Source organism: Ascaphus truei, chromosome 6 (assembly GCF_040206685.1).
Source record: "Ascaphus truei isolate aAscTru1 chromosome 6, aAscTru1.hap1, whole genome shotgun sequence".
Lineage (NCBI taxonomy): Eukaryota > Metazoa > Chordata > Amphibia > Anura > Ascaphidae > Ascaphus > Ascaphus truei.
This window is the reverse complement of record NC_134488.1, coordinates 67,172,143-67,244,231: the sequence shown is the minus strand read 5'-3', so window position 1 is coordinate 67,244,231 and position 72,089 is coordinate 67,172,143. Positions and strand designations below refer to the sequence as shown.

Sequence of the window (72,089 nt, the reverse complement as noted above, 5' to 3'; positions counted from 1 at the left end):
ATAAATTATTATTGTGTACAGTATGTGTATGTGTTTGTGGGGCTGTAACGTTCATGCATGTGTTGCGGCTCTCTGAATATTTTGGACAACTGTTTTTTTTTATAAAATGGCTCTTCTTCCTTGGAAGGTTTCAGACCCCTGGCCTAGTACAAGAAGAGAGACAGAGGAGAAAATGTAAAGGTTGTAAGTTCTAGAAGTGCAAATTTCCTCTCACAAAAAAACAAAGCACATGTTAATTACTGCTCCTATGTTCTAATGTTCAAATACCCCTTGTGTATGTATGTACATCTTGATTTATATAGCGCGATCTATGTACATAGCATTTCACAGCAGTAATGCACGGGACATATTAAGATAACACATAATGGGAATAAATGCTTGAGACATAAAAGTAACAGGAAAAGGAGTCCCTGCCCCAAAGAGCTTACAATCTAATTGGTAAGTAGGAAGAACGTACAGTACAGAGACAGTAGGAAGGTGTTCTGGTAAGTGTGTCTGCAAGGGGCCACGGTCGATGTATGAGGTGTATAGTATCAGCCACTGAGCTACTCATATGCTTCAGTATATAAACAGAGAAAGAAGACAGAAGCCTGATTATCCCACTGAAAGGACGGTTTGAGTTTGAATACACTCTTGCATATACTGTGGACTTTTGATCAGGGCTTGATTCTGAGCTTATTCTTATTTGGCTACTTTGTGTCCTGTAGGGGGGTTTGGGTTAAGGGAAGTACCTTGTGGTTCCGTTGGACCCAAAGGAACGGGCCTGAGAAAGGGGTCGTCACCCCGAAACGTTGCCCCTCTTACCCTCCCCCATTGTCTTTTTTATATGTTTATTTGTTTGCAGTTTTTCCTTTAGTGTTTTTTCTCCACTCCCCTTCCCTGTGTTTCTCCCCCCTACTCTTGTGCTTTACAAGAACTATATATTCTGCATTAATAGTCGTTAAGCATTTCCATATTTTGTGATACCTATTGTTCTATTATTACCGCTATTAAATTTTGGCTTATTCCGTGACTCTTTCGTTTTCTCTATTAATCAGTGTGTGCTGGAGCTTTTTTGTTTTTTTACTCATATGCTTCGTTAAAGAGGTGTGTTTTAAGGTGGGCCCTAAAGGTGGATAGAGAGGGTGCTAGTCGAATATAGAGGGAAAGAACATTCCAGAGGTGTGGGGCTGTCAGTGAAAAAGGACCCTATGGGTGTCCAAAACGTTGGTCTTTTGATAGTTTTCATTAAGATAGAGAGGTGTGTGTGTGTGTGTGTGTGTGTGTGTGTGTGTGTGTGTGTGTGTGTGTGTGTGTGTGTGTGTGTGTGTGTGTTGTGTGTGTGTGTGTGTATCTAGCTGAAAGTACCCTGCATTGCTCGGGAATTCTAAAAAAAAATTAAAAAATGTTGAGATTTATAAATGGTTAATTTCATTTTTTTGTTTAATGAAAAAAAAAATGATGTACAGTATTTTTATTCTAATGCTGTTGGGTGTAAACTATATTTTTGGTTTTCCATCAAGCGCAAAAACATACAAATCAGTTATGTCATTACTGATGTCATCTGTGACGTCATGTATGATGACATCAGCAAATCATATGGGGGAATTAAATTTTCCAGACTTTTAAAGGTTTATTTTTTTGTTTGTTACAAACCTTAACTACACTTTAGGTAAGTTTTTTTCAATTTAATATATATGTATCTCCCCGTGTATAAGTGTACAGTATATACGTATGGTAATAAAAGAGCCTGTGTGCCTGTCATAACCATAGCTCCAAGACCATGAAACCTATCTATATACCCAATAAAATTCTGCTGAATTGTGTTAAAATCAGTGCAGTTTTGAAAGGTTCAGTTCACCATCTTGATTCAAAATGGCGTCCAATTGTATCCACACAGACAAAATCCTGCTCCTTGATCTCAGGAACCTTCATGCAAAAGTTGGTGACGATACCTAAAGACAGGGGTGCGCAAACTTCTTGAGCTGCGTCCCACTGCCCGGGAGCCACAGCGTTCACCCCCCCCCCCCCTCTTCAATTACTCGACGTCAAATGACGTTGCGGGTCACGGGACTCTGGCGCGGTATTTGACGCACGTTGCCATAGCGACGCGTGACATCACATGAACCTGCGGCATCATTTGACGCATCACCGAAGACATGGCAGAGATCAGGTAAGTGAGTTACATAGGCCTCACGCCTCCCCCAGCATTTAATTTAAATGCTGTGGGGAAAGTGCGCGGGGCCTCTGTAACCGCCCGCGCCCCCCTAGAAATTCTCCCACCCCCCTTGGGGGCATGCCCCCCAGTTTGCACACTGCTGCCTTAAGATGCATAGCGAACAGACAAACAACTTTCCAAAATATATAGCAGGGGAACCTTTTTGAATTCCCAATGTCAGCTCCTTGTGACATTGGGTAAGTCACTTTATCTCCACACACAGATTGCAAGCTCTTGTGGGCAGGGGCTGTGTCTGTAAAAATCCTATGAGCTGCGTAACGGGCACTTTATTGTAATTGTGACGCGCTTTGAGTCCCATTGTGAGAAAAGCGCTATGTAAAATAAAGTTATTATTAAATCTGAGCATTCTACTTTGTGCCACTGTTTATTGCCCCATTAAACTGCATAGTACTACGGTATTTTTTGTTTGTTTTTTAATGACGCTGTCTGTAAACTCACATGTATTCTGTATCCCAGCTCCTACATGAAGAGGAGATTCACCAAGCTTCAATATAGGGCATCAAAGCTCGATCCTGCATTAACTACCATTTAAATCAATAGCAGTTATCATGGAATTGAATCCTGGCCCAAGTTCTCTGTGTCACTGCCTCTCTGTCATATCCCCCACTGTGACCTTACTTCCTCCATGTCCTTTAAATACATCCATTTAACTTCCTTCCCCTGCAGTTTCAGGACATTCACAGACACTCCCATAAACAGGGGGTCACACCCCACCTCCAAAATGCCTCCACAGCTGCATTGCCTTCATACTCACCGTATTAAAAATACTTATATTTGTGTTACGGTCATTACTAAAATCGGCATTAGGTGTGGACATTATCTTTAAAACACCAATCAGCCCAGGTTGCAATGGTTATCCTAATGGTTACCATTTCCTTTCCCCTTCTACCAATGCGTTTATAATGGTTCAGTTATCCCAATGACAATGTTCACAAATGTCATCGATATTTATTATCTTAAATCATTCACCTCTTAATTGGAAGTCAAAATCAGCAAGGTATTCGTTACATCGCCATACGTTTTCCCACGGGGGATCTAACGCACTGCTTTACGAACATGGGATCCCACTCAGAGACGTATACTGAAGTTGTGGCAAACTGAAAAGCAGTCAGCACTTCAACGCCTTTTTGTCCCTTTACCCAAACACCTCCCATCTGCTCGCTCACCCTCATCCACTTTTGTTGCCTGGGAGTTTTCAACACATTGCAAGGGATTCTTTTTGGCAATTAGATGGTTAACGCCACTTATTTTAACCCTACAATTTCCAAGCCTCTTGTTGCTTGGCCCCCATCTGGTTGTGGGATTAGATGCCTGCCCTTATGAGATCAAACCCTTTGCTGATCTTACCCCAAAGAAAGTGACCTGTTGCAGCCTGCGTAATGCATTAGCCGGTCCCATGTGTGTGACAATAGTGTCCTTTCACTCCCTGCGTGTGCAGCTGTCCTGGAAATCCTGGGTGGACACATGGTTAGTAGGATGCCCTGACAGCTGGGAGTGTCCCCTTTGACAGGAACTTTCCCCTTCCTGGCACAGTAGAGCTGCTACAGTAGGTCCCAGCAGCCAGGTGTGGGGGCAAAGAAGTTAAAATGGTTTGTAGCCCAAAGAAAAAGATGCACAGGTCCTCATGGGACAATACGAAGATATCCATGTTAAAAACAGGACACGCTCTTTGCTATGATTTTTTAAAAGGTTGCTTTTGATTGGAATCTTTGCAACCTGAACTCTACACTCACACATGTATGTATGCATGTATATACATACATAAATGTTATATCAACCTCTAAGGACCACAATCGAAGACTTGGGGCGTGTGTCTGTGCTACATCAGGGAGAGACGGATGTCTAAGAGAGATATATATATATATTTATACACACACACACACATACTGTATATACATACATTATAGGTTATATGTTCCCTCTACTCCTCCTATGCACACATTATAGATAGATCAATAAACAATATATGAAGGTTCTATACCTAAATTCACTTACCTTGTCGTGCTGGGTCCTTCCTTCAGACTTATGGCTGTGGGGTGTGTGTGTTTTCTCTCTCTCTCTCTATGATACATGCACATTCCCTCCCTGCTAAGGGAGTTAACCCATTTAATTTAATACCGACCAACCTTAAAACTCACCTCTTAAATGAAGCATCCCAATAGCCTGGACTCATGGCTACTGTTCCACACCCAGTTGCTCATACCAATCATTGTGGCCACGAACTGCCATCTACTGCTCTTATTCCCTCACCTGCTGTCTCTGTAAATCTCCCAACATACTAATTAGATTGTAAGCTCTTCGGACAGGGATTTCCTTTCTTATTGTCTTGCTTTGCTGCGCTTAGTGTAGTATAATTCCCTGTACAGTATTGTCTTTGTGGGCGCTATATAACTAAAGATATATATATACATACATAAAAACATGGCATGGTTACTCAAATGTTACTATAATTTAGTATACAGTATATAGGTTTGGTGTGTGTTTTATGTAAATATGTGTACAGTATAACACACACCAATATATATGAACAGTACACAATGCCTATTCCCTCTCGCTCACAGTTTACATTGTTAATCAACCTCCTAATATATGAACATGTTCCCGGCTCCCTGGTACAGTACAGGTAGTCCTCGCTATCCAACATTTCACTTTACAATGAATGGGATACCCAACGCTTTACAATGCAACCCTTTGGGCTGTTTTTCGACACCGGAATGCGTTATCCAACACTCACCGCCACTGATTAACATGGGACTCACTTAACAACGGTTTCACTATCCAACGCTACTTCCAGACCGGATTCTGTTGGATAACCGAGGACTGCCATTATATACAATCAATATCCATCGTCCCCGCAAAATCAGTATGTTGCCCTTGCATGGAGTCCAATGGGTCTCTCCAGCCTCATACAAAGGGGTGTCTCAACCTCGAGACTGACAGGGCTCTTGTGTATATATACTGTGGGATCCCAACATGTCTCTTTTACTCCTGTCCCTAGAAGTGTGCACCCCCCTCTCTTTGAGTCATTCAGTCTCTCTCCGACTGAAATCAGAAAGATTTGGAAGTTCTGGACCCAAAAAAAAAGCATTTTATATGGGAAAGGCGCTGCTTTGTATCAGTGACCCTCAACTGGGGCATTCACCCAAGTGTTCCAGCTGCAGAACGAGTGCACACGGAATACACTCAGTATATTCATCAGAGGAGACGCTCCAGTTGCTCTCCGTGGGGTTGCTGTACTGAGATAAATTGGGTGCTGGTTACACTGGGTTTTTATGGCGGGTTTTGGCGAATGCATCGCTATTATCTACCGCGGGACGCTGCCCTCGGCGCAAAATAACATATTAGTGAATGGTGGAGAGATGTCTGTATGAGCGGCGGATCAGCGAGCACATCCAGCCCATCCACCCCCCCCCCCCCTCTTCCTCCTCACCCACTTACCGCTGAAACGTCACTTTCTAGCAGTGTCCAAGAGTCCAAGTCTCGGCCACCCTTTGTGGTTCTGTGGCTTCCGTTGTGTTACTCTTTGTGCAGTGTTGATGCCATTGTATAGTGGTGTGTTATTTCATGCAGGGGTTAGCGGTGCCCTGTATTGCTGTGTAGTTATGTCAATGTGTAGTGGTGTACTATTTCAGGTTGTGTTGTGTCAATCCATGTCCTGTGTGTAGCTGTGTTAATGTGCAGTGCTGTTACGTAATATAGTGTTGTGTTAATGTGTTATTTCAAGTTGTGTGTAGCAGTGTCCTGTATTGCAGTTTGCTGTGTTAAGAATGAGTAATGTTGGTTGTTGAGCTGTTTCACACAGAAATCTCCTCCTCCTCTCCCTCTCTCCCCTCCTTCCAGATGTGGTCACGGGGAGGTTTGCACTAAACCACTGCTCTGCTTATAGAAACTTTAATAACAGACCAGTCCAGCCCAGAGGCTAACTAACCCCTTCCTCACCCGAGACCGACTGACCTCTTCCTAACAACTCACTAACCCCTTCCTAACCAGAGACTAACCAAAGGCTAACTAACCCCGTCCTAACCAGAGACTAACTGACTAACCCCTTCAACAGACCGACTAACCCCTTCCTAACTATAGTCTCAGTAACTAATGTATTCATGCCCTGAAACTGTTATTATAATGATTATATATTTATTATGAATGTATATAGCTCTCTCTGTTTATGTGTACAGTACACAAATCTATATGAGCAGATCCTGCTCCGTAGAGCTTACAATCTAACTACCATAAGTAATTATATGAAGTAACCGTCTAGTTTTGAACCTGGGTTTACTTCATCACTGTGACAATTCCACAATAGTCTCTTTTTATGTAAGCCTGGCCATCTTAGTGTTTGTGACACCCAGACACCACATGTCAAAAGCTACACGTGTAACGTGTCTCCTACTGAATACAAACCTGCAGAAACTTGCAAAGACTTTGCAGACTTCCGGAATCTTAACCCTGTCACTGCCTTAAGGGAATGCAAAGCATTGAAAAGCAGTCAGACTTTTGAACCATTTATTATTATTAATTGCGTACACCCTGTCCTGGAGATAATGAAATATATTTTGTTTTCGGGAGAAACTAAAATGGCCGCCACATCTGCATGAATACAGGCATCGGAAAGTGCATTACGTCCACAGTAGTGTAAGATTTGTTTTTTAAAAACTGCCGCATGCACAAAAGTTACTTCACTATGGCTTCGTCCCCTGTGGTCACGGCTGCGCGTGCGCCGCGCACAAGGTACAGCCCTCTACGGGGCGGGCCCCAGTCGGCGTGCATGGGCTCACACGGCCCGATCGCCTTGGCCAAAAGACAAGATTTTGGTGCGACGGCCGAGCATTGGCCACGTTACAGCGGCGGTTCAGCCAATGAGGGCGAACCAGCCGCGTGACGTCATGGGCGTGCCCCCTCCATGCCACCCAGCCGCGAGTTGCCTGGAGTCCACCAGATCGCGCTGCTGCAGGTAATGAACGCCGCCAGGCACCCCGTCACGCGCGTGCTCTGGGGCCTTAGCCTAACCCTTTTTACAGGCAGCGGTCCTGTCCGGGTACTATGAAAATTTACACCTGCAAAATTAAAAAGGAAAATCTCGTTTAAAAAAAGTTAAAACAATTTTTATACATTAAAAACAGAAAAGTCTTAAAAAAAAAAAGAAAGAAATGTATTTATTTCTTTTTTTAAGTGGAAGTTGGTACATTAAAATTAAGCAGTGGTACTTGTGTGCCGTAAGTTAGAAAGTAGCTGTGTTTCAGGTTTGTAAGTAAAAAAAAATGGATATGTAAGTAGGAAAGCAGTGGTACTGCGAGTAAGTAAAGTAGTTCACTTCAACGTGTCAATACAAGTCACTGGTTCTCAAACTTTTAAGAATGGAGGATCCCAGCCTCCCTATGTATCAAACATACTAATCACTATATCCCAGCGTAAGGTATATACTGTATGTATATAGCTGCAGCTATGCAGAGACAGACTGAGCAGGTCTCTGCAGTGTCTAAGGATTGGAAAATATGTCATATTTAAGGCCCTTAGGTAAGGGCTGCTAATTACTCATCATCAGATAATCATCTTAGAACAGAACAGTTCCTGGATTTTTCCTAAATTAGTTGAAGAGTGAACTTTGAACCTGAAAGAAATGTTCATTTAAGCTCCCCCCAGGCAGCCGTCCAGACTGCTCACATTTATTAAGGGCTGGCAGGCGGGAGCCTCATGTAACCCCTTCATGCCTAGGAAGGCAGGACAGAGCATGATGAGGTTATATGTAGGCATGTTGAGTATTAAATCATTGGAAGGCAGCTTCGCTCATTGAAATGCAGTGTGCACATGCAGAGCAGCGTGTGGTCGTGCACACATGCAGAGCAACGCGTGGCCGTGCGCACATGCAGAGCAGCGCGTGGCCGTGCGCACATGCAGAGCAGCGCGTGGCCGTGCGCACATGCAGAGCAATGCGTGGCCGTGCGCACATGCAGAGCAACGCGTGGCCGTGATCACATGCAGAGCAGCGCGTGGCCGTGCGCACATGCAGAGCAACGTGTGGCCGTGAGCACATGCAGAGCAGCGCGTGCACATGCAGAGCAGCGCGTGCACATGCAGAGCAGCGCGTGGCCGTGCGTACATGCAGAGCAACGCATGGCCGTGCGTACATGCAGAGCAACGCGTGGCCGTGTGTACATGCAGAGCAACGTGTACATGCAGAGCAACGCGTGGCCTTGTGAACATGCAGAGCAACGCGTGTCCGGGCGCACATGCAGAGCAATGTGTGCCGTGTGTACATGCAGAGCAACGTGTGGCTGTGTGTACATGCAGAGCAACGTGTGGTTGTGTGTACATGCAGAGCAGCGTGTGGCCATGTGCACATACAGAGCAGCATGTGGCCCTGTGCACATGCAGAGCAGCATGTGGCCATGTGCACATGCAGAGCAACACGTGGCTGTGTGCATCCACAGATCAATATGTGGCAGTGGGCACATGCAGAGCAATTTGTGGCTGTGTGTGCCGGCAGAGCAACACGTGGCCGTGTGTAGATGTAGAGAGCAACGTGTGGCTGTGTGTACATGCAGAGCAATTTGTGGCTGTGTGGTGCACCAGCAGAGCATTGTATAGCTTTATGAATGTCCTTTGTAGAGCCGTGCATATACACAGACTTCTGCAGGTTTCTGTCTGATGTTGAACATGAAGCACTGTATAGTAATGGTGAGCATCACTACATCAATGTGACCAGAAGTCAGCATGAAAATAACTCCCAGAGTTACCGCCTTATCCTCCCACACTGATCCTTCCTCCCAGATTACCCACATCCTGCTAGCAAAGGGACTTCTTCATCACCAGACGGGAGTGAGCCCGGGGCTCACGTACAGGACTGGCCATCGCTATCCAGACCTCTGGGGTCCTCCCGTCTGCTCCTGAATGTCGCAGAGACAGGGGACAGACAAAGGGAAAATAAAGATTCCGCTCAGAATAATAGAATCCAATTTAGGATTTGTAACGTGTGGCACTGAAGGGGTTAAATCCGACGGGCCATTTAATCAGCATCACTTGTATTCTTCCACCTGCGGTGGCTCTCTTTAGCTCCCCCTGCTGGAAAGGCATCAGTGTCCGTAACACCACAGTGAATGAGCGTCTGACCCGCTGTAAAGACCCACACCGCCACAATGTATCCTGATAAACCGTCACACCAGAACGGCAGCCGTTTGTGAGCGCAATCCGTCTTCCGACTACGTATCCAGTCGTGGGACCACTAGTTTTAAATTCCAACCAAAATTAGCATTAATTTTCTGGATGCATTTTTGCTATCACTAATACACTTTGATTTTCTACATTGAGTGCTGTCTCTTGTTTACCAATCCTTGGAACGGTAACGTATAACTATATATAACACACACCCAAAAACCTCCACCGTTAGCATATAGCCAATAAAGAATATCACTTGTGAGTACATTCGCATGTCTTAGACAGGTCTGCAACCCTGCCTTTCACCATTATCACACAGCATACAGTGCTCCCACTGCAGCAAGGGATTCTGGGAAATGATATGCAAATGAGCACACAAAATTGCAAAACCAGTACAACCAACCTCACACTGATGAAACCCATTAAGGTTGAAACATGTCTGTGAGTGGTTTGACTGGCTTTGCATCTAATCCCATGCTGTGCTTAAAAGCTGTGTTAACAGCAGAGCATTTGCTTATAAGGGTTCCATGTAAAAATGGATTTCAGGCAAAAGGTGACAAATTGCGTACTCATTTGCATGTCATTTCCCAGAATCCCTTGCTGCAGTGGAAGCACTGTATGCTAGGTGATAATGGTTGAAAGGCAGGGTTGCAGACCTGTCTAAAATGTGAATGTGCTCACAAGTGATATTCTTTCTTGGCTATATATATATTCTGGGAAATGACATGCAAATGAGCACACAGTGCCACCTTTTGCTTCAAAAACCATTTTAAACATGGTTCCATATATATATATATATATATATATATATATATATATATATATCCTTTTTAAAATAGATAATAATGTATGTGCCCTTTTGCCTAAGTAGTGCAGAATTTCTGGAAAGCAGAGCAGTCCAGCTACTTTTTAAAAATATTATTTTACTGCCACTTTATCATTTACGCTGCACATCGATGCAGCTGACAGTTAACCCCACAGCTGCCAGAGGGGCCTGCAATGCAGTTGGGTTGCTGACCTCCCTGGAAGTGGAAGGGTTAATTTTCCCAGCCGTTTGTCCAGGCTTTAGTGCGTCACAGCTACAGGCCATTTCCTGAGCTCTTAATACTAAACAGACTTTTCATTCTTCAGCCAAAAAAAGTTTAACTTGGTCCCTGCATCTGAGCTGAGGATGGAAGGAGATGCAAAGCAGTCAGGGAGAGGAGAGCGAGAGGGGGGGGAGGAGAGCGAGAGAGGAGGGGGAGAGAGAGGAGAGCGAGAGAGGAGAGGAGAGCGAGAGAGGAGGAGAGGAGAGCGAGAGTGGGGGAGGAGAGGAGAGCGAGAGAGGGGGGAGAGGAAAGCGGGAGAGGGGGAAGAGGAGAGCGAGAGTGGGGGGAGAGGAGAGTGGGAGAGGAGAGCGGGAGAGGAAAGTGAGAGGAGAGCGAGAGGAGAGCGAGAGGGGGAGAGGAGAGCGAGAGAGGGGGGAGATGAGAGTGAGAGAGGGGGAGAGCGAGAGAAGAGGGGGAGAGGAGAGCGAGAGAAGAGGGGGAGAGAGGGGGAAGAGGAGAGCGAGAGAGGGGGAGAGGAGAGCGAGGGGGGGAGAGGGGAGCAAGAGAGGGGGGGGAGAGTGAGGGAGGGGGAAGGGGTGGAGGAGCAAGAGAGGGGTAGAGCGAAATAAGAGGGAAAGAGCAAGAGAGGGGAGAAGCACGAGAGAGGAGGGAAAAGAGTGAGAAAGGGGGAGAGGAGTTCGAGAGAGGGGGGAGATGAGAGCGAGGGAGAGGAGAGAGGGGAGAAAAGAACGAGAGAAGGGGAAGGTGTGGGGGAGAGGAGAGCGAGACGGGGTGAGGAAAGCAAGAAAGCGGGTAAGGAAAGCGAGAGGGGGGAGAAGAGAGAGTGGGGGGAAAGGGGCGGAGGAGAGCAAGCGAGGGGGTAAAGTGGGGAGAGAGCAAAAGAGGGGGGAGAAGAGAGCGAGAGAGGGGTGAGAGGAGAGCAAAAGAGGGGGGAGAGGAGAACGAGAGACGGGGAGAAGAGAACGAGAGAGGGGAGAAGAGAACGAGAGAGGGGGGAAGGGGTGGTGGAGAAGAGAGCAAGACGGGTGAGGAAAGCGAGAGAGCGGGTAAGGAGAGAGGGGAGGAGGAGAGCGAGTGGGGGGGTGAAGTGGGGGGAGAGCGAACGAGGGGGACAAGAGAGCGAGGGGGGAGAGAAGAGCAAAAGTGGAGGGGAGAAGAGCGAGAGAGGGGGAGAGGAGAGCAAGAGGGGGGAAGGGGTGGAGGAGAAGAGAGCGAGAGAAGGGGACAAGAGCAAGAGAGGGGGAGAAGAGCGAGAGGGGGAGGAGAGGGGGGAGAAGAGAGCAAGAGAGGGGGGAAGGGGTGGAAGAGAAGAGAGCGAGAGTGGAGGAGAGCGAGAGAAGGGGACAAGAGCAAGAGAGGGGGACAAGAGCAAGAGAGGGGGACAAGAGCAAGAGAGGGGGACAAGAGCAAGAGAGGGGGGAAGAGCGAGAGGGGAGAAGAGTGAGAAAGGGGGATAAGCGCGAGAGAGGATGGAGAAGAGGAAAGAAATGGGGAGGAGAGGCGAGCGAGAGTGGGCGACAAGAAGAGCCAGAGAGAGGGTGAGGATAGGAGAGCGTGAGGGTGAGGAGTGTGTGAGAGGGGGAGAAGAGGAGAGCATGAGAGGCGAGAGAGGAGCATGAGAGGGAGAGAGGAGAGGGGGGGAAAAGCTATGGGGAGAGGAAAGCAGAGCGAGGGGGAGGAGAGAGGGGGAATTGAGAGAGGGAGGAAAGCAAGAGAAACTTGGGGGGCTGGAGAGAGAGTTGTTGGGAGAAAGAGAGAGCTGAGGGGAGGAGAAAGAGTTAGGGGGAGGAGAAAGATTTAGGGGGAGAGTGAGAGAGTAGGAGGGAGGAGGGGAGAGTGGAAGGGAGGGAGGGATAGTTGGGAGGGATAGAGAGTTAGGGGGCGAGTGTTTGGAGGAAGATAGAAAGTTGGAGAAAAATAGAGAAATTTGGAGAGAGAGAGAGAGAGCGATAAAGGGAAGTAGAGAGAGAAAGAGAGGGGTAGACTACCTCTCCAGCTCGCCAGGTGTGTACACATACAGTGCCGAGAAAAAGTGTGTGAACCACTTAGAATCTTCACATATTTCAACCTAAAATGTTATCAGATCTTAATACATAAAGATAACCTGATCAAACAAATGACACAAAAACATGATACTTTTTCAACATTTATTTATCCACAAATGATTAAACATTCAATATCCATGTATTAAAAAGTATGCAAACCTTTAGATTCAGTACCTGGTGGCGCCCCCTTGAGCAACAATAACGTCAACTAAGCGTTTCCTGTAACTGCTGGTCAGTCTCGAACATTTGAGGGCTTCCTTGCATGGACCTGCCACAACATTTCGATGGGGTTTATGTCCGGACTTTGGCAAGGCCATTCTAAAATGTGGAATTTCTTCTTCTGCTGCCATTCTTTTGTACAGTAGATCTGCTTGTATGTTTAGGATCATTGTCTTGCTGAATGACCCACTTTCGCTTAAGGTTCAGCTCATGGATGGATGACCTGGCATTCGCCTCTAGAATCTTCTGATACAATGCAGAATTCATGGTTGTGTCAATGATGGCAAGCCATGCAGTTCCTGAGGCAGCAAAGCAGCCCCAAACCATCACACTCCCACCACCATGCTTGACTGTTGGGGTGAGGTTCTTCTGTTTGAACGCAGTGTTTGTTTTTCGCCAAACGTTTCTGATTGAGGCAAAAAAGTTCTACCTTTGACTTGTTTGTCCAGAGAACATTGTTCCGGAAGTCTTGTGGATCATCTATGTGCTCTTTGGTGAACTTCAGATGGCAGCAATGTTCTTTTTAGAGAGCAGTGATTTCATCCTGGCTATCCTTCCATGAACACCATTGTTCTTCAGTCTTTTTCTGATAGCCGAGTCATGAACACACAATAGCCAAGGCGAGTGTGGCCTGCAAATCCTTGGATATTAGTCAGGGGTGTTTTGTGACTTCCTGGATTATTTGCCAGTTTGTTCTTGGAAAGATTTTGGTAGAGTGACTGTGGTCTTGAACTTTCTCCATTTGTCTGACAGTGGATCCCCCAAATCCTTAGAAATGGTTTTGTAACTTTCAAGACTGATGAGCATCAATAACCCCTTTTCAAACTCACACCTGAAGATCTACCTAATTATTTAAACACCTGATTCTAATCTTTAATTTAGATGATAAAACCAGGGTTTCACTTACTTTTGCGCATAACCTGACTCTTAAATACTCATTGATTGTCTAATTCATACATCATTTGTTTCAAAAGACAGGGAATTGGTTAATATAAACCCTATTAGATATTTTAGAAAAGCCCGGTTTTGATTCAAGAAGATTATCATGGAAAAACTATGGAATTTCCGTTGCGGTTCACAAACGTGTGTGTGTATATATGTACATATATGCAGAAAACAAGAAAAAACAGGCGCACTCCTAGTGTGATAAAGTATAAAACGGTATTTATGGGGTTATAAAATATAAAAAGCGCACTCACAGAGTAAAAAATATAGCATTTATGAGTTATACTCAATCGCCTTGAAGCTGTGAAGGGGATGTATCAGCCTGTCCCGTTGGTGCCACCTCTGGTGTGTCCGTTGGTTCAGCAAGATGTATTGGAGCCACCTCAGCCAGATGATGTAGTAATCAGCAACACGGTCAGAGACTCCCTCCAGATACACCTCCTACAGCTCTCACTGCTCACCATCAGGCAACCGCAAGCACCCCTATGAGAAAGGTCCCATTCCGGGACCGAAACGTCGGTTTGGGCCTACTATTTTTGTACCTTATGCCTACTACAGATCCTTTGGAATACTAGACCTGAGTGCAGTCTCTTCTAACCAGACGCAAGAATGGTAATATTGTTTATATTATTTGTTTGAGACTAGCACCTGCCTAACATGGAATTACTTTGAGTGCAAGCTATGGAATATGTGTGTGTTTGCATTTTGAGCGCCTCGATTTCCTGGCTGAGTTACCTTTTTCTGCCCGTCAGTCCCCCGTCTCCCCCCTGATGAAGATACCTCTGTGCGGATCGAAACGTTGTATTTTGTGCTGTTTATTTCTTTAATACATTAACTTTGGAGTATACTTTTGAGTGCTGTCGTCTTTGTGCCATCATTCCTGCTGGTAACGTATACCTGTATCAGTTTAGGGCCACAGCACCAGACCTATCAAGTTTATTTACTGGAGTGCTGGATACATACATACATACATACATACCATACATACATACATAAGGTCCCATTACTCTTTCAGCCATTGCATTTTGAGCTCCTCGATTTCATGGCTGAGTTACCTTTCTCTGCCCATCAGTCCCCCATCATTCTCCCGTCAGTCCCTGTCTCCTGTCAGTGTCAGTCCACTCCCCCTCTCGGTTCCTATCCCGTCATTCCCCTCAGTCCCTGTCACCTTTGCTCCATCACTATCCAAACCCATCAGCCCATTTTCTGACACACAACACCTGAATTTCCCTTTAACATTAGCACACCACAGCCGGTCACGGATACCTGAATGTCGATGATTATCATGAAATAAAAAGGAAAACGCCATGATGGAAGCAGCCATCTTAAAGGTGATCTGCACTATATGTACCCTTGCTGTTAATCTCACTTCTGCTTCAGTTCCTGTACCTACAAATGCAGTAATTCATCTACTACAAAGAAAAACAACAGATATTTAGAATATTTGCTTTGGTTTTTTTTTAACTTGACTGAGGATAAATATACTTTCAACAAAATGTGTCATTCTGGAATCACAATGTACATAGTGTGCTCATTGTACATGGTGACGGAGGTTCGTATTTACCGCTCACTCTGCTGCGTGCCTTGTGCCCGCTCACTCTGCTGCTGCGTGCCTTGTGCCCGCTCACTCTGCTGCTGCGTGCCTTGCACCCGCTCACTCTGCTGCTGCATGCCTTGCGCCCGCTCGCTCTGCTGCTGCGTGCCTTGTGCCCGCTCACTCTGCTGCTGCGTGCCTTGTGCCCGCTCACTCTGCTGCTGCGTGCCTTGTGCCCCCGCTCACTCTGCTGCTGCGTGCCTTGTGCCCGCTCACTCTGCTGCTGCGTGCCTTGTGCCCGCTCACTCTGCTGCTGCATGCCTTGTGCCCGCTCACTCTGCTGCTGCATGCCTTGCACCCCCGCTCACTCTGCTGCTGCGTGCCTTGTGCCCGCTCACTCTGCTGCTGCGTGCCTTGCGCCCGCTCACTCTGCTGCTGCGTGCCTTGCGCCCGCTCACTCTGCTGCTGCGTGCCTTGTGCCCGCTCACTCTGCTGCTGCGTGCCTTGTGCCCGCTCACTCTGCTGCTGCGTGCCTTGTGCCCGCTCACTCTGCTGCTGCGTGCCTTGTGCCCGCTCACTCTGCTGCATGCATGCCTTGCGCCCGCTCACTCTGCTGCTGCGTGCCTTGTGCCCGCTCACTCTGCTGCTGCGTGCCTTGTGCCCGCTCACTCTGCTGCTGCGTGCCTTGTGCCCGCTCACTCTGCTGCATGCATGCCTTGTGCCCGCTCACTCTGCTGCATGCGTGCCTTGCGCCCGCTCACTCTACTGCTGCGTGCCTTGTGCCCGCTCACTCTGCTGCTGCGTGCCTTGCGCGCCCCCTCACTCTGCTGCTGCGTGCCTTGTGCCCGCTCACTCTGCTGCATGCATGCCTTGTGCCCGCTCACTCTGCTGCTGCGTGCCTTGTGCCCGCTCACTCTGCTGCTGCGTGCCTTGTGCCCGCTCACTCTGCTGCTGCGTGCCTTGCGCCCGCTCACTCTGCTGCTGCGTGCCTTGTGCCCGCTCACTCTGCTGCTGCGTGCCTTGTGCCCGCTCACTCTGCTGCTGCGTGCCTTGTGCCCGCTCACTCTGCTGCATGCGTGCCTTGTGCCCGCTCACTCTGCTGCTGCGTGCCTTTTGCCCGCTCACTCTGCTGCTGCGTGCCTTGTGCCCGCTCACTCTGCTGCTGCGTGCCTTGTGCCCGCTCACTCTGCTGCTGCGTGCCTTGTGCCCGCTCACTCTGCTGCTGCGTGCCTTGCGCCCGCTCACTCTGCTGCATGCATGCCTTGTGCCCGCTCACTCTGCTGCTGCGTGCCTTGTGCCCGCTCACTCTGCTGCATGCATGCCTTGCGCCCGCTCACTCTGCTGCTGCGTGCCTTGTGCCCGCTCACTCTGCTGCTGCGTGCCTTGTGCCCGCTCACTCTGCTGCATGCATGCCTTGTGCCCGCTCACTCTGCTGCTGCGTGCCTTGTGCCCGCTCACTCTGCTGCGGCGTGCCTTGTGCCCGCTCACTCTGCTGCTGCGTCCCTTGTGCCCGCTCACTCTGCTGCATGCGTGCCTTGTGCCCGCTCACTCTGCTGCATGCATGCCTTGTGCCCGCTCACTCTGCTGCATGCGTGCCTTGTGCCCGGTCACTCTGCTGCTGCGTGCCTTGTGCCCGCTCACTCTGCTGCTGCATGCCTTGTGCCCGCTCACTCTGCTGCTGCGTGCCTTGTGCCCGCTCACTCTGCTGCTGCGCGCCTTGTGCCCGCTCACTCTGCTGCTGCGTGCATTGCGCCCGCTCACTCTGCTGCTGCGTGCATTGCGCCCGCTCACTCTGCTGCTGCGTGCCTTGTGCCTGCTCACTCTGCTGCTGCGTGCATTGTGCCCGCTCACTCTGCTGCTGCGTGCCTTGCACCCGCTCACTCTGCTGCTGCGTGCCTTGTGCCCGCTCACTCTGCTGCTGCGTGCCTTGTGCCTGCTCACTCTGCTGCTGCGTGCATTGTGCCCGCTCACTCTGCTGCTGCGTGCCTTGCACCCGCTCACTCTGCTGCTGCGTGCCTTGCGCCCGCTCACTCTGCTGCTGCGTGCCTTGTGCCCGCTCACTCTGCTGCTGCGTGCCTTGTGCCCGCTCACTCTGCTGCTGCGTGCCTTGTGCCCGCTCACTCTGCTGCTGCGTGCCTTGTGCCCGCTCACTGTGCTGCTGCGTGCCTTGTGCCCGCTCACTCTGCTGCTGCGTGCCTTGTGCCCGATCACTCTGCTGCTGCGTGCCTTGTGCCCGCTCACTCTGCTGCATGCATGCCTTGCGCCCGCTCACTCTGCTGCTGCGTGCCTTGTGCCCGCTCACTCTGCTGCTGCGCGCCTTGTGCCCGCTCACTCTGCTGCTGCGTGCCTTGTGCCCGCTCACTCTGCTGCTGCGTGCCTTGTGCCCGCTCACTCTGCTGCTGCGTGCCTTGTGCCCGCTCACTCTGCTGCTGCGCGCCTTGCACCCGCTCACTCTGCTGCTGCGCGCCTTGCACCCGCTCACTCTGCTGCTGCGTGCCTTGCGCCCGCTCACTCTGCTGCTGCGTGCCTTGTGCCCGCTCACTCTGCTGCTGCGTGCCTTGTGCCCCCGCTCACTCTGCTGCATGCATGCCTTGCGCCCGCTCACTCTGCTGCTGCGTGCCTTGTGCCCGCTCACTCTGCTGCATGCATGCCTTGCGCCCGCTCACTCTGCTGCTGCGTGCCTTGTGCCCGCTCACTCTGCTGCTGCGTGCCTTGTGCCCGCTCACTCTGCTGCATGCATGCCTTGCGCCCGCTCACTCTGCTGCTGCGTGCCTTGTGCCCGCTCACTCTGCTGCTGCGCGCCTTGTGCCCGCTCACTCTGCTGCATGCATGCCTTGCGCCCGCTCACTCTGCTGCTGCGTGCCTTGTGCCCGCTCACTCTGCTGCTGCGTGCCTTGTGCCCGCTCACTCTGCTGCTGCGTGCCTTGTGCCTGCTCACTCTGCTGCTGCGTGCATTGTGCCCGCTCACTCTGCTGCTGCGTGCCTTGCACCCGCTCACTCTGCTGCTGCGTGCCTTGCGCCCGCTCACTCTGCTGCTGCGTGCCTTGTGCCCGCTCACTCTGCTGCTGCGTGCCTTGTGCCCGCTCACTCTGCTGCTGCGTGCCTTGTGCCCGCTCACTCTGCTGCTGCGTGCCTTGTGCCCGCTCACTGTGCTGCTGCGTGCCTTGTGCCCGCTCACTCTGCTGCTGCGTGCCTTGTGCCCGATCACTCTGCTGCTGCGTGCCTTGTGCCCGCTCACTCTGCTGCATGCATGCCTTGCGCCCGCTCACTCTGCTGCTGCGTGCCTTGTGCCCGCTCACTCTGCTGCTGCGTGCCTTGTGCCCGCTCACTCTGCTGCTGCGCGCCTTGCACCCGCTCACTCTGCTGCTGCGCGCCTTGCACCCGCTCACTCTGCTGCTGCGTGCCTTGCGCCCGCTCACTCTGCTGCTGCGTGCCTTGTGCCCGCTCACTCTGCTGCTGCGTGCCTTGTGCCCCCGCTCACTCTGCTGCATGCATGCCTTGCGCCCGCTCACTCTGCTGCTGCGTGCCTTGTGCCTGCTCACTCTGCTGCATGCGTGCCTTGTGCCCGCTCACTCTGCTGCTGCGTGCCTTGTGCCCGCTCACTCTGCTGCTGCGTGCCTTGCGCCCGCTCACTCTGCTGCTGCGCGCCTTGCACCCGCTCACTCTGCTGCTGCGCGCCTTGTGCCCGCTCACTCTGCTGCATGCATGCCTTGCGCCCGCTCACTCTGCTGCTGCGCGCCTTGTGCCCGCTCACTCTGCTGCATGCATGCCTTGCGCCCGCTCACTCTGCTGCTGCGTGCCTTGTGCCCGCTCACTCTGCTGCTGCGTGCCTTGTGCCCGCTCACTCTGCTGCTGCGTGCCTTGTGCCCGCTCACTCTGCTGCTGCGCGCCTTGCACCCGCTCACTCTGCTGCATGCATGCCTTGCGCCCGCTCACTCTGCTGCTGCGCGCCTTGTGCCCGCTCACTCTGCTGCATGCATGCCTTGCGCCCGCTCACTCTGCTGCTGCGTGCCTTGTGCCCGCTCACTCTGCTGCTGCGTGCCTTGTGCCTGCTCACTCTGCTGCATGCGTGCCTTGTGCCCGCTCACTCTGCTGCTGCGTGCCTTGTGCCCCCGCTCACTCTGCTGCTGCGTGCCTTGTGCCCGCTCACTCTGCTGCTGCGTGCCTTGTGCCCGCTCACTCTGCTGCTGCGTGCCTTGTGCCCGCTCACTCTGCTGCTGCGTGCCTTGTGCCCGCTCACTCTGCTGCTGCGTGCCTTGTGCCCCCGCTCACTCTGCTGCTGCGTGCCTTGTGCCCGCTCACTCTGCTGCTGCGTGCCTTGTGCCCGCTCACTCTGCTGCATGCATGCCTTGTGCCTGCTCACTCTGCTGCTGCGTGCCTTGTGCCCGCTCACTCTGCTGCTGCGTGCCTTGTGCCCGCTCACTCTGCTGCTGCGTGCCTTGTGCCCGCTCACTCTGCTGCTGCGTGCCTTGTGCCCGCTCACTCTGCTGCTGCGCGCCTTCCATCCGCAAACTCTGTAGGATCGCATTGATGGCGGTGCCATCGAACCGAGTCCCGCACTTACATTGGTCTCGCGCTCTTCCCAACAACACTTAAACGGATTTCTGGGGGAGAGGACTGGGTCTCTGTAACTGCCTCTTACCGTCCATGGGGCTTATCCAGCATCGCCACATCTCTGCGATGTCGCAGCATCACATTGCCATGGCAACATGACACGATACATCATATGGCGCCGCGATGTCGCCGACATGAGATAATGCCGGAGCAGGTAAGTGGCCCTGCGCTCTCCCCTGGCTATATTTCAATCCGGCTCTGCGTACATTGTATGTATATCTATTTGTATAGCGCCACTCATACACACAGTGCTTCACAACAGTAATACACATTACAAAATAATAGGAGAATTAATGGGAATACGCGCTTCAGACATAAATGTAAAGATTAGGAAAAGGAGTCCCTGCTCAGAAGAGCTTACAATCTAAGTGCATCATTGCACTCGCTCTTTGTACTGCGCTGTGCGTTGCATTCACACTCTCTGCTGCTCCGTGATTAATGCGGGACATCTCATTATGTTGAGGTTAGGCTTTTGGTTCTGAGCCTGGAGCAGATTATCAGATTTTAAATAAACAATGGGGGGGGGGGGAGAATACTTTTTGATGACAGAAAAAAAAGTGTTTACTTAACATACTCCAAACCCTGTGTCCAAAGCGGCCTGACCTCTAGTTCTAGTTCTGCGCAGTCTGGAATCCCCTGGCATGGGAACTGCTGAGAGCAGCAGAATGCGGAGGGGGGGATATTAACTCTGTGTGATACAAACGCACAATCTATATCTACTTGTAACACACATCGTATCACAGCTACGAACATTGCACATGTACTGACTGCCAAGACTGTGTATCTCAGGGATGGCCAACTCCTGTCCTCAATGGCCACCAACAGGTCAGGTTTTCAGGATATCCCAGCTTCAGCACAGGTGGCTCAGTCTTCGACTGCACAATACAACATCAGGAATTATAATACAAATAAAATGTAAAAAAAAAAAACAAACACACATTAAAAAAAAAAAAGTGCAATCTAAGTGATATTTTGTTGTTCATTCTGTACAATTTAATGTGAACATACGGAGTGTGCTGGAATATTAACCCTGTCTGGCCCCGTGACAGTGGCATAGTAGCGATGTTACGGATTGTTTGTGCATCTTGTACGGGAGAACGGGTTCTGCGCTCCTGTGGATCTTTCCAATAGAAAGCCAGAAGATGAGACAAAAGGGTTAAAATGAGCAAACACCCCCCTCCAATTTTTTTTCTCATTCACCTTAACTGAACCAGGGGGAGGCATTGTGGGCTTATCCATGGTCCCCAAACCTGCGGGGACCCCCTGGTTGCCGGCAAAATAGACTAAATTTGTGGTCGTTTCTTTAACAAAAATGACAAATACTGTATGGCCGAGGGGGTCACAAGCAGAAGGTCGCAGCCTCATCTCCCGGCTCAGGTAAAGAAACAAGCAGCTTTAACATAACAATCCTCCCAACCAGAGCTGGCTCATTCACCCTGTGCTGCTGGAGTGGGCGCACACTCTGCTTTGGAATATATCACAAGCCTCTCTGGCAGTGAAGTGGTTAAGAGGAGTCATCTGCAGGCAATAACTGAATCCACATCAGCACTGAATACAGCTGATATTCATTTAATGGGATCCCCCTCCTACACCCATCTGGTGCCCCTATGGACTTTAATAGGACCACCTTGCACATATCCGCTGCCCCTACAGACTGCAATAGGCTCACCCTCTTACACACATCAGCTGCCACTATAGTCTGTCTATACAAACTTCAATGCCATTGAAAGTCAGTAATGCCATTCATTAATGAAGAACTTTAATAACAGTGTGTATACAATGTACAGTAACTGGATCCCTGAAGGAGCTTTTCAACCGTCAGCAAAGTATTGCATAGCAGCAAGGCACTCAGAAACATGATGCCAATTAATATACAGCTGATCCTATTGGTAAGTTAGTGCCTTATTGCTCTAAAGGGAACTTTGAAAATATGAACATGGGCAAATACAGAGCTAAACTTCAGAGGCAAAGAGCCTGGTACCTCTTTTTGGACTGTTTAAGCAAACCTGGTTTAGTCAATGTGTAACTTATCACAAGGTCTGTAGCCGCCTGTGACGGTCCCTCAGGGCTGGTAGAGTTTAACCCTTTTCGCTGCCAGGAGGGGGCCTGGGAAACTTTGCACAGCCATTCAAGGATAGCACACCTTTTTCTTTAATAAAAAGATCAAATTAAATAAATTGCTGATGTCCACATCATGTTAAGTGTTCCCTTAGTATAAAAGGTGTTATAATGAAGACTACAGAATGTTGAGGGTTAAATATGAATGTGTCTCCCTCTCCTTTTTCTGGAAGCAGTTTGAGGCTTGTACCCCTGACCTGGCTGCACTGGGACTGTTCCTCATTATAATCTCAGAGTTTTGCTGCCCTGGGTCCCTTTCCCATCTGGGGGGGGGGGGGGGGGTTGCTGAGGAATTCAAGGCATTTCCTTTCTTCCCAAAAATATCCCAGCACCAGTGAGCCAAAATGGGGGAGATTTGTTTTTTTTGTTTTTTAGAGAAGAAAAATGACTTTTCACTTAGGTCCAAAAATAACTTTTGAGCATCATGTTATCTAGTTTCTCTATTTCAATCTGACCTTGTGAAAGGCTACGGGTTTCTTTCACAATTTAATATGGGATATCTTTTTGAGCAACAACTTTGCAATTTACTGAACATTTCCAGTGGCTGCAAATATGTTCTATGCCAGTGTCTGGGGGGGGGGGGGGGCGGGGAGGAATGGGAAGGGAGAAAAGGGGAAGAGGGAGAAAAGGGGGGAGTGTGGCAGAAGGGGGGGGAGGAGGAAGCGTGGGAGAAGAGGGAGAGAAATGGAGACGGGAGAGGAGAGAGCGGGAAGTCAGGGAAGGGAGACTGGGAGGGGAAGAGGGGTGGTAGAAGTGGAAGAACGAGAGAAGGGATGGGAGGAAGAGCAGGAGAATGGGGAGAGTGGCAGGAGGGGGAGAGCGGGAGAAGGGGGAGAGAGAACGAGAGGAGGGGGCGAGAACGTGCACCGTTCAAATAGTTGTGTATGTGTGTGAGTGTATGTGTATTTCCCAGAATCCCTTGCTGCAGTGGACGCACTGTATGCTAGGTCAGCAGTGCGCAAACTAGGGGGGGCGCGGTGGTTACAGAGGCCCCGCGCTCATCACAATGGCATTTAAATTCAATGCCGGGGGAGGCGTGAGATCTCTGTAACTCACTTACCTGCTCTCTGCAGGTCTTCGCCAATGCAGCGCCAAATAACGCGGCGGGATCATGTGACATCATGACCCGCAACGTCATTTGACACCGAGTCATTGGGAGAGGGGGGGCGCAAACACTACAGCTCCCAGGCAGGGGGGCGCAGCTCAAGAAGTTTGCGCACCCCTGTCTAGGTGATATTGGTGATAAGAAGGGTTGCAGACCTGTCTAAGGCCACGCTTATTAGTGCCGGCGACCGCGACATCAGGCTACGGTCGCTGGAAAAATCAAATTGAGATTACTTCCAGCGATCGCGACCAAGCCGTCGCACCGCGCTTACTATAAGCGCACGCCCGTCGCTGGCACTATCGCCATCACGGCAAAACAAATGCATTGTCGCCGTCAGCGACAGCGCTACCAGAAATCTGGTAATCAGTTATTTGATTATTTTTTTCGGCGACTGTCTCCCCTTGCGGCCAATCGGGAGCTTCTCCGTCCCTCTAGCCTCCACTTTCATGACGTCGCTGGCTGCGCCCAAAACACAAACACAAGTTTTGCAAATGGCGACGGCAACGGGCGACTTCAGTCGCGTCGCCGTCACTATAAGCGCGGCCTAAGACATGAATGTGCTCACAAGTGATATTTTTATTTAAATATAACATTAGGCCACTGCTGCCCTCCAGTGGCCACCTTAAATTCTACAGGTGTAAAAATGTTTAGGAAATTATCACTGCTCACTAATGGAAGCGACTGCAGTGTACAGAGATTCCTCACTAATCCTTTAAGGTCACGCTTTTAATGGCATAGAATCCTTTTCTGCATCACAAAAAGAGAACAGGATGGCTGTTGAGATGTTCCAACAGAAGCACAAACTCACGGATGAAAAAAGTAAAACCGCACTCCAGTGGACTTGCAAAAAATATATTTAAAAGGTGATCGAGTACAAGGACAAAAGGTCCAACCTTGTACTCGATCACCATTTAAATATGTTTTTGGAAGTCCACTGGAGTGCAGTTTCCTTTTTCATCCGTAAGTTTGCTGTACCTCACCTCGCTGGTGTTATCCGAGCACCCGTGGCCGTATACCCCATGGAATTGAGTACATCTTTCTCGTCTACAACCAGCATTAGCACCAGCAAGAGAGATTAGCAGGGAATCTTCATATGCTGCAGATTTGTTTCATTTTTATTTTTTTACAAAGGATACATTGTAACTACTCTAATTGTTGTTTAGCTGAATATACATCACACATAGTACACAAACTGTACATGACTCAAACATATACATACATTTAACATGGAGGCTGCATTTTAACCCCTTTGCTGCTAGAGGGGCCAGCCAGGGCCACCGACAGGTTTTCCAGCGGCCCAGGACTAGAGTTTCCACCAGGCCCCTTCCCTCCCCCATGTCAGCAGCCTTGCGAGCACCCCCTCTATCACACCTCCAGTTTCACTCCCTCACTCCCAGCCAGCCACAAATTACACACAAACACAATACTGCCTTTTCCCTCCCAGTGGTTTCTTGTGCATGCACGAGCGCGACAGGCGCCTATTACTACTGTGATGTCACTTGTGTTACAGTTTTTCATTACAATGCAAGGATTTTTCCCCATGAAAGCCCTGCAGGCGCCAGCAAAGAAGTTTCACTTCAAAGGTTTTGATCCTAAAGGTTTTGATCCTTGCGAGGACAAAGTTTAGTTTAATATACACTTTATTGGCATCTGCCCGTGTGGTGCTGTGTTTCTTCATCCCGTACAATAGCTTGGTTGCCACCAAAATTAGTCATCTGTATTTCCAACCCTTCACTATAAGTGTTACCTACAACGCGTTGCAAAGCTCCACATAATAGCATTACAGAAGAAGCGCTGACACAATTTACATTACAAAACTTTTATTGCTGACATGCAGGAATAGTTCACAAGTAGTACAAAAATAATGTCTTTCATACAAAGCGCTTTCCTCTTTATACAAGTATCCGGGCTTGAGTTTCTATAGCGAGAGACGTAGGTAAAGACGATCACACCACTGCATTGGAGCAGTCCTGGGCACGGGCTGCTGCTCTTCCTTATTCCAGTTTTATGTATAAAAAGCAAAATATGAATATATAAAAGAAAAAATAAAGACAGTTGAATATTGCTTTACTGAGCACTTTAACCAGTGGTGACAGGCTGATGGTACCACTAGTTTTGCATTTACAAATATAAAATTCCACTTCACTTTTGAAAGAAGGGAATTTAATGAGCAAGACTATTTCCCTCAAAATGAACAGATGAACTTTACCAAAATAAAATAAAGCTTTGCTCCAATGTTCAACAGGTTTAGAATTTGTTTAAGAGAAACAGTGCCACTACTTTCTGTTCTATTTTTTTAAACCAGTGCAACCTTTGTCATTAAAGGAGGTGGTTTTTAAAAACAATGCATTAATGGCCATCTCCTGAAAATGAACAACAGAGGTTTACAATCCATATTTTATTCCAATGATCCAATAATGCTGCAATTTTTTACAATTCTGTAGTGATCTTGTGCCGTAGGCAGCGGCCGTTTATAATGTCTGCATTATTTGCAGAATTCCTATGAGGACTGAATAAATATAGCTATTAAGATCAAGTAATTGCCATTTACGCACAGGTAAGTACCACGTACAAATAACTCCATGAGCACTCGCAGTCTCATATGAACTGAAGTAGGGGTAGCATATGCCAGTCCTCAAGAGCTACCAATAGGTTTTCAGGATATGCCTGCTTCATCACAGGTGATAGTTATAACTGACCCACCTGTGCTGAAGCAAGAAAATCCTGAAAACCTTTCCTGTTGGTAGCCCAAGGACTGGAGTTAGCTACATCTGCACTAAAGGGTGATAGGCTCTAGCCCTCTCTCAAATTCAAATGAGATGGGGCTCCCAGCCATCATTGCTCTGGTACTGGGGAATTTACCAAGTGGACAATACAAATGTGTTTGGGATAAGGCTGCGGCAGATTAACATGTCGGGAAAAGCTACTGATGGTGTGTATGGCTGAAGAATGGTTTAAACCAAAGTGTTGAAAAGCTTTGGAAAAAATATGAATTTACAAAACCCTGTCCCAACAATTAAACAGGATTGTAAATACAGGTGGAAATGTAACCTTTTATAATTAAAGATCTCTTTGCAGCTTCCAATGATCTTTTTGGGAACTTTAAAAGATGTGAGGGTCACACCAATAGAATCATAGAAATAAGTTTTTTGGGGGTAAATTTTTTTTTTTGTAAATAAAGACCGGATTTTTCACATATATAAATCTGATGTTTTTCTTGAGCAAAGACATTACTGCTGAGAAACATAAAAATGAAGTGTGTTTATTTGGGGGGAGTGGGCGGGGGGGAAGCAAACTGTTAAAAAGCAGTAGTACTGTGCTCTCAATTTTTTTTGAAACATTGTGGCAAAGCCCTGCATTCCCAATTTTAACCCCTGTGCTGCCAGAGGTGCCTGCAAAGGAAGAGTGCTTAATAAATCAATTGCATTTTTACAACTGATCATATTTTCATAAACAAAAAAAATAACTTGCTTGGGCGTCAAAATAAAAAAAAATTAAAAAATTGTACCATCAACACTTCCATTTGTTTGGCCACTGAAAGCCAGAGGCGTGTATTTCTGAAGGTGTTCTCTGGTTTTGAGGTATTGTAGATTAATGCAGGTCTGTTTATACCATTCCCAGTGCCAACCTGAAAACACACAGACCCTATAATCCAAAATACACACCTAGAAAACCTTATGAGGGGGCTAGAGAGCATGAGATCATGAAATTAAACAGGCACAACGTAGAGGAAAATTACAACATGATCATTTGCAGAAGGAAAATTGAAAGCGGTGTTTCTCAAAATCGATGCACTTGTAATCTTTGTGAGAACAAGAGATTAATGCCTTTGATCGTATAGCAATGTGTCTGGCCGCTGGCAGCAGAGAGGTTAAGGATGGACACACATTTGCAAATATTTCAAAGCAAAAAGGGCTCTTTAAAAAAAATAAAAAATAAAAAAATTGTCGTTTAATGCAAACCAATTTCTTTGATAGGACAACAGTAAAACCATGAAAGCAGCAATACCTTTTATTTATTGTCTAACAGAATTTGAAACGTGGGTCTTCTGAAGCTGAATGTGCTATTTTTAGCTCCAGGAACCCCCCAGGGTTCCCAAAACACAAGATAGTTGCTGGTTTCCTAGCCTCCCCCCCCCCCCCCCCCCCCCCCCCACCACCTTATAGGAAAATCAAAATGGTCACCAAATGTCACAGATCCTGTGGGCAAACAGAAGCTGCAATGTCATCAGGCTTTCTATTGGACAACAGTTTGTTTTCAGCAAGTAAAACAGGCAACTAAACCGGTAAGTGTCTCTGGAATAGCAGGGGGGGGGGGGGAAGGGATCACCAGAGCTGAAAATACAACGCTTCAGATCCAGGAGACATCCCAGTTCAAATTTATTAAACAAATAAACACTGAAAAGTAACTGGATTGCTGCTTTAAAAGGCTTAAATTTAACAAAGGGGGAAACTCTGGTTATTTTGCACAGCCCGATAAACAGAACAGTTTCTGGTTTGAAACAGATCTGTAAATTAATGGAACCACTTTTGCCAGTGCAGTTAATTTGTTTAATGCGGCCACGAACGGTTATAAAATAAATCATTTTGTTTTAAAGCCAATAAAACTTTTTATACAGGTAACTACATCTACTTGAATGTTTAAGTGATAAAAAGTATGAATGGCTTTTCCACTACATTAAATGATACTTTCTCTGCCTAATGTTTCAAAGTATTTTAAAAAAAAAAAACTATAAAAGTACAATATTCTTCAAATATCTAGCAGGAAAAGGTTACATTTCGCACCCAACATACAAAATGAAATTGGCAGAGACAAGCGGTTCCTTTAATCTAATGGGGAGTGACTCAGCCAGGCCAGACCAAAAAAAAAAAAACACATACCTATATCCTTCTGCGTTGTGGGCTGTTCTTGAAGCAAAAGGTATTAATAGGCAAGTACAAATTCATATCAATTTTTACTGCAGTAGTAATGCAAGAATTTTGACAGTACCCAGATGGAAAAAAACAAAACAATGCCTTGGTTTTAAAAATGTGCCTTATTGCTTTGGAAAATATTCTTGAAAATGACCACGAATTAATTACACAGCTGTAGAGCACTTTGAAGATGATATATGTACTTCAACAAGAACATGGGGGGGGGGGCGGAGAGAAATACCCTTGGGGCTTTCTGAATGACCTTATTGCCCTGTCTATCTCACCCCAAAACAAAGAAAGCAATCACATGAAAAAAAAAAACAAATAAAAAAACCCCAATGTGTAGAAAGATACTCATATTATTATACGATGCGTCTGCCTTGTACACCAGAACGTCCCACAACATAAAAAACTTTTTTATCTCCAAGAAATGTTAAAATCTAGAGACGAGTGAATAGTCCAGGACTCAAGTTTGCAAATTTTTGGAAAGTTCTACTTATTTACAGAAATTTGACAAAAATGGCAATTGTACTAAATTTGGTTCACCGGATTTTAAACTAGGTCACATGACCAAGGTAATACACATTAGTCATATGACCATTAAAAAATAGTTGGGTGAATGTTCGCAGATCTTTAGTTAAGGTCACAATGGGTGCGCCTGCAAAATTGGGGGTTGGGAGGAATTAAATGCCTTATAAAGTCCATCTGGGGACAGCACAGATTTGCAAAAAGCACCATAGAGGGGGGGGGGAAACCCACACACAATTAAAAGGAAATGTAGTATTCGAATAATAAAAAATATGCCCTTCCCATATGAAATGTCAGACTTAAATCAATAAATTGAATGTATAATCTATATGATACAGATGGAGTCACACCGGTGTTCACAGCTTTAGTTACGAGATCTTCTTGATGCCGAGAGGAGCTGGGAAAGTACTGGTTTTCCATCTGCCCTCTCAAGGTGTCTACACCGACCTGTGCAGAGGCAGAGAGCTGCAAAACCATGACCAGCACAGCCTATCCCCAGAGAAATCAGGGGCACACACAGGCTAAGGGTGGAGAGGGGGGCCCTTGTAGAGCTGTTGGAGTAAGAACAGGATGTGGCAAGAACAAGGCATCAGAGTGGGCTCAATTTGGGGGTGCTCTGTTCTTCTCCCGCAGCACTAGGGTCCAGCTCAGCCACCCTACAGCGGAACTGGGGCCAATTAACCACTGTCCTTTAAACTTCGCTGAGCAACTTGCTGCTGCAGGCCACTCTGGCTGTGAAAGGGGTTAATGCAAGATTGCTTTGCCAGAGCGCACGCATGCACTGCAGGTCCTACTGGCAGCTATGGGGTTAAACCATCCAGTGCTGAAGAGACATCAAAAATCTTTTGAGATTTTTGGATATAGAGACAGAAAGACAAAGACCCCTATTCAATATGCTGTGGAGCCACTTCCCAGAACTGGAGAAGAGTTGATCTCCATTCCAGTTAATGGTACAAAAAGCTACTTTAGGGAAATAGATTCGCCACAGGGGACGTGAAACGCGTGGGAGAGAATCCGTCCACTGTTTGTTCATGTGGTTTTTTTTTTATGTACTCCTAATAAATCGGTTTTAATTTTCCTTTGCTGGTGAGTTCCCTATTTTTTCATTTTTTAGAGCGGCTGTTATTTTGATCTATTTTTGTACTGTTCACAGCATATTGAATAAGGGCCAGGGAGAGAGGGAGAACATTTGCACATACAGGCCCCGATTTACTTGGCACAGTTAGGTCCCATTCACTTGAGTATTAAGGTTTAGTGCAGTTTAGTAAACAGTAGGAAACAGAAACATGTGGAAGATACACTGCCGACACACTGGATTCCCCTTCTACATAACCATTTAACCCCTGTGTTTCATGGGCCCAAAGATTGGTCTTTTTCAGCTACAGAGCAGCAAAAAAAAGGAGCCACTGCCTCAACTGATAGATATATAAAAAAATTATAAAAGCGAAAGGATAATTTGGAGGGAGGGGGGGGGGACAAAAAAAAATTAAAATGAAAGACCCATACATACTAATAAATATGCAGCCAATACAACAGAACAAAATAAAATTGTAAGATCACAGGGAGCTAGGTTATGGGGTGTTATAAGCCTGATTGTTATAACATAGCTTATTCAGTCTATGAACACAACATTTCTGCACAAATATAGCAAATAAAGAAATATATGATCCCTATCCAATTCCTTCTAATGCTTTCTTGGTGGAACTCATTTCTAAAAAGAGAGAGGTAGATTTAAAGTCTATATAATGAAAAACAAAAAAAACATAAGCTGATTGTGAAAGGCGATGTCTTTCTCGGTCCTCTGCGGGAGAAGAAAAAAAGACAGCAGAAAAGGTCTCCTTTTCCTGAATGCAGGTGGGACCAGCGCTGCGCTGCAGAGCAATGTCAGTCTGTTTTATGCACAGCAATGCTATGCAGCTCTGCCCACAATCAACCCAAGGCATCCATCATTTCTTCTGCCTTGCAAAATTAAAAAAAAAAAAAAATTAAACAGTATGCGATTCCTCCAAGTCTTTAAAAAAAAAATTGCTACATTATTTTTTTCTTCTTGTGCTGGAAGTCTATTGCTTTAGGATCAAAGGGTAGAACAGAGCAAGAGGAGTCGAGAGGGGGGGGGGGGGGGGGAATCTTGTGTGCAAAGTTATTCGTCAAGGAGGGAGAGGGGGGCAAGGTAGTGGCGTGGGGGATGGAGAAATCTAGCACCGGGTTATCCCCGCCTTGCAGCCAGAGGCGCGAGTTTTACTAATGAAGATGCAGCTGCCAGAAACGCAATGCGTTCGTGAGTATTAGGAAGAGGTGTGTCTCTTAGTGGGGAGGGTGTCATTTTCGTAGGTAACGCTGGGCCAGAATGGCAACGTCCAAGGGGCTCATGGGTTGCGCGTCGTACCCCAGCCTCCTGACCGGGGGGAAGGTTCCAAAGTGGCGTTTCTGCAGGAAACTTTTGGCTTCGTGGATGGTGTTCTTCTCTTCCGCCAGCAGGAGCTGCTGCCGCATGTAATTCTCAAACTCGTACTGAGAGGATTCCTCCGTGACCTTGGGCTGAGGGGGCGGGAGACATATATATTAGAAACCTGCCAAGACGAGGACCCCTTTTCTCTTCTGCTTCGCACACCCTTATGTCCAGTACACGTCTCATTAATACCCTTACTAGACCAACCTATTCAGATTCCAGCTATCTCCAAATAAAGAGCACTTTGCCCTCCTGGTCAGTTTGAGTTAAGACATTCTCTGACCCCTTTAATTCCCATCTCCCCTGTACCTCTTGGGAGTTCTCCGGGCTGGTCACATGATCGATGTCAGGCACAACTTGCAGCGGGCCACTCAGCAATGACATGGATTGCCTGCAGACAAAGCAAATACACTCAAATCTGCCGTGCTTCACATTTAATAGTGGGTTAAACAGTCTGTGTAGAGGTGGGAAGGAATACAAGTTTGGGACAACATAACTAGGCCACAGAGTTTAAAGGTAAAGCTTGGGTGGAACGAGCGAGAGCGCGAAGCTTTGCAAACAAGACAACAGATCAAATGGCACACACATTGTAGCGAAAAACAAAAACAAAAATAAAGATTTAAAATGTAAACGGGTGTCCCTTCTTAAAACTAATTCACTGCTACTGTTTATACAGCCAGACCAGTACACAGCCCTTGTGGGGTTACAGGGAGGTAACGGTTGACGCACCACGAGGAGATAATTCCGCCGAGTGACTCTAGGACTTCTGATGCAGTCAGGCGTTGCTGGGGATCCAGGACAAGCAGTTTTCGGATCAGACACACGGTGTTTTCCGATACCCGCCCATCTCTTCGGGGATAAGAAACGCAGTGTTAGAGGGTTACAACAGAGTTTGGGATTAAGTAATTATCTCCTGACGGGACACAGGCCTGCAAGGCAAAAAATACCCCATGTCAATAGGAATTTTAAATAGGTAGTTTCCTGTATGTCTACAAGAAAAATAAACTGCCTAATAAATTAGTGCCTAAGGAATGTTAAAGCTGCAGTTGAAGAAATATCTTACTTGTGTGTTTTTTCTTCTAATAAATCAGTTCTGTGCTATGAGAAAATACTTGTAGCAGTCAAAAAAAAAAAAGTTAAGGACATTTTTTATGTTACTAAATTAGGAAGCATTTCCAAAGTGACAGCCCCTTCCCCTTCTGATAGGCTCTGGCTCTTGAGCCCCGCCCTCTCTCTAGCAGTGCACCAATTGTATCTAGTAACTGCCCAGTCAATCATATTCTAGGAACTACATTGCCCAAAATGCTGTGCAAGAACTGAATGTAATAACCCGGAGCAAGCGATCGATTACAGGAGAACGAATCGATCTGCAGCTTAGCTAATCACTTGTCAGTGTGCAGATTGTATTGATGCACATATTGAATGGGGAAAAAATATATATCCCCCCCCAAAAAAATGGCAGCTTGAACGGCAGCTATCCCTCCTGCTTGGGATTCTTGTAAATAATAATATTAACTAAAACAGCTTCCCCTGGAGCCAAAAGACTCATCTGTTATCACCAATTCCCAAGCAAGAATAGCGCAACAGAGTATGATGACAATAGATTAATTAAAGATAGATATCTATTTCACTCACATTTGCTGTGAGCAATAAAAGCCTTGTGGTTATTAGGAGTGACCACCTCAGATGACGATTAGATGATGTCCGTCAGGAACTTGGGGAGAATCCCATCACATGAAAAATAGAGGACACAGGAAATAGTGCAGATTGACATCGATAAAATCTGTATATTTTTTAAAAAGTAATAAACTCACAAACATAGGTTGGGTGCGAGCATTGGGACCACCCTGGGTCAGATAGTGAAGTTCACCCTTCACAGACTAAAGAAGGACTGCTGAGTTTCTGGTGCACTGTGAGGAAGTATCTGCAAAGGATTGAGTACTTCCCTGCAAACGCCATTGTGGACGGCCACCACGGGTGGCTCCCCAGAGAAGGAGGGAGTGCTAGACTCACTATCTGACCCAGGGTGGTCCCAATGCTCGCACCCAACTTATGTTTGTGAGTTTATTACTTTTTAAAAATATATAGATTTTGTCATAATGCAATCTGCACTATTTCCTGTGTCTTCTATTTTTCATGTCATGGGATTCTCCTTCCCACGTTCCTGGCGGACATCATCTAATCATCATCTGAGGTGGTCACTCCTAATAACCATAAAGCTTATATTGCTCACAGCAAATGTGAGTGATATATATATATATATATATATATGTATCTTTAATTAATCTATTGTCATCATTACTATGTTGCACTGTGTGTATTTCTCTCCCCCTTTTTTATATAACCTTGGAAACAGGAGTTAAAAGAATTCCAGTGATTGAAGATCATTTAAATTGACCCAGATCAGTTCACTTCATAATATCAGCTACTCTATTTCCTCTGTGTAGCTCTGCAAAGTATAACATTGGCCCAAGCAAAATGCCATTGCTGCAGTGTAGGGGGAGACGTTGCCATCTCAGGCTTGGTGTGGCACATCCCTGGGTAGGAGGGCAGGGTACTTACTCTGGGATGGAGTACTCGGCAGCTTTGATCTTGCGGAAGAGCTCCTGAGGTATGCTGTCGTAGAAGGGGAACTGGCCATACAGCATGGTGAAGAGCACCACCCCCAGGGCCCACATGTCACTGGGCTTCCCCCGGTATGGCCGGCCTAAAGGGGAGAAAGGAACATCAGGTGAGGGCAATTTTTACACAGCAGTTTTACCCCCTACCTGCACTGTGGAAAAAGCTTTGGGGGTAGAGACAGAAGGATCCTACAATGCATTGTAAAATAATGTAAATCAGACCCCTTTTGCGCTAAATGGGTTAATAAAAGAAAATATATTTTCACTGACAAATGCCTTTTCCCAAGAGTATCTCGATCATGTGCTACAACAGCATCCAGAGCCCCCTCCATTCCTTTAAAAGAGACATATACATGTACTGATACAGTGTGATGTAAGAAAGAAAGCAGTGGTTCTACACACCACACACACCACACACACCACACACACCACACACACCACACACACCACACACACCACACACACCACACACACCACACACACCACACACACCACACACACCACACACACACCACACACACACCACACACACACCACACACACACCTCCCCTCCCCCCCCCCCCCCCCCAATGATCTTCCAGGCAAAGCAGTTACAAGATTCTTCACGTTGCTCTAACAAATGATCTGATTTCTTCGTCTCATCTTACTTTTGGTTGTTTTGGTCTTTTCAGCTCTTGGAATCTAGTCGAGTACCATCTTTGTCAAACACTGGCCAAACCAATTAATTATTTTTCCGGTCTCATCAGGTAATACCAATCATACATCTCTCCATACTTCGTGTTGTCTGAAGCTTCTGAATTATCATCACATTTAGGGTCCAAGTTTCACATCCTTAAGTGAGCATGGGCAGAATACACTGGTCGGAAACTTTCTTCTTTCTTCTTAGTGGAAGGTTCTCTTGAAATATGGTCTTGTTTCTCCCAAATGAGCTCCATCCCATCTTCAATCTCCTATTGATTTCATTCAAAAGATTCCCACCCATTGTTATTTGTCGGCCAAGGTATACAGGCCTTTGACTTCTAGTTCGATTCCATTTATTTAAATCTTCAGACTTGACACATTTGTTAAACATAACTTTGATCTTGTTGATATGTATACATTCTTACTTGCTTTAGTGAGTTCACCAATTTGTTGCTTGATGTCTTCTGGACTTGTGGCAAAAATAACAATGTCATCTGCAAATAGTAGGCGACTCAAGTATTCACTGTTTATTTAGATTCCTTTTTCTTCCCAATCTAATGTCTTGAAAAATTAAAGTATTGCTGTGAAAATCCTTGGTGACATGATGTCTCCTTGTCGTACTCCGTTTCTGAGCTTTACCTTGCTTGCACCTTCAAATAATCTAATGGTGGATGTGGCATACTCATAAATGTTCTTTATATTATGAATGGATGCTTCAACATCTTGTCTTCTTATTGCACCTAGGACCGTAGAGATGCAAACAGAACCAAAAGCTCTCATAATCTACAAATCCTAAATGGAGTGGTAGATCGTATAGATTACTTCAGGAAATCCCTTCTTGTACGATATGGATGGGTTCCAGGGGCGTAGCTATAGCCCGGGCAAACCCCCCCCAATCCCTTCCTCTGCAGGTGGGCAGGGCTTGGGTCAGGGGGCAGCACCGAGGGGAAATCCCTTCCTCTGCAGAGCCTCTGTAGGTGGGCGGGACCTCAAGTAGAGCAGCATGCTGGAGCTGCAGCCCGAGAGGCAGGCTGGCACAGGTGAGAGGGAGGGGAAGGGTTAAAAACAGACATGAGGGAAGAAAGAAGAGAGAAATACATAAGAGCGAAAAGAAAGACGAGAGCGAGAGAGCAAAGAGCAAAGAAAGAGCAACAAAGATACATGGGGGAGAAGAGAGAAATAGACATGGGGGGAGAAAAGAGAGAGGCAAAGAGAGAGACATAGGCAAAGACAGTGAGGAGAGACATTGGGGGGCGAAGGGGAAGGAAAAGAGAAAAAGATGCTTGGAAAAGAAACCTCAGGTTGTTAGAGAGAGGGTGGCAGGGGAAAATATATGGGGGATTAAATAAAGAGAATGGCATGTGCGAGATAAGAGGGAGGAAAAAAGACATGAGGGGGAAATAAGATAAATACATGAGGGGAGAACAGAGAGAATGATATGAGCAGTGTAAGAAGAGAGTTGGTGGAGGAGAGAAAGTAATAATGGAGAGAGAGAGACATGCTGGGGGAGAGGGAGAAACATGATGTGGGGGGGGGGAGATAAAGATTCTGTGAGGGAAGGAGAGAAAAATGTGCTGGGGGGGAAAGGAGAGAGAGACATGCTGGGAGGGAGAGAGGAGAGAAATATGAGGAGGAAGGGGAGAGAGGAGAGGATCAGGGACAGGATGGAGGGAGAAAAAAAATATCACAATCAGAATATTAATGGGGCCCTGAAATTTTATTTGCCCGGGGGCCGTGCATGTCTAGCTACGCCACTGATGGGGTCCATTGTGTTGTATGCACTGCAAAATCCCACTTGTTCTCTAGACTGGGCAAAATACAGGGTCTGTTGTAGCCGATTAGCAAATATCTTCATGAAAGTCTTGTAAGGGATAGGAAAGAGATGGATTGATTGTTAGTTCTTGAGGATGAGGATAACTATGGCATTACTCCATTGCTCTTAAATTTTCCTGTTCAAGCAGCATGTAGAGAGTTTTGCAAGTATTTGCTCTACTTCCCCGGCTTCTTTCAAGATTTCAGTTGTGATTCCATCTTCCCCGGGAGCCTTCCCGTTCCTCGTGGATTTTATTGCTTTTGCCGCTTCTTCTGGAAGGACGCATGGTACATCAGTGGTTTCTTCGCGCTTGTCCTCTGCTGGATTATACCCAGTATTATTTGTGTCTGTGTATTTCATATTGAATTAGTCAACTCTCTTTAGAAGTGCACGGTCAATAATTGTTGATCCATGGTCTTGTGAGTGCAATGATTTGCTTCTTTCCAACTATAAGATCACTGCTTTGTCATATTTAAGCTTTGTTATCTTCAATAGTCTTCTTCACCATATTACAGTTACATTTTCAAGCAACAAAACATGTGAAATCTTATGGCTTGTTTTTTTAGTTAAATAAATTGGTTCTGTAATGTTATAAAACTTACTGCATATTTTTTTTTATTATTGAATGCCATTAATACATTTTGAGGCAATCGAGCCGCTTTAAAAAAAATAAAAAATAAAAATCCATAAAAAATTTTTTAAAAAAAAAGAGTTGGTTTTAAAATGTGCAGCCTTTGTTAACGTTTATTGAAAACAAATTCGCTAAGCTACGATCGATTCACACTCCCGTGATCGATTAGTAAAATCCTGCTTCCCAGGGTTCATAAAAAGATCTTGCTAAAGGGGAGGTGGCACAAATTTGCTCTAGAAAATCAAAAATATGCTCAGTATATTAAAATGCATTAAAAATAGTATTAAAAATAGCATTAAGAGCGGAATTAAGACATTTTTTTTTTTAATGTAGTATCTAATACTACAGAACGGATTTGAAAACACGTAGGATATTGCATGGATTGCTCCTCTAAAGAATCTTGATTTCAATAGCATTCTCCAGCAATGTAAGATCTTTGTCTGATTGTGATAATTTGTTATCAAATATGCTGTAAACGGTAACAATAGTCAATGTTACCTTTGTAACTCAGCAGCTACAATGTATCCTTACTACTCTGACTGAAGGATTAATGTTGGTCACACAATCCGTTTTATTTACAGATTTATAACAAGAGCACCGAATGATTGTCAGCTTAGGTAAGAGTGTGTAGAATGATACACTGCCACATGCCTTACACATACGAGGGGGGTGGGGAGAGGGGGGAAATGCAGTGTTGCTGCTTTCAGTTAACCGTTGGCAGATTTTATTGCACCGCTCTCCATATTCAGATCTTGGAATTGCTTCATTTATCGTTTCCCTCATTTATAGTGGTATTATTAGATATTGTTTTATGCTGTATTTGGTTAGTGATTCCTCCTGTTTATTCAGCACTTTCAACTACAATCTTCGAAAGCTCTTGCTAATCGTTGGTTAAAGAGTCCCCATGCATTTTGAGCACGTTGAAGCGATCGTTGTTATAGTTGAAATTCTCAACTGTTATTCTTGGTTACGTTGATGGTTTTTTTTTTTTTTTTTATCAGTTTTCTTTTCGTTCAGGGTTAATCTTCAGCGAACCAATCGGTGATCACTTCTTGCGTCAAAACGGTTAAGGACTGTGCAGTCTTCAATCACGTGTTTCTTGTTGGACACACACACACACACACACACACACACACACACACACACACACACACACAAACGAGAAAGGCTCTAGCGTGAGCCGAAACATTAAGACAAAAAACGTATTTTGGTATTTATTCCATGGTGTGCGATTTATTCTCTTTCGGACACACTGGAAGGTATGCACCAGTCTGTAATGGAGTGCTGCTTTTCTGTGTATATACTGTATGTATATGTAGCTATATCATGCACCAGTCACCAAACAAACATTATACATGCACAATATGGTGATTTAGCACCATATTTGCCACCTCAGTTCCTCTCTTCTGACACCTACTGTCATCCTGGGAGACATTGACAATCTCAATGCCACTTCAGCTGCCCAGCTCATCTCTTTAACCACCTCCTATCGTCTCTCCCAGTGGACCAGCTCACCTACACAATGCAATTGACATTTCCTTGATCTTGTTTTCTAAACACTTCTGCTGTCCAACTCCTAACACTCCCTTCCCTCTCTCTGATCATCACCTCCTAACTTTTAGCTTCACTCTACCCTCTGCACCCTCCAGAACACCTACTTCCACACGCACATACAGAAACCAACATGCACTAGACCCCTCCAATTTTCAACATCTTTACAACTTCTCATCTCCCATCTGTAACCTTTCCTACCCAGACCTGGCAATCTCTCTATACAACAGTACACTCTCAGCAGCATTTGACAAGTCAGCTCCTGCCAACAAATTAAGTAACAACCATGGCAAACAAACTCTACCCGCTACCTCCAAAAGTGATCACACTGCTGGACATTACTGGAGGAAATCACGCTCTAAAGCAGATTTCCTCCACTATAAAATTCCTACTCTCCTCCTACAACACTGCCCTCCCTCTTGCCAAGTAAACCAACTGTTCTCATATGAACTCTGTACTCTAAACCTCAACGCCTATGTCCCACATTTAAATCCTCTCTCTGTCCAACTGCATCTCTTCCCCCCCCCCCTCACATCCAAGACCTGGCCACCTACTTCACAGATAAGATTGAGTCCATCAGACATGACATCTCTTCAAATCATGCTCAACACGCAACCCCTTCCTCCCTTTGCACACCTAAATCCACCCTCAGATCATTTCCCGCTGCGATTGAAGGAGGTCTCCGTGCTCTTCTCATTTTTCCCTTCAACCCTATTGGGACCAGCTGTTCAGCTTGACCAAACTCCATGCAATATAACAGCCCCCAAAATCCACATCCCCAAACATTAACGGGATCAGCTTTGCGGCTGGACCATACTCCGAGGCATACATTGTTCCACAATAAGCAGCAACTCTACTCTTTTGTTTCAACATTGCCCCTTATTCCCTCTAGATTGTAAAACCACATGAGCATGGCCCTCATTACCTTCTGTATATGTTTGCAATTGTATGCTATTCTGTTTATGTAATTGATGTCACTCTGTACCCCCCCTGTATCGTGTGGCAGAATATGTTGGCGCTTTGCAAATAAACATTCATCACACACACAACCCCCCGCCCAGGGAGGATTTGGTATGCAAGCTCTGCAACGCTATCTTATGGCAGAAATTATTCAGAGATGCAAACAACCACCCTGCTCCTCTCGGCTGGCTGCGATTGCCACTAGGCCAGAACGCCCCTGATGTGGTATATACAGGGCCGGCAAGGGAAAATTGCGAGGCTCGTGCATGGACGTGGTGAGGGGCCTGTTACCTTCTCCTTTGCGATCTCTTTCTACAGTGTCCCTCAACATGGTGCTGCGACGTCAAATGGCCGTGCGTTGCCATAACAGGACATCACGTGATATCATGCGGCATCACGTCAGGGCAACGAGGCTCCACAGGGCGCCCTGTTCTCGCCACGTGACGCCCCGTTGTCATGGAAACACAACGCCACCATGAGGGACACTGCAGGAAGAGATCACGAAGTAGACTAAGAGTTACAGAGGCCCCGCGCTCATCCCCGGCAATCAATTTCATTATTATGAGGAAGAGCATGAGGCCTCCAACTGTGGGGCTCAGTGCAGTGGCACCTATATATAGTGTTGCTGGTAGAACCGCTAACACTGACTGAATTAAAGAGGTCTAATGCTACTTATCAACACTTTACATTTAAATGCAGAAACTTAGAAGTAATGGACTTCTGTCCTTGTGCTGAAGGGGCCAGCAATGCATTGCATTGGGATACAGAAGCCTGAAGAAAGACAGCTAGGATACCCATGTATGCTCCGTGCACTCACCACTGAGCACGTCAGGACTGATATATGCTGGGCTCCCTCGCTGATCCTTTAACAGGTCATCTTCACTCACAAGATGTTTCCCAAGGCAGAAGTTGGTTATGGTTATTCTATGGGTTCTGAGACAGGAGACAAAAAGAAATGCCATGCCATTAATAAACAGAAGAATGAATCTCTTTATAAACCTGCTAGAAGACTACTTCAGGCGCTGGAAAACTTCTTACAGCCCACCAACTTGAATAGTGGTCTTTGACCACTGGAAGGTGCCTTATGGCAGAAAACTGCTCATTAAATATGGTTCTTATTCTTGCAGGCTGCAACAAGCCCGTTAAAAAAAAAAAAAAAAGATACATGAACAGAAATAATTAAAATAAAACTGGCAGGATTTTGACAGAGTAACATACATTGTCAGAAGTCTTGTATTAAGGCGGTTATCTGTGCGGATCGCCATTTTTCCCCCCCACGGCTTCGCTCAGTGCGATAAAACACATTGCAACAATGTGTTTGTCCTGAGTGCGCGAGCACGTGCCGCGAGTGCTCCGCGCTCAGCTACTTGCCGAGACAAATTCTTCTGAATTTGTCGCGCTTGCCCTGGTCACGTGTGTGGTTCAGCGAATGAGGGCTCATGTGATGTCACGGGCATGCGCACAACTACACTGGGCACTAATCGCCCCTGCTCGCACAGTGTTCGAGCTCGCTCTCTGCCTGGACGAGACCTAAGAGGCCTCTTCTTGAGCAGCACATGCTCAGGGGGGCAAGATACTAAATATGATTGGGGGGGGGGGGGAGAAAGAAAATCGGGGGATTGCTGCTTTAAATTGTTTACATCTCTGGAAAATCTATATAGTTGAATAACCTTAAATCACTTAAGACTTCTCTGCTTCTATGTGCCTCTCAAAAACAACATTTGGGCATTAAATACTGCAGGACATCAGGTATGTTTTGCGTACTGTACCTGCCTTTAAAAATGCCACTGAACTTTTAATTGGTCTTCTGGTCATTTTCACAAGGAGCTGTCTAGTGCCCTTTACACTCTGTACTGTAACTGACTTAGTTGGTGATATATACATTTTAAAAAGGAGGATCAGAAATAGGATAACCCCCTTTTTATAAGAAGGCTTGTATGGGCTATTTATAGACCAACCTAAAAGCCTTGTACTGGCTTAGATATCAGGAACAGCTGTGGCTGTGTAACCCCCCTCACTGCTTGAGAGGCCAGAATTGTGTGGTTGGCCTCCCCAGCGGTGAAGGGGTTAACACCGTCTCTTCCCCCAGGCTGCCCGCTGCTTTCACTCCCGATTTTCAGCTCCCAGTACGGGAATACAATCATTTCCATCGCAAAAGGAAAACAGCAACACATCATCTGTCACCATCGCTGGCTCCGGGTGAGTCATCGGCTCCATCATGACCGTTTTGAGGCTTAACCCATTAGCGGCTGCTCTGCTATGACTTCTCCCCTGATGATTACAGTACTGGAAGTACATGCTGCACGTTACATAATGTTAACAGCCAGAGGGGGTTTACAGCTCTATCCTCCTCAACAAAAGAATAAATAGAAGGGTGGGGAGGGAGCCAGAAAATAAATACACAACATTAAGAAGAAGATTTCCAGGTCTCACATGGAATCTCAGAAACTAGAATTGAAACAGCACAGGCCTCGGAAAGGTTCTTATTTTTTATATTGAGACATAGATTAAGAAACACACTTTATTCAATGATCAATGTTTCGGGTTCAAAACAGGCTCATGTTTGAACCGAAACTTTGATGGTTGAATAAATCCACATGTATTCACTTGACCAGGCTGGGGGTGCCTATTTCATCCTACATTGTCATATTACAAATGTTTAGTGCACCCAGGTTGTGAGTGGAGTGCCGCCTGTACAATTATACCTTACCCAAACCCATGGATCAGGGTAAAAGTAGCAGCAGCACATTGCAGGTAAGTGAATCAACAGAAGGGCATTGCACACACAAATCCAACGTTTTGGTTCTTAAAATAGCACCTTCACCAAAGTGTACGGTCAGGCCTGGATTATGCACTGGGCACAATAGGTACAGTGCCCAGTGCACCCCCCCCCACCCCTCCCCAAAAAAACAAAAAAACAACTCAGATGACTCACAAATGAGAAAATAAAACTGCTAAATAAAAAACTTAAGTCATAGTATCAAAGTCATATATTAGATAATTATATTTATGGGACCTATATATTGTACAACATGCAAATATTTATCTATAGATCTATCTTGGGGACCTAAGATGAGCGTGCAAGAGTGCCCAGGACTTTAATCTGGTCCTGTGTAAGGTAGGAGTCTATTTGATTCCTATGATGTCTGCACTCGCCAATAATCTTTACAGGGGTGCCTGCTGTTTTGCTGTGTGATATATATTCGATACAAATAAAAATATAGAAAAAGGTGTATATGTATATATATATACACACACACACACACACACACACACACACACACACACACACACATTACTGCTCCCGCTAGTGCATTGTGGCACAACAAAGCACCAGCGAGAGCAGACACAATTGTGTCTGCATTAGAGTGCAAAACGGGGTGGGACTAACACTCTTGTACCTGCTGTCACGCGTCAGCAGGTGCAAGCATGTCTTCTACATACAGACACATACACACGGCACCGAAGAGGTTTGAGCTGTGTGGAACGTTGATACCACCTCCTGCAACTCCCAACTCTCACAGCTGGAATCCGGGGCTGAACGCACTGTACTTTTGGGAAGATACAAGAGAATGAATCACCTTGATCAGGGCAATGCTGCACTCAGCCCACGCTCATTCACTTGGAAAAACACCAGCCAGGAAGCCGCTAACAGCTTTCATTTCAAGGGCTCGTTTTCCAAAGACTTATTTGATGCGAGAAAGAGAGAGACGCGTGTCAGCTGCTTTCTATCTGTGGGCACGACTTTCCGCTCAGAAAATCAACAATATGTAATAGCAGCTGTTAAAAGAGGTGGGCGTTATAATAAAGGGAACACCGAGCCAAGGCTGGGAAATCCAGTGTGCAGAATTTAGAGATCAAAACCCACACTGATGCGCAAATCACATCTTAAGTAGACTTTTTAACACGCTCATTGGACTGACGGCTAATCAGCGGCATTAACCTAAATGGCCTCTTGTGAAAAATCAATATGCATTGCTTTTTGTTGGGGACAGCGACAGCCTACTTGTTTGACGAATGGTGCCGTCATGATTAAATCATGAGATATTAAGTATTTTAATCAATCTGGTGCTTCAGGGGTTAATTTGATTACAGTTTGGCTTACAAATACAAGATACTGTGTTTATGACAAGTCAAGACCCTTCCTGGGTCTGTGCTGATCTACACAGGGGGTGTAATTGGGGGTGAGGGGAGGATCACAGATGGTCCACTAAAAGTGAAATGTGTAGTTTAGAAGGCTAGGAACGATAGCCAGATCCTGAACCGCCAGCCTCAAAGAGAACTGTAACAGTCTTGAATTATCACTTGTACATGCCAGAGAGGTGACAAATAGGTCACCAACTTGGTTGTAAGACTATATTAAATGAAAAATTATAGACATGGCAAAAATTCATAAGAGTAACAAATGTATATCCGTCACTGTTGCGATTAGACAAATTAAATCATACCCCACACTGCATGGGTAAGAGTTGCAAGACACAGATAATGGTTTATCCTCGGAATTCAACAGAGGTGTGTTTGGAATCAGGCACGTGAATTTTCATATTTCTACGCTAATCACGGCTCTGGGGAAATCCTATGACGTGGTCAAGTATAGGAATGTCTACGTATGTTATAGCCTTTGATTTTAAGAAACTGTTCTGCATTTATTGTAACTGTATGTTCTGTATTTTTATATATATATTAAAATATACCTCTAATAAGTAATGCGTTGGGCTCTGAATGAACTGTTGCATGTAAAGAGTAAAATACATTTTGGGGCACATTATACTGCAACAAGTGTGTGTGTGTTAAGTGCATAGTTTTTCTTTAATAACAGGGACCTGAGACCCAGGCAGATAGATATGAATACATATTATTGCATATTTCTTGGGTGGTAGAAGTAGATAAATATGATTGCAATTGAGTAAGGGCTTAATATTAACTAATCAAAAGTACCTTGCGCAGGAGACAGGTGAGTTGGCTACAGTAGCTGTGTGTTAACACTGGTTGCATATCTAAGTCACATGCTCACTTCTGTGCGGTTCGTGACAGATGGCATGGGGGTGAGGGGCGAAATTGTTAATTTGAGGGACATTTACAAAAAAGGTGAAAAGTGGGCCAGCTAAAGAGCCGTGTATTAACCCTTGTCCCGAATGCAGGTCGCATGCTCAACTGTGTGCCGTACATGACAAGTGTCTTCAGAATTAATTTGCAAATAAGAGGAACGCCAACAACTTACCTGGGGCTTAGGACTGGCAAACAGTTATTACAATAGCTTTGCAGGGTTAAACAATCTTTATCCAGTGTTTTTTTGGGTGATAACACGTTCAGTCCTTAAAGCTGCAGATATATTGTTCTATTTGTTTTGTTCTTGCCTTACAAAGTAATTATAAAGCCATCATTTGCCAAAGAGACAAATAAGTACACGATACGTTTGTCAAGAAGCGATACATATTCATTTTTCACAAGATACAAAAAAGTTAAAATATTACTTTAAGGGGGATTGACTTTCAAAAGAAGCCGATTACACTGAATGTTTTACCTGCTACATGAGACGGTTCTTTCTGCACTGTTACAACTACCTCATACGCACAGGACTACAATTACTAGCAATCACAACATATTCATAATCAGAGGGAACTCCCACATGTAAGAACTGAAGTCGTCCTACACATAAAACGGACTGCAACAGACTTCTGCTTCCAAGGGAATCCCAGCTCTGCCACGGCCTCTAGAAATCCTTGGCAAAGTTCACCATTCAGAGACTATCACGCTTCCCCTCCCATAATCTCAATGCAACAGAAGATTTCAGACAGCAACAGTGTCTTACCTCTTGTTTAGCACCATGTTGCCCAGTTTCAAGTCTCTGTGCACAATATTTTTCTGCAAAGAAAGGAGACATTTGTTAATGTTACTGCAACTTAGAGAGAACACTTTGCAAATCCCCCCTTTGCTGCCAGGCAGATCAGCCAGTTAGCTCGGACGAAGAGGTTGCGAGACGCAATGCGTTGCTGGCCTCTCTAGCAGCAAATCGGTTAACACATCAAGCAAGAAAGACTGGATGTCAGTCCCTCTTCTCCCCCCATTTGTAGCACAGACCGTTTAGAGACTGGCCCAGCGGTTTAACTGCCCCGGGCCCCACCCACGTTAGTCGTACCTTGTGTAGCGCTTCCACGACCCGTACCACGTCATAGAATATGACCACAGTCTCCCGCTCCCCCAGGCGCTTCTCCTTGATGACGTAATGCTGTAGGTTGATGAGGTCGGCTGTCTTGTCGCTGAAGTCGTGTGCGCACAGGCAGTCCAGAACCAGGCAGATCCGCTTCCGTATTTTCCTAACCAGTTTGTTGGCGTCCAGATCTTCCACGATCTCACAAGTCCGGTCCTGAGAGGTGGGAAGAGTCAAGGCAGGATAGGTAAAAATGGAGGAAGGACAAGAGATAGGGAAAGAGACACAGAAAATCGAGAGTATTGAAAGATACAAAGAGGGAGAGGGACGCAGCAGAGAGTAAAAGACATACAAAGATAAATAGAGACAGAGGAGAGACAGAACATAATGAAACATGTGGAATGAGAGAAAGATACAGGGAGAGAGGCCGAGAGAGAATAAAGTGAATGATTATGCAGCACTGCATACCAACACTAAATACGTACACACGTTTTTGTTATTAATGAATAATCTATGTCAGTACACGCACCTGTACAACAAAAGGAAAGAGCACTCAGATTTGTAGAGTAAACGTTTAATGGGTGCTAGGTGCTACTGGAGAATACCAGGTACATGTCAAACGCTGAAGAGAGGGCAGCATACACATTGACAAGGTGTTTATTGCTGTGGATCAGCGTTTCAGTCCTACCCCTCTCCTGTCTTGAGAAAGGTCCCTGTGTAGGACCGAAACATCGATAGTCAGCAATAAACACCTTGAAATCTCCCATGTAAATGCTGCCTTTTCTACAATATATACTTCTAGACTGCAATGAAAGGACTAATGTTTGACCATTATTTAGTGGTGCGAGTGAATGCATCACCGCACATGGTAATATTACACAGGCACGTGTGTCCGCCCTGTACGTATGTTATTTATATAGCGCCAATAGTGCATACAGCACTTTACAACATAACAATATGTGGTAATAACATTACGAACAATGGGAATAAGCGCAACAGGAAAATGACAATATAAGGCTAAAGGGGGCCCTGCACCAAAGAGCTTACGATCTAATTATGGTGCCCGAAGCACAGAGTAAGCAACTTGCTTACATTAACATCAAAATGGCCATGGCTCTCAAACCGCCTATAGACAAAGTCTAGTGCTGCAGTACCCCTTCTCCATACCCTCCTATGCTCTTCAGGAGATGTGGCATCCAGAATGAAATACGACTCAAAGTGGGGTCCTGCATCACCACCCCCTTCCTCCTGCTACACAAGGTACATTCTCACTACTCTGAAAACACACAGCCAGGCAAACAGAATGCATGCTGCTATTATCTGAATAGCAGGCTAGCACCTCCAGCATCTGCGATCTCACCTAATCAAACGAGAGGCTGCTATAGTATGCAGGGTGATAAACAAAAGGAATGGTGGTTATTTTAGGGACGCAGTTGCTAACGAACCCCATTTAGAAATGTATTTCTGCCTGCAAACAGCAGCTGTTCGACTCCCAGTGTTTGTAACATGTGTACCAGGCTGACACTAGGAGACTCAGATAGGGAGAAACACAGGATAAAATAACTATTACGGCCAGATGCCCTACTATCGCATTGCCCGGCAAAGTTCTGCGGAAGCTTAAAGCGGCAATATCCCCTACTCGTTTTGTGTGTATATATATATATATATATATATATAAAAAAATTAAAAAAATTATAATAATTAAAATACTGAAACTGGGGACCCACATCTATTCCTAAGATAATTGGGTCTTAAGCACTTGGCAAGAATAGCCACCAGAAGCTAAGAGCGCGAGGCCTCTGTAAATGTACTTACCGGTTCTTGTCCACGCGTCTCCATGGCAGCGCGGCGTCAAATGACGCCCATTACCATGGAGACGTGACGGCAAATCACGCCGCGGGTCATGTGACGCAACATCACATGACTCCCCATTGAAGGTAAGGGGGGGCGCGATTGTGAATAGAGCAGGCAGGGGGGGCGCAGCGCAGGAAGTTTGCGCATCCCTGGACTAGGGGACTGGTGTGGGTCAACATTCATTCTTCACCAGAAGTAACATTTCACTAAAAGGTGACAATCTTTCCATGGAAAGCGATTAATGATGATAGATAGAACTAAATAAGGAACATTTGATAGCTGCAAGAGGAAATTACATGGGAAATTTTCCTATGTGTACAGTTTACAGACACAATGTGCTGTGTGTCAGTGCTCTGAATTACCTGGAACAGGCCGTGATGATGCACCACACCATCCTGGTTATGGAGGAGGGATAGGAGCGAGTATTCTGTATGCAGCAGCATTTTGCCTTGACGCTCCTCCTGTGTCTCCACTGCCTTCTCCCCTCTCTCGTCCAGGCTCAGGATCTGAGGATGGAAGACGCACTAAAGTTCTTTACAGTGCTGCAACAAGAGCGGAGGCCAGACTAAACACCCACTGCCAAAAGGATGAAGAAATCATTAGCCAAAATGCATTACCCACACATCCACTGTGAGGGAAAAAAAAAAAAAAAAAGAGAGAGAAAAAAGAGGAAAGAGAGAGCGAAAGCGCGCGCAGGGCGTACATTTGCTGATGGCAGGCCAGTTGTGGTCATTTGAAGGTTATTGTGACTTGCAACCTTCCAGTTATGTCTAGTCAATGAACCTGCTATGGAGTCCATGTAAGATTAGGCACGCACTGTTATCCCAATATGCTAGAATGTCTTCTTTGCTAATGTCCCTATGAACACCGGATTAGAAGGAGGTGCAGGCCAAAATGTTTGAGCTGGGGCCGATGAGATTTACCTGGGAGATCTGGAGCAAGTCTAAGGGCAAACGTAATCTCACGTCACCCGTTTCACAAACCCACTTTTTAATAACCCTAATTTCCCTCCAGGATGCGACTATAAACAATTCGATCAGTTTAAAGCTAAAAATATTAGAGTAGTTGCCGACCTATTACATAATGTAGTTTCCAAGAGCTCCAAATCAGGTATGAGGCACCAAACCTTAGTATGTTTAAATCTCTTCAAATAAGGCACTTTCTACCAAAAAAAAAAAAATATCCAAAATTAGAATTCACCTCCCTCACAAGCTTTGAAGCATTATGTAGGAGAGGTATTTATCAAAAAGATTTGATACCTAGAATATATGCTGGATTGGAGGCCTTGATCGACTCACCTGATCATGACTATATGCTCAAATGGGCGGCGGATTTAAATATAGAAATTGATAGGGAGGATATATGGGAGGATATATGGGAGTTTGCTGTAAAAACGTCCATATGCACAACCATTCAAGAAAATATATACAACATTCTATTTTACTGGTACCTCACCCCAAGTCGGCTGAAACAAATCTACCCTCTGGTGTCTGACCTGTGCTGGAAGGGCTGCGGGCAGAGAAGCAATAAGGCCCATATTTGGTGGACATGTCCAGCGATACAGAAATATTGAATTACTATCCAAACTATTACTGTATTAAAAGAAATAACGGATGTGTCCATTCCTATGGCCCCACTGAATTTTTTTGTTAGCTAAACCAGTTGAAGACATTGGTCGCCCAATAAGAAGGCTGATATTTATTTTAATGGCATATAGATGTGCTGTGGCGGTCTCTTGGTAGAAGATAGCTCCCCCCTCTAGACAAACTTGAGAAAAGGATAAACGAGGTGATGCTGATGGAGAAATTGACAGCCTTTTTGAAGCGGTCAACCGACGAATTTATAAAAACGTGGGACCCATGGCTGGGTCGGTGATCGGAACTGACCTAAAAATGATATTAGTTATGATGACCGCGGGCGAATACTGCCCCTTCCCCCCCAATCTTCTGTCTCTCTTGCTCTTTTTCTTTCTTTGTCCTTCCTGTAGAACATTTATTGGATAACGCTTGATGATCCCTGTTACCATTTAGATGGAAATCAATACACCTATTGTAGTGTTCGCAAACAAAACTAAAACGTTGATCAGGGGTTATTTAATATTACTCAATGTTTTCTCTATTTTCCTATATTTACTGAAAAAACAAGGGTGTTCTGTTTTCAATCAATGTTTTGAGATGTTGTATCTTCTGTTCACCCAATAAAAATATTTGAAACAAAAATGTATTGGGGCGGCGGGGTTCTTTTTAATATGTATTGGCGGGGGCCTTTTTAATATGTACTGTATTGGCGGGGTATTTTTATTATGTATTGTGGGGTGGAGTTATATGTATTTAGGGGGGGTGGGGGTTTTAGGAATGCATCTTGTGGGGGGGGGGGGGAGTGAGTGGGGTAATTGACAGAAGGTGGGGGCTAGTGAGAGAGGGGGTGAGGGAGGGAGAGAGGAAAAGAGGGAGTAAGAGTGAGACGCAGGGGAGAGAAATACATGTGAGGCGGAGTGGGGGGGAGAGAGTAAGACGGAGGGGAGAGAAATACATAGGTAGAGGGTGTGAAATAGAGGGGGCTCGTGAGGTGTGAAATGGGGTGGGTCGGGAAATCTGGCTGCGGCCCTGTAAATACACACCTCTACTTGAAATATAAGGGCACCGATGGGCTAGCCTGCCCCATGATCAACTTTTCAAACAACATATAGGCAATTGGAGTGCCTTTGTATATCATCTTTTTGGTAATATGAAACAATGCAAGCAATGCACTGCTTTTGCAGGGCGAGTATTGCAAGTGCAGTGCGCTGCAGGGCCAAACAGCAGGAAGAGGCTGCACACTTGCCTTTAACTGATAAAAATCGTCCGTGCCATCCTTCCGTGCTAAGCACTGCACAATGCTGGGTACTGGAGAGTTACCCAAACGAGGACCTGGCAGGAAAGAAGAAGTAGCAGCAATGAGTGATGAAACGTTCTGTTTACACTTACTGCCTTAGCATACAGCAGCACTTCCACTGTCATAATCACGATGACAGGGTCAGGGGGAAAAGAAGATGCACGTTCAGGGAGTGCACCATTTAGTTAAACTGGATGAGACACTGCTCCTTTTTTCATATGCATCAAGTAGACGGCCCATAAGATCCCATTGTAACATTTATCAATTCAATTACACAAGGGGGAAAAGAATTCCCGGAGTGGCAAATGGCAATCAGACCAATCCCCGGACCAATACAGCGAGCCATATTTACCAAGCAGTATCTTTCTCCCCCCCAAAGTCTATTTCAGTTTAACTATTTTGTATTTTGCCTCCTGAGCATGTCCTGCCATTTTGAAAAAACTACAACAAAAAATAAAAATAAAATAAATAATCATTATTTTCTTAAACTCTAGCTTCTCAGGTCACCATGATAAGCTGCAGTGAGCTCCGGGAAGCGCTCCATTTAAACCTCCAAGACACACATTTTAAATATTGTGTATATCTCCTGAAGCACCATAACTAAAAAATTAGAACCAGCTTTGGAAAGGGCAAGAAGATATTTCAAAGTAAAAAAAAGAAAAATAATGCTGCTGCTTTAAGACAAGTGAATGGGCCATATTGCTTAGTAAATCTAGCCCTGTTATTTGGGTTTTTTTTTTTAAACCTGTTTGGCAAGGTCTTTTCCTTTAAGAATATATTCCTATACGTTCCTAGTGTACTGTATTTGACAATACAATTTTAAGGTAGACATTTTCACGTCAGGAATCCTTCCCTCTGCAACTGGTGGAATCTCCTTTGCAGTAATCTCATTAGGTGACCTCCTGTTAAGTAAGCAGTTCCAGGGGCAAAAAGTTTCCTCGCAGGATCTTTTGTAGTGAGTGTCGGGTTAAAGAGCAGCATTATCTGAATATTGATCTCAACTGCTCTCAAAAACATCCTGCAAAGGTCTCCGTATCAGTTCCATTAGCACAAAGCAATGTGGTCCATATACATTACTGGCGGTTTATCAAAGTGCTTGCATAGTCAAGCCCTAAATTAGGTCATACAGGCTTCCCCGGCTCCCTCCGCAGTTAGCAGGAGGATACCCTAGGTTATGCCTGCCTGAACTAGAAACCACAATTACCAGGTCAATACAGAAAACTGACCATTACTACTTTTATACTCTCATATAAAGCTCTGCCTATGTACTCCTCGCTTTTCAACTCTTCTCTGGGACTCATCAAGTTCCAATGCATGGATCCGATGTTAACTTCCATTCAAGGCAATGGCAGCTTACGTAGGATCAGGGAATCTTCATTTGAGCTTGATGAATCTGCTCCGTAGTGCAAGAGCAGCTTGCTATAAAACTCTACTGAATACACAAGTGACAGGACACTTTAAGACCTGTGACGTTTGTCAAGCTCTGTACCCATCAATTCCACCTTTGAAAAACTTCTGCTGGAACCCTAAAAGGTCTGCCAATTAGGACCACCCTGTAAATCAAAGTCGCAAGGTCTTCAGCTCAATGAGAAATAAGATTGAAATGTCCCATTCGAATTTGCAACTCTAATGCAGCCCCTACAGAGGACAGACAGCTTACCTAGAATAAATGGTCCTGCCCGCTTGGCGTTACTTCCCGAGATGCTGGTGCACAGAGCCTTCGTCCTCGAGGTGGTCTCCCCAGCGTCACTTTCCGATGCTCTCCTCTTCATCCTTGGCTCTGGGAAAGCGAAATAGTGAGGGGAAGACCACGTCAGGATGAGCAAGAGAGAGAGACTGCTCTTTCATTCACAGCAATGTGCCTTTCTCCGGCAACACATCAATTCCACTACTAATGTCACAGACTGTTCTTGCACAGGCAGCTGCAGCTCTGCAGAAGGCGGCATCACAGGCAAAAGCACAAAAAGAGGAACAGAATGCCAATGAAACAATCACGATGAAGCTGCCCCATTTCAGGAAGGTTCAACGGAGACAGGGTCACATAAGCAAGAAAAATAGTGGAGATAGTGTGGGGGATGCCACAAGTAGGTAAATCTGTGGCACTTTATTTTATAGGAAATGTTGTTTGAGGATTTTAGAATATATATATATATATATACATACATACACACACACACACACACACACACACACACACACACACACACACACAGTGGCAGGTGAAGAGACAACTAAGAGCTCATTTCTTGGCGCCTTTGGGTCTCTGTTGAGAGCTGCCAGCAATTAAATATGTATCTCAATATGGTCTAGATTGCTTTTGGGATTTGCTTTGTCTTTCTTCATCAGTCAGACAGTGATCTAAAGATCTCCCCGCCAGCCCCCTCTCCCCCCCCCCCCCCCCCCCCAAGATAAGCAGCACTGGAAACAGCATTTATCGACCATTCAAAATGTGCATGTTCAATATTTACAAATCCATATCATGGTAACCCAATAATGTAATGTAAAGGGCAGAGGGAGTGAAGGAAGCGAGTCTTGCAGAGGGACGGAGGAGAGGAGCAGGACATTGAAACTAAAGAAATAGCTTTCTATAAAATCAAGGGCATGTCTCCTCTAAATACACTGATCCCATTCACTGCTGAAGGGGAGGGGAGCAAGAAATGGGGGGGGGGGGGTGACCAGCACAGCTTCAAAACCTGACGCTAAAGGAGTGAACAGAAACTACATTAAAGAAATCCATGTGTGTATCACATTAGCTCCCTCCTTGACAATTACGTGTGGCACTGACGCAAATTTCAGTTCTTCTGTGTCTGCCTCCCACACTCTTTATCATGCAGTAATATCAATCTCTAAAGGCCAAAAGCAGAGAGATTTGGGGGTTGTGTACGAATGGCAAACAGTGGCATTTTAACGTTAAAAAAAATAATAAAAAAATTTACCAACAGTGAGATCCCATTGAAAGTTACGAGACTAATAAAATGAGTGGGCAAGCGTGCCATAGAGGAAACCCCGTAGGGACAAAAACCAGTGCACAGCGTCTCACACAAAGAGAGTGGGGATATGATAATGAAAAAGGTTTATTTAGATAAAAACCATGGACAAAAAGAGTACTGATGTAGACACTAACGCGTTTCACACGCAGGATGATAAGATCTTTGATAAAGCACCCTGCATGTGAAACGCGTTAGAGTGTCTACATCAGTACTCTTTGTCCATGTTTTTATCTAAATAAACCTTTCATTATCATATCCCTACTCTTTGTGTGAGACGCTATGCACCGGTTTTTGTCCCCAATTTCAAGGTCAATGTCTGCTCATTTCAAGGTCAGTTCTGATAGCTACATATTTGGACTCACTGCTTTAGTCTTTCCACGGTACTAATTAGTCCTTGATAAAAGAAATATGGAGCAATATGCTGTTGTATTTGCAAAAGTACAAAAGCGCTTTGTAAATTACCATACAACTATGGCAGAGAAGCCGTTACATGGCTGAACACAGAGCAGCATGTATTGAAGATGGAGCGAAGTGGTACAGAGGATTTAATGGAGGGTCGCACGGAGCAATGCATTGCAAGGCGCGCTGCTGGTAAAGCATGACCTATTACAGCACGTACACATCTCCTTCCAAGCCTTCACCAGGACGCTGCATGTACAGAAGCGTGACAGACTCAACAAAGGGCATGTCTGTGTGGATACGAGCCTTTGCTGCAGAACAAAGCTTCTTTTACTTTAATTCAGAGGTGCGTGGGTACTCGTTCTTTGCATACGAGCCAACATTCACACTGGTAGTACTAGATGTGAGGAAATGGCCCACATAGCAAGGAAGATAAAGAAAAATAAACAACCGTTCTGTAATTAGCCCCCTTGAAACTTTACTTATTTGCAGCCTTTAAAACACTATTAACAATTGTCTTCTTTCACCATGTCCCTTGCAATCCATGCTCATCAGAAGCCAGCACAGATTTACAATGTCAGACGTATATTACCATGTATAAGATTGTGTGGGTTTGTATCTTTGTGCATGTATAACTGTGCATATTATTGTGTCTACACTGTGTGCGCGCACATTAGTGTGTCTGTACTGCGGTGTGCATCAATGAGTGAGGGTGTTAATGGTACTGTACTGGTATATGGGGCGTCAGCAGCTATAAATAGCAGGGTCAGTTAACACCGTTACTGTAAGAAAGGCCAGCAACACATTATTCCTTAACCCTGTGTAGCCAGGCCCCTCCATCTCTCGCGATCACTCCATCACCGATGACTGAACAGAAGAGTCCTCTTCCCCTACAAGAACGAGCAATTACATTATGACATAGCTACTAAGTCATGGGGTCTGGCACTCCTGGGGCCTCATGATGTAGTAGCTATGTCCGTAGCCATCCAAAGGGTTAATATCGCTCTGCAATGCATTGCTGGCCTCTTTGGCTGTGAAGGGGTTGACATACATACATACATATATACATATATATACACATATATACATACATACATACATACATACATACATATATATATTTTAAGATTGCAAGCAAACTAAATAAATAATAATCTGACTTGTCTGACTCCCCTGCTAACATTCGGCACTACATTAAAGCAGCAATAATACATTCCCCCCTTTTTATATGTAAAGCATGTGGCAATGTATAATTGTACATTCTTACATAAACTGGCAATCATTTGGTGCTCCAGGTCTAAATCTGTAAAAATCCCGATTGCTTTGCCCAACATAATGGCCGCCTTTCAATTTTAATCAAACCTCCAGTCAGCGTAAGGCTGAGTTTATAGTGTGTGCTTGAGTGTGTGTGCGCGCATGATGCACCCAAGCAATCTCTACACATACTGATTCAGGCGATAGGGGGTGGCGGAGGTGTGGCTATGACATCACGGAGCTGGTTCGCCGTGATTGGCTGAACCCCTCACGTGACACGGCAGTCGCTTGAAAAGACAATTTTTTGTCTTTAAAAAATGCGGTCCCGCCATCGCGCTCCGTCGTGCGTGCGCACTAGGGTTGGCCTCTAAGGATCCTGCAATTTGTACTTGGCGCGCGCAAGCACCCTGGCACATACTATGATCTCAGCCTAATTCAGCAGCGCCAATGCATTATATTACAATGGTAACATTTACTATTGTTACAGCCCAAACTGCTGAGAACATTGGCAACAAATTATCACTAACAGGGAAGTGCTGCAAAAAGCTTGCACTGCTGGGGAAGTGAGCTAAAGCAGGGGAGCGCAAACTTTTGCTGCTGCGCCACCGTGTCTTCCCTGCCTGGATGCCCGTGCCGCCCCTACCTCAGACCTGTGTCAAATGACATTGCGGGGTCATGTGATGTCGCATGACCCGCGGCATCATTTGACGCGTGTGATGTCACATGACCCCCGTGGCGTCATTTGATGTCGCGTTGCCATGGCGACGCGTCACAGCGCCTGAACCTCGGTAAGTATAGTGTTGCAGAGGCCTCACGCGATCCCCCGGCATTTAATTTAAATGCCTTGGGGAAGAGCGCGGGGCCTCTGCAGCCGCCCGCGCCCCCCAGAAAAATCTCCCGCCCCCCCACTTTGCACACCGCTGGGCTAAAGCTTTCTATAGTAATCAAAGGATGCTTTAAAAGTCATTACAAATGGCATTGAGTTGAATTAAAAACAAATCACTATTATGCAATACTGTACTACAGAACGGATTTTTAAAAAAAAATAATAAGATTTCACGTTTTGCTGTTTTAATGAAATAAACAACCAAGAAATGAATGACAGAATCTGCATGTGTACTATATAGACTAGGGCGTCTTAGCGTCTTTTTGTGTGCATGTCTCATATAGTTTAACACAGAAATATAATCTTCTATGCACGGACAGTAACACGAGGCAGAGAAATTACAGAAGTTATTAGGTCTACCCCTAATAACACATCCAACTAAGATGCTGAGAAGCACTCCTGCCGGCTATGTGACTTATCCCCCTTACCCTGCTCTGGGAAGCAAAGCAGAGGAATAAACCTCAAAGCCCGACGCTACTAGCCTGGAAGACAGCGTGTATCACGCGCAGGCTGAATTAACCCCAAACATACCGGAGACAAACCATGTGTGTATAAACGCTGTAGCTGTAATAAGGAAGTCCTTAGATCACATTGAATGGGAACCAGCTGGAAGCGATGGACCCTTGGTCCCCCTAAGGGAACCGACAGACCCTCGCATATACCAGGTAACCCTTAGTGATAAATCAGCAGCAAACAGTCACTGGACGGCGTACTCACAATCCAGAACCCAGGTAAGTCTGAAGTCTCCAGTATAGGCTGCGTGCATCCAGGAACAACAGGAACAGGTAAGCAGGAGAAAAAACTAGGAGCACAGCAGTGAAAAACGAGAACTGGAGGCCAAATGAAAAAATAACAAAAATTTTATGGGACATCTACTATTTAAAAGAGAAACCTCTAACGCGTTTCTCGCATGGTGCGCTTTATGAAAGAGTAGTTTCAATGGTCTTAATCAAACTCTTATATGTTCTACACGCTCAAAAGCACCGGCTACCTGTGCCTAGGTAAAAACAAACCCCCAGGACACACATCCCCTGTGAAAACTAAACACAGGAAAGACGAAACATTGAGCATTACGCCCCTTTCCTGCGTTTCGTTTTCACAGGGGGTGTGTGTCCTGGGGGTTTGTTTTTACCTGGGCACAGGTAGGCGGTGCTTTTTAGGGTGTAGAACATATAAGAGCTTGATTAAGACCATTGAAACTACTCTTTGATAAAGCGCACCATGCGAGAAACGCGTTAGAGGTTTCTCTTTTAAATAGTTGATGTCCCATTAAATTTTTGTTATTTTTTCATTTGGCCTCCAGTTCTCGTTTTTCACTGCTGTGCTCCTAGTTTTTTTCCTGCTTACCTGCTCTGGGAAGCGAATGTTTCCCGTGACAATGTCATGAGCTGTGGACAGTTAAAGCACAGCGAGGCACTGCTGATTCCAACCTCTGCAGCGCCAGAAAAGCAATGACAGCACGGAAAGAAAGTCCAGTATGATGGTAGGAGTGTGGAGTAGCATAGAGATGAGATGACAGATACTTTTTTTTTTTTCTTTCTTACTTTTTGCCCTTTCAAACATGGTTTTATTTTTAAAATCCAATGCGCCGTTCACGAGATAAGCGTTTGAAATATTTAGCATCGAAGAGGTTAAAACTGGGCTCTCACCTAGAGCAGTCTAAAGGTTACTGTGGTAACAAACTAGAGATTAAGAAAAGCATTATTTTTAAAACTACAAAAAAATTTAAAAAAGGAACAAATTATTTACTGCATATATCAGGGGCGCGGCGCGGCGCCTACAGAGGCCCCACGCTCTTACCTAAAGCATTTAAATTAAATGCCCAGGGAGCGCACGAGGCCTCTAAGTTTCCTTACCTCGTCTCCAAAGGCTCCGGGCGACACGTCGCCATGGCAACGCAGCATCAATTGACACCGTGGGGTCACGTCATTTGACGCCGGAGACAAGGTAAGGGCGGTGGGGGCGCGCAAGCAGGGGGGGGACAGAGAGGAAAACGTTTACACACCCCTGGTATATATTATTTTTTATCCCTTCAGTGCCCTAATGGTGTACGTCAAGAAAAGAGGCACCCTGGGGGTCCTTATAACGTACATCATTGGCCTCTGCTCGTATTTTTTGAGCTTGAATGCAATCGGAGCTCCGATCACCATACTGAAGGGGGCAAGAGGGGATGGCCACTTGCTCACTGGCACTGAAAAGTTTAAGACATGCTCAGGGGGAAAGATACTAACATTATACAAGATAAACTTGTATATGCGTCTGGAGGGGGTGGGGGCGTTTGCTGCTTTCATTTATTCAAGGCTGGTTGTAAAAAGAACAGAAACATATTTATTTGGTGGTCATCACTTTTCTGCAGAATGCGTGCCTTGAATACAACACGGCATGCTCAGATCGTACATATCATCAACACATGGATAAATGCTATAGATCAGAGGTTCTCAACTCCTGTCCTCAAGACAGGTCAGGTTTCCAGGATATCCCTGCTTCAGCGCAGGTGGCACAATCTTTGACTGAGCCACCTGTGCTGAAGCAGTGAGCCCTTGATGGAGACACCTGTGTTTAACCTGGGATATTCTGAAAACCTGACCAGTCTGGGGGAGGTGGGGGGTAAGAGGGGCTTGTCTTGAGGACTGGAAGTTGAGAAACCCTGCTATAAAATGGAGAGAGTTAAAGAGGTGACGTGCCTAACCAAAAGAGCTTTCAATCATTGGAGTGGGAAACAAAGCAACATATATGTGGTACAGGGTGTGTGGAATAAATGTGCTCTAACATACTAGAAGTGCTATTCTCTAAGGTCAAGTAGTATAGAAAGTGCTAAAACTGGTCTGCAATTCACAGGATGAATAGCACAGCAAGCGTCACACAAAGAGCTTTTGCAGGCAAAGGGGTGATTACATGGCAGGGTTAGAGATTCTGCCGTTTGTGGGAATGCAAGCAGCATGTGGAGGCCTCAGCTTAACGTGTTCTGTAGAGTGAGCACATTCCAGGGATATTTCCGCACGGTTTGTTAATAAGAAGGAAACGTGCCGGTAGCGTTTACAGACAGGTCAAAATACAGAGCTTCTGCACAGCTACAAGAGGAGCATTAAAGCAGCGATTGCAGCTTCCCTATGAATCTACCCCCATGAGCTCTGAACTCTGAACTCTTCTCCAGCACCAGGAACCAGCTACACTTATTACAGAGCAAGACCCACACAGAAAAGTCCTTACTATAAAAGACATACAAATAAAGGATACTTGCAGGTTTTATGACAGTCAATCCCATAGTCACACTACTACAAATCATAAGTACTGTATCTAATGCACTTCAAACCTAATCATCTCTGCTAAGAATGCAACTTAACCCCTTCACTGCCAAAGATTTATTCATAAGGTTGAATGGAGCTCCATTAGTCTTTCGATTATGGTTTAGCAATTCCATTTCACTTGTAGTAATATACAGATAACAAACATTTGTACTTATAATTATCACACTACTATATTCTTCAAAAATAAATTAATTAACCCTTACGTTTAATTGTAACATGACTTAAAATGGTGCTAGTGGTGTACATGTCACCTTTTGGGGTTCCATGAAATCAGCATCTTTGGCTTGAGACCAATTTAGGCTGCTTGATGCCCATTTAAGATTGTAAGCCCAACAGGGATTCCTAATACGGCAGACTGTCATAGCTGCATATTATAATGCAAAGCCCTGACTCTGTATAAAGGAAACCCAAGAACCAGTGTAAATTATGAATCTGCTTCTTGGTGATTCCTAGCTTCCGCTCTCTGGGGAAAAAAAAAAAAAAAAAAAAGGAGAGAGTTCCAGTCAGGAGGGTGATGCAAGGGGTAGACCAGAGAACACCCACGGGTGCTACAGCAAAACTGAAACTGACAACTGGTGAGATCACAATGTGCATGGGAGCGGATGAGTAAAAAAAATAAAAATAAAAAGGTAGGAAGTTGGCCGCTTGTCAGAAGCTAAACCCTAAACAATCACCCACCCTCTTATCAACTCAGAAAGAGAAAACATAAGTCACAGATTTCAATGGAATATTTAAAAAAAAAAAGCCTTGCACGCATAACCAGGAGCAGAACCAATTACTGGCACGGACAGGTTTCACCAGAGGGGGGGTGGGGGGGAGACACTGAAATTGACTTCAGCCAGAAATCACTGCAATGTTGTAGCACTGTTGCCTCATAGCAGGGCCCTTCAACTTTCAGCCTGTGGGCCAAAACCAGACCCCCCCAAGGGTTCTGCCCTTGGACTGTCTGCCCCTGCTAGTGTCAGTGCAGTCGCTCAAGCAGCCAAGTTACATTTTTCACACTAGAACTCACAAAGCTCAGTGATTTTAAAAACAAACAAAAAAAAAAAACTTGATAAAGTATGAAGTATTTTTAGATAGATATACATTTGCGTTACTGTACACTCCTGCCTATCTACTTGCACAATTGTTCTTATCCTGCCCAATTTAGTGGAGCACTATCATAGGTTTAATCCCTCAATTAAAGAGACCGATTACAATCTGTACCGATTTCTATAGGATGGGCTAGATTGAACAACACAGCGCCAGGTGTCTACTACACACCATGTTGTGCCCGCCACACAATTGCAAGCAAGTCTTTCACATGCATAACAAGACGGTGATACGCATACACACACTGCAGTTATTTGCACCTATAAACTCTGCATTTAAGTGCCAACAACGCCATCTGCCCTACACAACCTGTTTAAGCCCAGACTAATTGTTTTTTCAATACCCTTTACCAAATGATCCTCTATTCAAAAGCTTTGCAAATCAGGTAAGAGGAGGATGGGGGCTAGGAGGGCGTGTGATACAAAAAGGAGTGCAAATAAGACACTGTTCCATTTTGCTCTGAGATAGAATAAACAGCCATAATCACATGCTCCTATAGTGCCAAAGGGAACAACCAAACAATGCTCATTATGTATTCGATGTGACACATCAGAATCCTTAAAGAAAGAACGTTCTACCGGCGACCTTTTATATCCACAGCAGGTCGATGGCATAATCAAAGATTAACCCTATCATTCATAGCGGGACGTCAGCACAACGTCTCAGGCAGCAGAAAAGGTTGACAGGTGGGCCACAAGAAATTGTCTTCTGGGACAGATGTTAATAATTCACATGTGTGCAGTTTGATAACAATCTTAATGGTGGCTTTGGGTTTGCATGAAACCTTTACCAGCTGACCCTTAAAAATAAATACATTAGTGGATGCGTTTAAATATACCTCAAGTATTTTGTATAATTTTGATACTATCTTGGATGACTTAATACACTTTTCAAGAGCATACAATGCGGTTAAAATAACACAAAGCAGCACCCACCTCAAGTACACACAGTCACAGTAGTTACCCCTTCCTAATGCCCCTGCACTGACCTTAATGGCTGCAAGTCTTTGTATATGCTTCACACTCCAGTCTGCCCCATTGCAGCTTCTCCAGTTTAATTCTGCCCCTAACAAAGCCACAGACTATGCCTTCAATCTTAACTCCCCCTCTCTGGTTTTACTTACCCCATCCAGCAGGTACTATTCTCTAGTACTCCCTCCTACCTCTGTTCCTTTCCCTAAAATCCATCATAATGTACCCCACAACAGCATGTTGCCATCTGGCCATACCACAGGGCCACAATACTTTCTCCCTCCCCTATTGTTGCCTCCAATAGTGTCTGCAGTTGCCCCCTACCTTATTGTTGCTAGCTGCTTCCTCCACTACTTATTAATGTCCAACATTCGTCATGATTCCCCCCCCCCCCTTATTGCCCCTTTCCCAGCTCCTCCCCCCTTATTGCCCCATCCTCAGCGCCACCCCTCACGTAACCTGCCCTCCTCATCTCCTGCCCCTGTTATTGCCCCCACACCACCACCACCACCTCCTCCTCCTCCTCCTCACCTTGCCCTCTCGGGCCGGTCTGCGGCTGCACAGGGCTCCTCAATGTGGGTGCATGCCCCCTCCGGAGACTCGGTGTGTGCGCGCGGTGAGTAAGCGGCGCCGGGCAGCCAGGCCTCGAACGCCTTTAATGCTCAGCACCGCTCTCCATAGCTGCGCACTTGACAACGGAAATTACGCATTCTAGTCCGCAAACACCGGCCAGCCAATCAGAGTGACCCTCACAGCGCCGAGGCCCCACCCGTCCGAAAGAAAGCGTTCTACCTATTGGCTGTTCTTGCTCAAGCCTTTCCCACTCCCTTCTGTCCGTAACCCAGCCTCCTGCTTTCAGGAGTAATTACATCATCTTGGCAATAGCGGCTTCTGATTGGACACTGGTGGTGAATGGAGGCGGCTCTGATTGGCTGCTGACACAAGTGATTTAAAGCCCAGATAATGCAGCTCTTCTGATCACATTGTGACACCTCAGTCAATAATATAAGAACATTGCATGGTATTATTATTTTTTAATTAGAGTGAAAGATAATAAAATGCCGGAAATGAGATATAAGAGCAATGTATGGTAGTAGTAGTAGTATTATTAGTTGATCAAAGAAAATAAAATGCTACACATTTGAAATTGTACTAATAATCATTATAATAAATAATATCAACAACAAAAATAATACTTATTACACATAGTACATACAATTGTTCACATGTGATATAAGAACAATGCATGTTATTGCTATTATTTGTAGTAGTAGTAGTAGTAGTAGTAGTAGTAGTAGTATTAGTAGTAGTAGTATCAAAGAGAATAACTATGAACTATTATTAATAGATAGCAACAAAGGAAACAATTATTTACAGTAAGGGCAGTTCAAATTTGGAATTCACTATTCATGGAGACTGTGATGGCAGATACAATAGATTTGTTTAAAAAAAAAGTAGTTGGGCATCTTTTTAGAAAGAAAAGGTATACAGGGATATACCAAATAAGTAAACATTGGAAGGATGCTGATCCAGGGAGTAATCTGATTGCCATTACTGAAGTCAAGAAGGAATTTATTTTTCCCCTTATGAGATATCACTGGGGGGTTTTATTTGCCTTCCTCTGGATCAATATACTGTTAGTACGGATATAGGATAAAACAGGGGTGCGCAAAGTTTCTCTCATGCGCCCCCTGTCTCCTTCGGCTCGTGCCCCCGCCCCCCCTCCCCCATGGCTCCAGCATCAAATGATGTCACGGCAACTTGACATCACGTGACCCTGCAGCGTTATTTGACGCCGGTTGCCATGGAGACGCGCCGCTGGAACTCCAGGTAAGTGAAAAGTTTCAGAGACCTCGCGCGATCCCCGGCATTTATTTTAAATGCCTTCGGGGAAGCGCGGGGCCTCTATAACAGCCGCGCCCCCCTGAAAATCTCATGCCCCCCCTTGGGGTCGTGCCCCCCATTTTGCCCACCCCTGGGATAAAGTATCTGTTGTCTAAATTTAGCATAGGTTGAACTTGACGGGCGCATGTCTTTTTTCAACCTCATCTACTATGTTTCTATGTAATAAAATGCTAGAAATGTGAAATCATTATGCTAATCATAATAAATAACATCAATATCTAATAATAATATATATTACAAATAGTACATACAATTGTTCAAATGTGATAATACCAAAGTGTGGTATTGTTGTTATTACTACTATTACTACTACTACTACTATTATTATTATTATTATTATTGAATCAGCAAATAACATGCTTGAAATGTGAACACACTAATATTCATTATCATAAAAACATCAATAACTAAAAATAATACTACATTACAAATAGTTTATACAATTGTTCAAATGTGAAATAAGAACAATGCATGTTATTTATTATTAGAGGATCATAGAGAATAAGATGCTAGAAATGTGAAATGATTATGCTGATATTCATTATAATAAATCATAACATAAATACTACTACTAATAATACTGTACTTATTACAAACAGTACACTCAATTGTTCAAATGTGAAATAAGAACAATGCATGCTATTCTTAAAATGAGAGGATTACAGAGAATATAATTATAGAAATGTGAAATCATTATGCTAATAATTCTAATACCTAATGACATTTATACTAATACTTATTACAAAAAGGGTTCAAGTATATACAGTTGCTCAGATCTCAAATAGTTAATAATTGTTAAAAATGAATCACGTGGAATATATTGTGGTTTAATATGTATGTGTCTTTATTTATAGCGCCATCTGTGTACATAGGACTTCACAGCAGTAATACACGTGACAATAATATAACACATAATAGGAATAAACGCTTCAGACATACAAGTAACATTTCGGAAAAGGAGTCCCTGCCCCAAGGAGCTTACAGTCTAATTGGTAAGTAGGGAGAACGTACAGAGACAGTAAGAGGGTATTCTGGTAAGTGCGTCTGCAAGGGGTCAAGGTTGATGTATGAGGTGTATAGTATTAATATATTACACACATTGATAGCACTGGTCTTTTTTTTTAAAGGACAAGTATGGGAACTCTAAGCCAAAGACAAATACATTTATATGTACACTACAGTAAATAATTTTGCTTCAAATGAATAAAAAGCATTTATCTACTACTAGTAAGTATTTAACCCCTTTTTCTAAGAACTTCATAATCATTTTATGGTGTTTCTTGTTTATCAACCCAAAAACAGTGCCAGAACTAAGTTCCCAAGTTCCCCCACATAAGTATTCACCCCTACCAATAATGTCACAAGTGTTGAATTACAAATAATGTTTGGACATTTTTTTTAAACTAGCTATTTTTATTCAAATGTACAAAGCTGTAGTGCTTAAACTGAACACTGTTATACGAAGAGGAGGTTGAATGTCAGCAAAGGGGGGGGGGGGGAATAAGAAAAAAAAGAGTGAAAAATACTGGTTGCATAAGTATTCAGCCCCTTAAGTCAGTACTTGGTAGAAGCACCTTTTGCAGCAATCACTGCTATGAGTCTTTTTGGATCAGTCTCTACTAGCTTTGCACAGTTGGGTGGTTGGTTACATTTTTGCCAATTTTTCACAGGAAAATTGATCCAGTTCTGATAAGCTTGTTGGGGATTGTCGATGGAGACTGTAATCTTCATGTCTCGCCATAAATATTCAATTGGATTCAAATCAGGACCTTGACTGGGCCACTCAAGAACATTAATTCTCTTCTTGTTCAACCACTCCAGTGTGGCTTTGGCTTTGTGCTTCGGTTCGTTATCCTAGTGAAATTTGAATTTCCTCCCCAACAGAGTTGTGGCTGACTAACAGGTTTTCCTCAAGGATTCACCTGTACTTTGCATCATCCATTCTCCCCTCTATCCTGATAAGCTTCCCAGTCCCTGCTGAAGAGACGTTTCCCCATAACATGATGTTGCCACCACCATGCTTGACAGTTGGGATGGTACTGACTGGGTGTTGTGCAATGTTGAGTTTGCGCCAGACGTAACGCTGGGAATTTAGACCAAAAACTTAAATATTTGTTTGCGAAAAAGCATATAGATGATACTGCAGACATGTGGAAAAGGGTTTTGTGGTCAGACAAGAATAAACCTTAACTTTTTTGTTGTATGTATGTATGTGTATATAAACCTGAAAAGAAAAGAGGGAAAAAGAGAGGCGCGCTCTCTTAGTGTAATATTGCTTGGACAATTTATTACACTAATAAAATCAGCAGTGGTTCAACTCACAAACATCGGCAGATCACTCGCATATTTGAGTATAATACTCAGTCCGTCCCCAGCTCAGCTGTATACGCTTTGCACCGCTTCCACGCTTGGGGTCCGTATTGCGCGTCTTCTGCTCCGCCTGCAGACCGGAAGTGAAAAAGCCCTCAGGGTGAAACGCGTAAGAGTTGCGGGGGGTGCCTTCCCCTCTCTCTTTTTTAACTTCCATGCTGCAATAAAGAATTTTCTATGCCCAGCCCAGCCTCTGCCATTTGTTGCGCGGCCGTGCCCGCTGTTTTTTCCTCCCCGGTGAGGATTCCCCGACCGGAAGTGATGACGATGCACACCGGACTCAGTCCACCGGCTATGCCGAGAAAAGAAACGTAGTGGTATTTCCAAATTCCTCTTACTGATCCACAATTAGTCAGAAGGATAGAGCTTCACAGAGGACCAGTCCCGTAGTGAGAAGCGCCGTTTCGCTGGAGATTAGGCGGTCCCAATATATATATCGGAAAATAGAAATAAGGTGCGCAAAACTAATTTTTAACAATTGAACAATGGTGTCAAATGAATGCTGCCACAATGTAATGGATGTACACAACACCAGAAATATATGAAGAAAACAAAATACAAAAGGCGCAAATCAGAGATAACGGGTGAATAGATACATAACACCTGTGGGATAAGAACGTTGAATGTCCTTATAAGAATTCCTTGACGAGGTAAGGCCTATAAATGAAGAAGTCTAACTCAGACGAAACGCGTCGGGTGAGGGTCTCTGAAAAGATCTCCCTAAATCTGTCTGATAAACGGACCTTTTATTTGCCTGCCTGTTTGCTGCAAAGCCTTATTTAAGGCTATTTGGACTGTGCACTATACCTTAATCCAAGCTAGCTGACGGAGCCGACGGAGCGATCGGTGCTACTTCCGGGTTGTGACGTCACGGACCAAAGATCGCGAGATCAGGAGGGTGAGGTTGAACAGTGCAACTAAGGGAGCCCCAGCGTCGGTGTACACAGCGTGCATCATAAGCGAGGTTCCTTACAACATCAGCCCCTTTGCTGCAGCTAACAGATAGGATTTTATCCTGACATGCCTGAATATTTCTGCTACGTTGTAAGTAGCCATTTTGCTTGCTCTTTATTTGAATTATAAAACGTACTTCACCATATTGGCATCTTTCTCATTTATAGGTCTTACCTCGTCCAGGAATTCTTATAAGGACATTCAACGTTTTTATCCCACAGGTGTTATGTATCTATTCACCTGTTGTCTCTGATTTGCGCCTTTTGTGTTTTGTTTTCTATTTTATATATATATATATATACTGTATATACATACGACAACTTGACACAGCGTGACGTCTTGACGTCACGTAGCGTCCTGATGTTATGGCAGGGCGGCGTCATTTAACGCCACGCAGCCATTTCCACGCAGCTGCAGGGGACACTCGAGGTTGCAGGGGAGTAGCAGGAGTATGGCGGGAGACACAGCACCACGCCGCAGGTAAGACTCGCAAGCGTGTAAAGTGAGGGAGGGTGAAAGAGTTTTTTGGGGGGGGTAAGTGTTTTGGTTTTTTTAGAATTTGTTGAGCCGTGTGTGTGTGTGTGTGTGTGTGTGTGTATATATATATATATATATATATATATATATATATATATATATATATGCTCATTTGCAGTTCATATCCCAGAATCCCTTGCTGCACTTAATGTTGGGCGATATTGGTGAAAGGCAGGGTTCCAGACCTGTCTAAGATATGCAAATGAGCACACAGTAATATTTCATTTGAGATATATATATATAAAACAGTTCATGTATATTCCATGTAATATTTATATATATATATATGTAACGGGTGTTCCCCCACCCACTCGCAGATAATACTGTGGAAGTGTAGGAACATGCAAAGTTACTCAGGTGTGGTGCATTACCTGTTGGCTCACAGGAGGGCTGAGCTTCCGCCTTGGGGAACCTGGGGTACATACATCTCATACATCTCTAGGTGCAACGCCTCCACCTGGGAGGGATCCCAACGGAGTGGGAGGAGGCCCTCACAGGAAACAACCACACAAAGCGAATGAATGTAAAACAGGACTGACTTTACTGCATAGCAACATATATCAACACAAATCAACATGCGCCACGGCGGACGCTAACCACACTGGGTGTCACGGCGGACACTAACCACACCAGGCGTCACGGCGGACGCTACCACCTCTAGGCGTCACGGCAGACGCTACCACCTACAATGTGACCCCACCCTGTGTCCAGTAACCCCCACCCAAATGTCTCGTGCTCCCAGAGTCAAATACCACTGTACATGTGTGTGTGTGACTGCGCAGCCACTATGTTTGGTGATAGGCCTGGTTGGTGCACGTGAGTTGCCGGTTACCTGCCCGGGCTCCAGCCACGGGTACCGCGATATCAATCCGCACGATCCGACGCCGTGCTCCACACCGCGTGGGTTGAAAGTCCAGCGCGAACAATGTCTCTCCTTGTGTTGGAGTCTTTGGTGGTGTCCTGAGCCCAGAACCCACCTCGCAGGGCCGCACGGCTTCCGCTCTGTGTCCCTGACTACTTGATCAAATAATGGGGCAGTGACCCTATCTAGGGCCTGTCCCTAAGCTCCACAAGCTATTAGGTGGCTCAGGACCTAACTGGGACCTTGGGGGCTGCTGGCCTATGCAGAGGGTCACTGACCCCTGCACCCACCTCTTACCCCTAGCTGGTCCGGATCATGAGTGCCCGCGTAGCTGCAAAACCCCGCGAAATGTATCCCCTTGCTAGCAGGGGAATCTGGACTTCTGATTGGCTCCCTGGCGTCAGGTGTCTCTGCCCCTAAGCACCCTGGGGGCTGGCAGCCTATTCTCGCGCATGCGCGAGCTATCTGGGGCCTCCCGCGCTAGCGGCCTCCTGCGCATGCGCGAGCTCACTGTCATGGCGGCGCCCTGCTCTGCTAGCCGCCGGGCCGGTGGCAACGCGATCGCGGCCTTAGCGACGGCCCGATCGCGTCCCCGGCAACCGGCCTGCTCGCCGCTCGTGTCCCCGACAACCGGCCGCAACCACGCGCGCAACGGGGAAGAAGGGGTGAGTGCGCGAGGGGGACAAGGGAGGGGGCGAGTGCGCGAGGGGGACCTGGCTACATCCTCCCCCTGGTGAAACTCCAACGTCCCCGCTTGGACCACATAACTTACTACTATACACAACGTTATATAATAAAAATGCATCTGGTACGAATACAACTTAGCACATTGCATTAACTTTAAACAAGGTTACACAATTCTGTGAGCATCACAATCACGGATTGGATTTTGCTCCGAGACCACTGCTGAGCCTCATAATGGGGTGCCCCTATTTGATCATAGGTTACCCGAGTTGGAGGGTACCTGGCCCTTTGGCTCCTACGGAGTTGTTCTTCAGCAACTCCCTCTGGTGAGTAATAAGTACAGTCCTGAGGCTCAGCCTCTTCCCTTGAGGGGAGAAATGTCTCTGAACAGTCTCTGTTAGGCACAAAGCACGGGCTCTGTGGATCCAAAGGCTGGCCTGTTGGTGCCACCTTAGTAGGCATTGGCCTACGGGGCCCCTTACCCGTAGCTCCTCCGGGAGATGCCCCTTCTGTGGAATAGTCCCTTTGAGAGGGTCCCTCCATAGGGTCTTCAGGAGTTTCAGAGTGGGTCTCGTTATTTACAGTCTCTTGACCCACCTCTGATAGATCGGACTCACCGTTGAGCGGTGTGGCCTGTATTTCTTCTTCTTCGTCTCCCACTTGGGGGATAGGGAGGAGGTGATTACGATGCCAAACCTTTACCCGGCCGTCTGTGTCTTTAATGCGATAGACCGGGAGGCCGGGCATCTGTGACTCTACCTCATATACGCCATCTCTCCATCGGTCTGCCAGTTTATGTTTTCCGGGGACTCCCAAATTACGAAGTAACACAGCGTCCCCAGGACGTAACTCTCGATACTTGACTTTGTTGTCGTATCGTCTCTTATTGCCAGCATTCAGTTTAGCTGTAGACTTCTCAGCCTGTTGGTAAGCTCGCTGCAAACTGTCCTTTAGCCTTTGCACATACTTGAAATGGGTAGCATTGTGTATCCCATCCGTTGAGACTCGAAGACGCACATCCACGGGAAGTCTTGCCTCCCGCCCAAACATGAGGAAGTACGGGGAGAACCCAGTGGACTCATGGCGAGTACAGTTGTACGCGTGTACCAACGTTTCTACGTGACGACTCCATTCTGTTTTCTGCGTTCCCTTCAGAGTTCCAAGCATGTCCAGCAGGGTCCTGTTGAATCGTTCGGGCAAGGCATCTCCTTCGGGGTGGTACGGCGTCGTCCGGGATTTGGCGACATTCAGCATTTTAAGTAATTCTCGGATTAGAGTACTCTCAAAATCTCGCCCTTGGTCAGAGTGGAGTCGGTTTGGAAGACCGTAATGGACGAAGAACTTTTCCCATAGCACTTTCGCGACCGTGATAGCCTTCTGGTCTTTTGTGGGGAAGGCCTGGGCATATCGGGTGTAATGGTCCGTGATGACCAGCACGTTACCGATACCTCGGCTATCAGGTTCGATACATAAAAAGTCCATACACACCAAGTCCATTGGACCAGAACTCTTCAGATGGGCCATAGGAGCTGCTCTGGTAGGCAACGTCTTGCGTTGAACACACCGGACACAACGGCGGCAGTGTTGTTCCACCGCTTCCCGCATCTTGGGCCAGAAGAACCGGTCTCGGACTAGCCCAAAAGTCTTCTCTACACCGAGATGCCCGTGTTCATCGTGTAGGGACTTCAACACCAGGTATTGTAAGTTCTTAGGTAGGACTAGTTGTCTCCTATCCGGGTGGTTGTGGTATTGCACCACCCGATAGAGCAAGTCATTGTCGATTTCAAATTTGTCCCATTCTCGCATGAGCAAGGCCACCAAGTCATTGGGCGCACGTTTCAGAAGGGCTGAGTTCCTCTTTTCAACGGCGTGCCTGATGATGCTAGCAACCGGATCTCGAATTTGATAGTCTACCAGATCTTTCCACCGGAACACCTTGTCATGCGTGAGGTGCATCCCTTTTGGGTCGCAGTAGGCGGCGGGGACAGCCTGCGACTGGCATCCCAAGGAGTCGGCCACTCGTAACTCGGAGAAGGCCACTTGGTCATTAACTATGGCTGCAGTTTTACACATAGCCCGCACTCCGGGGCCGGGAAGTTCTTCCCATTCCTCGTCATCGGGGGTAGCGAGTAGTCCTGGCCTTCGGGAGAGGGCGTCCGCCCCAATATTCAATGGCCCCGGCTTATACTTCAAGGAGAAGCGGTAGTTACTGAGGGCGGCCTGCCATCTGTGGCCGGCTGCATCTAATTTGGCCGACGTATTGATGTACGTGAGGGGATTGTTATCCGTCCTTACCTCGAAGGTGACACCGTACAAGTAGTCGTGGAGCTTCTCGGTGATCGCCCACTTGAGAGCCAGAAACTCCAACTTGTGGACGGGGTATCTCTGCTCACTGGGTGTCAGACTGCGGCTGACGTAGGCTACAGGCCGAAGACCTTCGGGGTGCTTCTGATGCAGGACAGCACCCAGCCCATTGAGGCTGGCATCCACATGCAGGACATACGGTTGTTCTGGATCAGCATAGGCCAGCACTGGTGCTTCCGTCAGACTTTTCTTCAAGTTCAGGAAGGCCCGTTCACACTCAGGCGTCCACTTATCGCCAAACGGTTGCCGGGCCGACGTGGCCTTTCTCCCAGTATCTTCAGGGTATATCTTTAGCAAATTGTTCAGGGGTTTAGCTCGACTAGAGTACCCCTCCACGAACCGACGGTAGTACCCGCAGAAACCGAGGAAGGACCGCATTTCCGTGACATTATCGGGACGTGGCCAGTTCACCACAGCTTCTACCTTGGCTGGATCAGTAGCAATCCCCTGGGCAGACACGATGTGTCCCACGTAGGTCACCGAGGTGTGACAAAACCTACACTTATCGAGTGATAGCTTCAACCCTTCTTGACCAAGACGATCTATCACCTTCAGCAGCCTCTCCTCGTGTTCTTCTAAGGTCCTCCCGAAGACAATAATGTCATCCAGGTAAACCAGACACTCCCGGGGAATCATGTCTCCGATAGTCTTTTCCATCAGTCTTTGGAACGTAGCAGGCGCCCCACATATACCTTGGGGCATACGGGTGAATTGATAGAATCCCAGGGGGCAGACGAAAGCTGTTTTTTCCTGGTCTTCCGGTGTCATGGGCACCTGATAGTATCCTGATCGGAGATCAAGAACGCTAAACCAGTGACTCCCATTCAGCGCGTTCAGGATCTCTTCAATGCGCGGAAGGTTGTACTGATCCGGAATCGTGCGATTGTTCAGGGTTCGGTAGTCGATACACAGTCGTACGGACCCATTCTTTTTCCGCACCACCACTATGGGCGACGCGTAAGGTCCTCGTGATTCCGTCACAATCCCAGCGGTTTCCATGTCTTGTATGGCGTTCCTCACATCGTCCACATCCCGAGGGGCAAGGCGACGAGAACGTTCCCGGAATGGAGTGGCATCACTCATCCGAATGGTATGTTGGGCACTGCGGCTGCACCCCACATCCATCTCGCTCGTGGAGAACACATGTCGTCGTTGCAGCAACTGGGTGGTCAACCGCTCCTTCCACTCTGTGGACAGCGTCGACTCACCGAAATTGAAGTCCAGATCGATTATCCGCTCCTGCGCGGTCGCCGCCTTCACCTGAGGCGTGGCTCCCACCCGGCTGACCGGATATATGCATCCCAACTTCTGGTCGACATCAAACTCCATCGGAAAAGGGGAGAGATTCTGCACATACACGTGGCTTCGAATAGGGATCTTAGCTGTCCATTCCCTTACCTCGGGTAGTACTCTATAACCTCGCTGAACCTCTTCTTCTTCAGGCTCACTCTCCAGCGAGAACAGTTGGTCGTTCTGGTCTCGGTCAG

General features: G+C 45.9%; 2 protein-coding genes and 1 long non-coding RNA gene across 8 annotated transcripts in view; 1 reads left to right on the top strand and 2 right to left on the bottom strand.

The window, feature by feature from the left end:
• Positions 1-6,076, bottom strand: part of EVA1B (eva-1 homolog B) — a 19,324-nt gene extending 13,248 nt beyond the window's left edge. The window contains exon 1 of one of the 4 annotated variants that reach the window (XM_075604727.1): positions 5,657-6,076. The gene's annotated coding sequence lies outside the window, so the exon portion shown is untranslated. Of the gene's footprint in view, positions 1-4,213; positions 4,267-4,952; positions 5,551-5,656 lie in introns of those variants that run through there. The other 3 variants (XM_075604729.1, XM_075604730.1, XM_075604728.1) reach the window with 3 other exon arrangements.
• Positions 6,077-27,934: 21,858 nt separating this feature from the next.
• STK40 (serine/threonine kinase 40) lies at positions 27,935-61,646 on the bottom strand. Of its 3 annotated transcripts, none has more exons than XM_075604724.1 (11): positions 61,458-61,646; positions 51,687-51,806; positions 49,976-50,061; positions 47,515-47,658; positions 45,287-45,514; positions 44,960-45,012; positions 39,965-40,080; positions 33,452-33,596; positions 31,619-31,738; positions 31,199-31,280; positions 27,935-30,978 (listed from the first exon to the last, which is right to left on the bottom strand). In XM_075604724.1, the coding sequence occupies exons 2-11, from the start codon at positions 51,796-51,798 to the stop codon at positions 30,760-30,762; spliced, it is 1,305 nt and encodes a 434-aa protein (XP_075460839.1). In that variant the 5' UTR covers positions 51,799-51,806; positions 61,458-61,646; the 3' UTR covers positions 27,935-30,759. The 3 variants fall into 3 exon arrangements, with proteins under 3 accessions (XP_075460839.1, XP_075460840.1, XP_075460841.1); XM_075604725.1 differs by lacking the exon at positions 61,458-61,646 and adding an exon at positions 61,251-61,289; XM_075604726.1 differs by lacking the exon at positions 61,458-61,646 and adding an exon at positions 60,944-61,216.
• LOC142497223 (uncharacterized) lies at positions 61,381-65,379 on the top strand. The gene is made up of 3 exons (XR_012802202.1): positions 61,381-61,947; positions 63,686-63,823; positions 64,502-65,379. It is a non-coding gene; the product is annotated as an uncharacterized LOC142497223 (long non-coding RNA).
• Positions 65,380-72,089: the final 6,710 nt, after the last annotated feature.

Coding starts and splice junctions, on each gene's coding strand:
- STK40 (XM_075604724.1), bottom strand. CDS start 51,798: ATGAAGAGGAGAGCATCGGAAAGTGACGCTGGGGAGACCACCTCGAGG. Junction 50,062..51,686: donor GGCAGGACCATTTATTCTAG/GTAAGCTGTCTG, acceptor CTTTCCTGCCAG/GTCCTCGTTTGGGTAACTCT. Junction 31,739..33,451: donor GCCGAGTACTCCATCCCAGA/GTAAGTACCCTG, acceptor TTATCCCCGAAG/AGATGGGCGGGTATCGGAAA.